The 72089-nt window shown below is 43.8% G+C and overlaps 1 protein-coding gene across 1 annotated transcript; it reads right to left on the reverse strand.

Moving 5' to 3' along the window:
- Positions 1-5701: 5701 nt before the first annotated feature.
- On the reverse strand, positions 5702-27802 carry CCSAP (centriole, cilia and spindle associated protein). The gene is made up of 4 exons (XM_007989740.3): positions 27632-27802; positions 26830-27244; positions 11307-11575; positions 5702-9979 (listed from the first exon to the last, which is right to left on the reverse strand). Exons 2-4 carry the CDS (start codon positions 27194-27196, stop codon positions 9803-9805), a joined length of 813 nt encoding a protein of 270 aa, XP_007987931.1. The 5' UTR covers positions 27197-27244; positions 27632-27802; the 3' UTR covers positions 5702-9802.
- Positions 27803-72089: the final 44287 nt, after the last annotated feature.

Below are 72089 nucleotides of genomic sequence, written 5' to 3' on the forward strand. Positions count from 1 at the left end.
CCAAAACACTTTTAAAGGATTGGCAAAGCACATAAGCAGGCCATTCATCAAAGAAGTAAAGATGACTGATTAATAAGAAAAAGATGCTAGCATCACTAATAATCAGTAAGGTCAGGCACAGTTCACACCTGACTTTGGGATCCCTTGAACCCAGAAGTTCGAGTCCAGCCTGGGCAAGATGGGGAAACCCTAACTCTACAAAAAAAATACAAAAATCAGCTGGGTGTGGTGGCACATGCCTGTAGTCCCAGCTACTTGGGGGGCTGAGGTGGAAGGATCACTTGAGCCCAGGAGTTCGAGGCTGCAGTGAGCCGTGTTTGCGCCACTGCCCTCCAGCCTGGATGACAAAGTGAGACCCGATTTAAAAAAAAAAAAAAAAAAAAAAAAAAAATCAGTAAAATGTAAATCATTCCATTCCTGATGTTGATATGCATGGCTTCTTTTTTTTTTAAATGTTCAGTCTTACTAGAGGTTTCTCAATAATTTTTTCAAAGCAACAGCTCCCGGTTTCATTCATATTCCATTTTTGTTTTCAATTTCATTGGTGTCTGCTTTTTTTCTTCCTTTGTTCTGCTAGATGTGGGTTCATTTTACTTATTGTTTTCTGTTACTGTGGAAGCTCAGATTATTGATCTGAAACCTTCTTTCATAATAAAGCACTCAATGCAATAAATGTCCCTCTAAGCACTGCATTATGTGTGCCCACATACTTTAATATGCTATAATTTCACTTTTCTTCCCTTTAAAATACTTTCTGATTTCTCTTGAGAATTCCTCTTTGGTGGTTTATTTATAAGTATGTTGTTTAACTTCCAGGCAATTTCGAATTCTCCTGTTATCCTTCTATTACTGAATTTTAGTTCAATTCCATTATGGTCAGAAACATATTTTGTATGATTTCAGTTATTTTACATTCTTTAAGGTTTATTTTATAAACCAGGATATGGTCTTAGAGAATGTTCCATGTGCCCTTGGAAGAATATATGTATCACGCTGTTGTTGGGTGGAGTGCTATAAATGTCAATTACAGCCACTTGATTGATGATACTCAATTCTTCTGTCTTGGCTGATTTTCTGTTAGTTCTATTACTGTTAGGAGTATTAAAGTCTTCAACTGTTAATGGTGAATTTGTCTAGTTCTCCTTTCAGTTGTCAGATTTGCTTCACATATATTGCCTCAGCACAATCTTCTTTGTCATGTTAGCCTTTTTCCAGTAATTCATCTGTCCACCATCGCCGTCTGCTTCCTGTCATAACCCTGCTTTTCCCGGGCATACAGAGAATCCTATGTTCTATTGTTCTTGTACTGTCTCATTTTTTAGGGATGATGCTTGCCACACTTAGAGTAAGTCCAGCAGGTTTTAGAGAGTGTCACTATGCTTGTGCACGGTGGGCACAGAAGCTCTGTGATGTCTGCTGCCAGGTGCGTACACCTTTAAACGTGGTGCATCTTCTCGGTGAACTGAACCTTTTGTATAAAAACCCTCTTTATCCCTGGTAATTTCCTTTGCTCTGAAATCAATTTCGCTATTGCTTTCTTTTTTGGTTAGCATTTTTATGATATTTATTTATTTTATTTTATTTTATTTTATTTTATTTTATTTTATTTTATTTTTGAGACAGAGTCGTCCAGGCTGGAGTGCAATGGTGCGATCTCGGCTCACTGCAACCTCCACCTCCCAGATTCAACCAAGTCTCATGCCTCAGCCTCCTGAGTAACTGGGATTACAGGCATGTGCCACCACACCAGGCTAATTTTTGTATTTGTTTTTGTTGTTTTAGAGATGGGGTTTCACCATATTGACCAGGCTGGTCTTGAACTCCTGGCCTCAAGTGATCCCTCCTCAGCCTCCCAAAGTACTGGGATTATAGGTGTGAGCCACCACGCCCGACCTGGTCCATCTTTTTCTGTCCTTTACTATTAACCTACTCATATGATCGCATTTAAAATGAATTTCTTATAGACATCATATAGCTGAATCTTGTTTTTGAAAAATTCTGATACTGTCTTTTAGTTGGTGTGTTTATACCATTTACACTTAATGTAATTACTAATGTGTGTGGCTTCTTTTTCTCTGTTTTTTTGTTCTTTGGTTCCCCCTTTTCCTGTTTTCTTTTGGGTTATTTGAACTTTTTTTGTTGTTGTTGTTGTTGAGATGGAGTCTTGCCCTGTCGCCCAGGCTGGAGTGCAGTGGCGTGATCTTGGCTCACTGCAAACCTCTGCCTCCTAGGTTCTGGGTTCAAGTGAGTCTCCTGCCTCAGCCTCCTGAGTAGCTGAGACTACAGGCACCCACCACCATACCCGGCTAATTTTTGTATTTTCAGTAGAGACAGGGTTTCTCCATGTTGGCCAGGCTGGTCTCAAACTCCTGACCTCAGGTGATCCACCTGCCTGGGCCTCCCAAAGTCTTGGGATTAACAGGCGTGAGCCGCCACACCTGGCCTATTTGAACATTTTTAGTATTCCATGTTATCTATTATGATTTTGACCATATCTTTGTATAAAGTTTTGAAAGGAAAACATTAGCCTATTTAGAACCATTTTTGTCACTTAAATTTACTTGGAATACAGAAACTTTCCCACCATGTGGGTGCCTTTACTCGCTCGCCCCTCTTTCTGTTACAGTTGTCTTATATATTGCATCTACATAAGTTGAAAACCTTATCAGATGATGTTATATTTTTTGCTTTCAACAATCAAACATGTTATAAAAACTCAGGAGGAGACTAGTCTATTCTATTTTACCCATTTTGGTTGCTTTTGTTCATTCCTGATGTTGCAAATTTCCTTTTAGTGCTGTTTTCCTCTGAAGGACCAGCTGCCTGTGCAGTTCCTTTGAGCAGGTCAGCTGCTGCCAGTCCTCTCTGTTTTCATGCCTCTAACAATGTCTTTATTTCACTTTCATTCCTGAGGGATACCTCATTGGATAAGAATTCTGAATTGACAGTTATTTTCTTTCAGCACTTTAAAAAATGGGTCACTTCCTTCTGACCTCCATGGTTTCTGATGAAAATTCTGATGTCATTCAAATTGTTGTTTCCCTATAGATAATGTGTCATTTTTCTCTGGCTGTTTTCAAGATGTCTTTTAGTTTTCAGCAGTTTATGATGTGTCTGGGCACTGACTTCTTTGAATTTATCCTGTTTAGGATTTACTCAGCCTCTTGAATCTGTAAGATTTCACCCATCTTGGGAATTTTTCAGCCATTAATTATACAGATGTTTGTTAAGCACTGCACTTTTTTGTTTGTTTGAGACAGAGTCTCGCCCTGTCGCCCAGGCTGGAGTACAATAGCACAATCTTGGTTCACTGAAACCTCCGCCTCCCAGGTTCAAATGATTCTCCTGCCTCAGCCTCCCGAGTAACTGGGATTACAGGCACCTACCACCATGCCCAGCTAAGTTTTGTATTTTTTGTGGAGATGGGGTTTTGCCATGTTGGCCATGCTGGTCTTGAACTCCTGACCTCATGATCTGCCCGCCTCAGCCTCCCAAAGTGCTGAGATTATAGGCATGAGCCACCGCACCCGGCCAGCACTGCACTCTCTTATCCATCTGTGACATGACTGAGACCTGTCGATATCATCCCACAGGTCCCTGAAAGTCTGTTCGTTTTTCAGTGACTTTTTTCTGTTCATATTGGATTTTATCAATCTGTCTGTCTTTTGTCATCTTCATTCCATTGAATCTATCCAGTTAATTTTTAAAATGTTATAGTATTTTTCAGTTCTAATATTTTCCTTTGCTTCTGCTTTATATCCTCTATTTCTTTACTGATAATTTCTATTTTAATATGTTTCAGGAATGACTGCTTATTTAAGCTTTTTATTATTAACTACTTTAAAGTCTATAATGACTTCTGTTGTCTTTTCCCATTAGAATTATTTCATGGTTCTTTATATGCTGAATAATTTGGGATTGTATTCTAGACATTTTGAATGTTACATGATGAGACGCGACTTTTAAGTCCTATGGAAAATGTTGATATTTTTGTTTTATTATAGCAGGAAATCGATCAGGTGAGGCTCACGCCGAAGACTCCAACCTTCCTTCTCTGAGTTTTGGTCCCAATGTCACTTCAGTCTTCAAAGCTTTTGCAATGCTATTTGGATTCATCCCATATAGGCCCCATCTTGCAGTCAGTCTGAGGCCTCACAGGGCTCACCTGTCAGCTCAGTTCTCTGCTGTCTTTGGTATGGACTTAGGATCAGCTCTACCCATAAGCACTGTGAACAGTGTGAGTAGGTGGGGAAGGGCTCAGGTGTTCATAAACAACTTTGTGGAGTCACTTTCTTAAGCTCTTCCCTCTCTGCTCTCTCCCTAGCACTTTCTAGTTCCCTGGGGCTCCCCTTTTTTTGGTCCTCTGGCCCAAAATTGCCCACTTCTGCAATTCAGCCATATCCTTAAGAGAGAAAAAACACGCATCGGCTCACTCCCGCGCTCCTGGTGATGCAGCTCTACTCAGTGGAGATGTGCGAGGGGCTCTCCCTCAGGCTTCCGGCTCCTGCAGGCTTCCACTGGCAGCCAGGGGGTTACCTGGGAGCTTCAGCACAAAAAAAATGGGGAAAAGGAGAGGTAAGGGGGGCATTTCCCCCACTCTCTGAGCTTCAGCTGTTCCCTCCCCTCCTGTTCCTGGAGCCAGGCTGCTTCTGGATCTCCGCACCACAGTGCTCACTTCTGTGTTTTGGCCTGTGTTAAGGCTGGATGATACATGAAGAATCAAAAAAAAAACGAAGACTCACCACCACTTTAGTGGTCCTTAGAAGTCTAGTGTACCCAATCCGTGTGTTGCTGTTTACTTTTCAGAGTCCTCAAATAGCTGTGTGACACAGTCCATCTATATTTTATAGATGTGTTCAGTAAGAACAAAGTGGGGGAAATGTGTGCTCCCTCCATCTTCCTGGAACTAGACTCTTCCCTAAGATATTAAGGGAAAAAATATTGGAGAATGTCCATAGCGTTATCCAGTATTTGTGCAAAACAAAACATGTGTATGTATCTCCATAAATGCTTAGAAAAAAGGTCTGCAAGTTTACACACAAAATTTAAAAATGGTTTATTCTAAGAAGAGGAGTAGAATTTCGATGAGAAGGGAACTTTCACTTTTAACTTTCACTTTTAACTCTATACTTTTTTTTTTTTTTTTTTTTTTTTTGAGGCGGAGTTTTGCTCTGTCGCCCAGGCTGGAGTGCAATGGCATGATCTCGGCTCACTGCAACCTCTGCCTCCTGGGTTAAAGCGATTCTCCTGCCTCAGCCTCCCGAGTAGCTGGGATTACAGGCACATGCCATCACGCCTGGCTAATTTTTGTATTTTTAGTAAAGACAGGGTTTCACCATGTTGGCCAGGCTGGTCACGAACTCCTGACCTCAAGTGATCTGCCTGCTTCAGCCTCCCAAAGTGCAGGATTACAGGCATGAGTCACCACACCCAGTCAAGTCTATACTTCTTTTTGAGTTATTTTAACCATACACTATTACCTTTGTAACTTGGAAAACAATAAGATGTGATGGAAAAGACTGGGAAAAATTATAGCTCAACTCAAAGTGTATATACACTATCTTTTCATGGACATAACTAATGTATCTTATTAAACATTTATCTACTGAAAAATCCATTTAGGAGTCAATATGATCATACATTTTCTTCAAGTCATGTATGTACTAAGCAGAATTACTTCTCACAAAAGAGTCTCAGCCTGTAATGTTAATTAACTTTATTCACATTTTTCCAAGTAAATACAATATTAACTATAAGCTAAAAACAATACATAGTTCTTAGAAAATACAACCCCAAATAACTGTGTGGCCTGGGCTTTGTGATTATATGTGCCCAGACTTTGTTCCTCCGAATTTTTAAAGTGAATGCAGTGCTCAAAACAAACTTACAATAGCACAGGGAAACCTTCCCTAAATAAAGTTTTGTTATTATAAGATACATCCAAAAAGAAGCCTCTACTGACTTCATTCAAGTGTCCAGAATTTCAAAATGGAAATAATATTAAAAGAGCAATCGATTTGTTTCCATCTCACACTAGTAGGCTTGAAGGAGGCAAATTTGGACCAAAAATCTAGACATAACTCCTTGCATAGGGTTTGGTATTAAGTGCACACTTGCACTGACTAACTCCATATGCAAACATTGTGAAATGACCAGGTCATATTTTGAAGATCACTCTTTAAAATATCATTTAACTGATCACAAAATTATATAGTAAGGACCTTATATGGATCAGGTATTAAGTTTGATACCAAAGCAACTACAGCATCAAGCTACATAAATATTAGCACCATTTTTTATCTAGTCCAGTGAAATGTAAAACTGCATCACACAGTTTTTTACCAAAGCAGTCAACAAGAAAAATTGTTTTAATTCTGATATATGCTTTGCTCCCCCTCCTCTTTGCTGGTCATACTTTTGAACACTTTAAAGAGTTGACCCTTTGTATCCGTGAGTTCTGCGTCCATGGATTCAACCACATACAAATTGAAAATATTTGAGGGAAAAAAGGATGGTTTCATTTGTGCTGAACATGTACAGGCTTTTTTTTCCTTGTCATTATTCCCTAAACAATACAGTATAACAACTATTTACAGAGCATTTACATTGTATTAGGTATTTTAAGTAATCTAGAGATGATTTAAAGCATACAGGAGGATGTGTCTAGGTTATATGCAAATTCTACACCATTTTATAGAAGGGGCTTGAGTATCCGTGGAGTTTGGCATCCTAAGGGAGGCCTGGAACCAATGCCCCATGGATACTGAGCGGCTACCGTACCATAACGTACAACAGACTTTGTAACATAAATTACAAAGTCTGTGCCCAGTACAGCATTATCAACCTAAAAAAGGATAGTGGAAGACCCTACAGATTTTTCTTAACTTACAAATTGTGCAGAATTCTCTTCTGGAAGTTATGGCTTCCAATAACAGCCATGTTGCTTGCTCTCTTTCTTAGCATTTAGTCAGCTGAATTCAAGTGACCTAAGTATAATACCCTTCAAGTTGCTAGCAATTGTGTTCTTTGATGGAACACAATGACAAAGATACTACATATGAAATGGTATAAATATGTGCCTCCTACATAATATGCAAGATCATCTATAGCCTATTATACATCTATTCATTTTTAAAATGAATCATGTGCTTAGAAATTTTAGGGGGGAGAACATATATATAACCAGAGGTGCCAAGTATTTTAACAGCTCCTAAATAAGGGCAGTTAAAAGACAAAGAATCGATTCCATTCACTTCTCACCCGCAGACTTAATGTCCAGCAGAGTGCTAGACAATATTGCTTCAATATTCTATTACTTTTATCTTATATTAAAATTGGTAACATAAAAAACAAAGCATATTTATGACAAATTGTTTTAATTAAGAACTTAAAATCAAAATTTTGAAAAGAGTTTTATGTAGCATTTATTTTTAAATATCATTGGATTCTCGGTTTCAGGCTTTTTCAACATGAAAGGTAGTTTTTAAACTATCTCACTGTCTTGCAGGTTGTCTCAAGAATTAGGAACATGATTACAACCACATTCATTTCTAGAATAAAAAGAAAGAAGTAGGATCATCAAATTGTAACAACTATAAAATCTGCACAGGTTCAAAAGGTAATTGTCACTCTTTAAAAAAGAAAAGAAACCCTAACCAACTAAGGACTTGGACGTAAGATGAAGGCTTACAATTCATACTGATTTATTCACTATTCTTGCACTTTAAAAGTACTTTTAAAATCCCGTTCATTTGTCTTCCACTTAAAAAGAGGAAAAAATTTGCCCATAATTGCCTTCTATGTTTTATCTCTGTCTGGAGTTTTAAGTAGTAAGTACATTAAATACAACTTTGTTTTCTAAACGAGAGAAAAGTCTGGCTGTTCAAAGTCTAGAGGAAGTTGGGTTTCTAAGGCAGTCCGTCAGTGTGGGGTCTGAACCACTCTCTAAGGCCATCTTTCCTAGATTGTCAGCTGCAACACAAGCCTGAGCTGGATGGCTAACATCGAACATGCAAGAAGCGACTTTAAAGGAACAGTTTTCACAATCAGCTAGCTACACCATCACATATTGCCACATTAAGGTGATCTTTATGTACCTGTGTCGTTTAAAGACTTTAATAATAGTTAATACCAAAATTCACCAGTTACTAGCAAGGCTGTTTTGGACAACATGTAAAATTTCCTCTTTTGAAATATGCATCTCAATGATTAGGAAAGATCTCTAAGGAAACAAATTCACCACAAAACTACGCAAATATTTTAAAAGGTTTTTTAAGCTCACAATACTTCAGTATGTGTTTTCAAAGCTTAAACAGTTATGATCATGTGTGAAGATTTTATGGGGAATGAAAGCAATCTGTTCTAAAAATTGACTATGGTCTTCCAAAGACCCGGAGAAAAATACCAAGGTAATGCTCAGCCTCACGTCCACTCACACATCTTCGGTGCCAAGCTGGCACAGGCAAAGCACCTTTCTTATCTCTTATAAGAAACTTAGCATATGTCCTTCTAGCAGATACTTGTCTCCACAGGATGGAGAAGATGTCATTCATTTGATGGAAACCAGTGTTTGTTAAAACCATTTTCTACCCCCAAAGCAAACACACTAAATAGAAGGAGCACTATTTACATAAATTTCTGCCTACCCACACATCACCATTCTCTCCCATTGAAGTGTAGATAAGATCTACTGGCTAGGAATCAAAGAGTAATGTATTTCAACCTAAAGTTTGAATACTGTACATCATACATCATCAAGACTTTGTTATTGTTACGTGCTGTAAAGAAAAAGTAGAGAAAGTAGAGGTGGGCAGTCTGTCTAACAGGCATCTTAACCCTGGCCCCATCCCAGTGGAACAAGCAATGCCAGTGTACCAAATGCAATTCCAGATTGTAAGTTCGAAATGTCATTGCCAGCCATTACAGAAGAGGCAAAAGTCCACAGGGGGTGTATGCCAAAAGGTCAAGTGTAACAAAGGACTGAATCCACAGTATGTGTTCTAAAAAAAAAAAAAAAAACTTGCAATAAAAATGGGAGTCTTTGACTACTCAAAAGAAACTTACTACTACTCTACACACATATTGTGTTGTGTGCACTTTGTCTATTGGAATGTATTTGAGCTATTAAACTATTAAATAATAACTGCCTAGATGATCACTGAAAAAGAGACCCTCGCCCAGCCCAGATAATTCTTAAATATCACAGTCTACACAAAGATGCTTCTGAACTGAAATACAAATAAGTTAAAATTTTTCAGGAACTAGCAAAGTTCTAGTTTCATTATGCATGGAATCAATAGTAGTGTTGACACTCATTTTTGACTTGATATTCTTTCGCAAACAAAACAGCACATAAGGAAAACGAGTCTTACGCTGTAGGATGGAATGATCTTATAGCTATGGAATCTGGAAAGTTATTTAGAACAAGATGAAAACAGGCTCTACCTAAACTTATGAAAAGAATACTGAAGTGTAAGCATCTGTCGCCATTTAAAGGCATTTGGTGTCAGTATCTTAAAAGATTAAGATGCTTTAAAACAAAACCCTTATAAGAATATCAAAGATTTAGGGAATTATCTTCATAAATAACCAAATGTCTATGGCTTCAACTGTCTGCCCTACTGCTGAGGTAGGTGACCAATATTCATCAAAATAAAACAATCTTTTACAAATTCCCTAAAAAAAACCTTGCATAATCAGTTGGTTTCTTAAACCTGTGTCCAGTTTCTTTTGATGGTTTTTGTTTTGTTTTTCCTTTCAGTCATTTACACTTTTAAAAGAGGCTGTCCACGCAAGTGTTTCTTTAAGCTCTTGCCGAATAGCACCTCATGTATTCTGTCATCCACGGGTTCTCTGAGGAGGAAGCCTTCACCTTTCTGTTCTTCTCCACATCCACAGAGTGAGCACGCTGTCTTTGAGCGACCAGTCTCCTTTTCTCCACCTGTCTTCTGTTCTTGGCTCGTAATGCTGATTCATGAATCTAAAGAGAGTTCAAAATAAAAGGATAGGAACTTAACGGGCTATTATACTAATGTTCAACAAAGGTTGCAATGAAGCTGGCTACTGCCAGGTCACCTGCAGCAGGGCAGAGTCAAGCCCTGCCTCTCTATATAGTTCTTCCTTTACATAAAACCTTCCACAGAAGAGCCATTCTCACTTCATGCTATTCTCACTTGATTCATATCAGGGATAATGAAACGAAGCAACAGCAAATTAAATGTTAGAAATGGTAAGCAACCAATTTGCATGTACCTCTAGAGTTGCCTCTGGAGAGCTGTCCGAACTGCTTAGCATTAAGCATAAGTATTCCTCAAAGACTTAAAAACAGCTCACAAAAAGCAGGGAAAATAAAAGAACTTTAAATGTTTAACATCAGTATACCAAAGACATCTCAAGGGATTTTACCACCTAAGATGTCTTATACTACAGATAAATCCTGTTAAAATTAATCCCATGGACTTGTCAGAGATCTTTTGTTAAACAGCAGCTTTGTTGTCTCAAATATCACTCCAAATAATACCATCTGCTGGGGTTCCGATGTCTGTTCAGTGAAATTTTCATTATGCTATTTATCCAGAACTCAAGCATTTTGCAGTTTCCCTTTCTGCTTCCTTAAACGCATCCTTTGCTTTAGGCTATCCTAACAGTATTAATGCTAACATACATGTTTTGTGACTACACCCATGAAGGTCCTCTCATTTGAAATGTTTCCGGGTCTTGACACAGGGAGACAAGCTAAGGCTAAGTCAGGGGAGGACTAAAGCTCCTGAGAGTAAAATGCATTTGTTACAGATGCAGGGGAAATGCAGCCATTTGAATTTAATCAGAAGAGCAAAAGGGAGTCTATGGCAGATATCAAGCAATCAATCAGACAAACCAAAGATAAAGGAGTCAAAGAAGTGCCAGGTTATCCACACTGAAGGAAACTAAAATGGCTCAAGAGACCAGTGGCAAATCCAGATGGGCCATTACCAGCCTTGGCTGGGCTGCTGCTCCTGACCTCCCGGCCCCACCGGAACTTGCGAACCCCAACTCCATCTACATCTTTGCCTGGCTTGGTGTCACTAAACCCTTCTGGGTAACTCCCAGCCAAAACCCCTCGCTCTCCAGGCCACCAACATACAGAATCCTCCTTTGGTTAATCAGAAGTTCCGTCCTGGAGTTCCCCAACCCACCACGCTATCCCCTAAGATTTCCCATGGGCCCAAAGCACTCAGTGACCAAAGGACGTGATGCCAAACGACAGGCGCATGGCCCAGCTCGCCACTCTCAAAGGGAACACAGAACCACAAGGGCCCAGAGCGCACCTCGTGCACAGGAGCGGACGCGCAGACGTTGTGAGTCTTCTGGCTTCCTGTATCCGTCTGTTTTTCTCCCCAGCCATAAAGAGCAAATGGATGCTTGTTTTCTTTTATTTTACTCGATGATCTTTGGGGACTTTTGACCGCTTTCCTGTTTCCTCTAGCAAATAAGGCACTTGGTTGCTGTCGAGGCTCAGTACTGGTGGGTGATTTGTCAGTTTCTCTTGTTCTGGTTTGTTGTTCAGGTTTATCTTCTACATCTTTCACTGGCAGTACTTTTGAAGAGAGATAAATGAGATGAAAATACTTTGAAATCAGATTTATATGTAATTACTTAAAATATTTAGGTTGAAAAATAATGCTTAATTAAGTCAGTAACATTTTCACTTATGGCTCAACTCATACGATCCACTTAAAGCAGAAACACGGGAACAAGTTAGCATAATTTTCAAACCATTTATCTCATTTTAAAATCAACAACAAATATACCAAGATTGAACCAAGCCTATTCAAAAGCAACCACTGCCACTCCGATTCTGAGATTTGGCACCTGGAATGTTAAAAGCTAGACAGCACCACACCCTAAGGGCTTTCTCCGCAATCCCCCAAAATAAATCCAGTCATCTCAATTTTGCTTTCCTTCAGGGAAAGATCTGGATTTGTGGTCATTCTCCAGCAGCTGCAGGAAGGAGATGTTTGAGTTACTCCACCCGAAAATGCTCCTTAGTCCTTCCGTGCTCCTCCTGAGAGCCGCCTCCTTCACTGGAAAGTCCCTCCGCCCAACAGGCAGTGGTTTCCATCGTTACGGCCTAGGTGCGCAGCCAGGCATTCCCCGTGGGGAGAGTTAAAAATGAGGGCCCCAGCCGGGCGCCGTGGCTCACACCTGTAATCCCAGCACTTTGGGGGGCGGAGGCGAGCGGATCACAAGGTCAGGAGATCGAGACCATCCTGGCCAACATGGTGAAACCCTGTCTCTACTAAAATACAAAAAAAAAAATTAGCCGGGCATAGTGGCGCGTGCCTGTAGTCCCAGCTACTCGGGAGGCTGGGGCGGGGGAATCGCTTGAACCTGGGAGGTGGAGGCTGCAGTGAGCCAAGATTGCGCCACTGCACTCCAGCTTGGCGACAGAGCGAGACTCTGTCTCAGGAAAAAAAAAAAGACGGCCCCAGTTTTAAGGGAGCTTCCCCAACGCTTGCAACGGAAATGATTCCATGAATCAGGCTCGGGTCTGTACCACAGCCCTAAATTCTGGGGAACCCCCGGTGGTAAACGTGGCTACCCTACCTAAGGGGAACCTCAGATAACATGGATGTACTCCAAAAAATACCTGTTCCCCTGAATTACCTTTTATGGTTTTCCCATTTATTATTTTGTAAGCTTTTTTTTTTTCTTTCTTTTTTTGAGACAGTCTCACTCTGTTGCCCAGGCTGGAGTGCAGTGGCGCAATCTCGGCTCACTGCAAGCTCCGCCTCCCGGGTTTACGCCATTCTCCTGCCTCAGCCTCCCGAGTAGCTGGGACTACAGGTGCCCACCACCATGCCTGGCTAATTTTTTTTGTATTTTTAGTAGAGATGGGGTTTCACAGTGTTAGCCAGGATGGTCTCGATCTCCTGACCTTGTGATCCGCCCATCTCAGCCTCCCAAAGTGCTGGGATTACAGGCATGAGCCACCGTGCCCAGCCAAGCCTTTCCTTTTAATGAAATCAATGCAATTCGGTATAAACCCTTTGTGAGCCCGTTTCCTTCCACCTATAGCTCTGCTGAAGTAAGAATTCCTGATGGGTCTAGGGCTCCATCTGAGGTGCCCCAGTTGTTTAGGCCACAGGAGACCCTTTGTTTCAGGTGCTCCAGAGTTTTGCTGTTGATCATGATGTTATTTTTTTGTTTCCATTTTCAGAGACAGGGTCTTGCTCTGTAGCCCAGGCTGGAGGGCAGTGGCACAATCATAGCTCACTGCAGCCTCAACGTTCTGGGGTCAAGTGATCCTCCCACCTCAGCCTCCTGGGTGTGCGCCACCAGGCCCGGGTAAATAAAACAAATTTTTTTTTTTTTTTTTTTTTGTAGAGATGGGGTCTCACTGTGTTGATCAGGCTGGTCTTAAACTCCTGGCCTCAAACAATCCTCCTGCCTCAGCCTCCCAAAGCACTGGGATTACAGGCCTGAGCCACCGCACCCAGCCATCAGTGATGATTTATTTTATAGACTGCTATTACAATCTATATAAGGTCTCATCACCTCTGTAGGACAGAATTTTGCCATTACTTTTAGTTGTGACTCTTCTCTTGGCTCTTTCTACTTCCCTTTAAAGTTAAAGGAACCCCTGCATGGGCAGTGCAGGCAAACTGGCACATACTTGTAAGAAACCTTCAGAGGTCATCGCCATGTCTGCCTTCAGGGATGACCCTGACTCTAGCAAACCGTTGCATTTATTACTAAACATCTGAAGGAACAGACACTTCATGTCTGAATCTGGGTGTAATGTTCTGCACTGGTGTGCATCATCTCTTTAAACCCAGCACTGGAGTTGCTGGGGATGAGGCAGGACACCAGCCTTCCATTTCATCATGAGACGACATCCATTCACTGCTCAAACGTTTATCCGATTGATGTGTCCATACGCTCTCCTCTCCTCTTCCCTGGTGTTTAAGAAGAAAAGGAAAGAAGAGATCATCAGGACCAAGACGAAAGGCAAAGAGAAGTGGGGAAGTGCAAGCAAGAACTGTACAGTGGCACAGTGATACTGAGAGACTCTGAGAGAAGAGCAGCCACCCAGGTCATCTTCACTGATTCACTTCCCCTCTCTTCCTCCTGTTCCAGGTGTGTCTAGCCCAGATCTCCCACAGAAGCCTGCCCATAGAAGGCAATAAGGATTTTGCTGAAAGGGCAATCTGGGGCTAGCCGGGCAGAAAACAGGAAAGAGAATTCCAGAAAGAGGGCGTGGCTTCTTCAATGGCATGGAGAGAAGAGAAAAGAGGGAATTATAAGTAGTTCAAAATGGCAAGTACGTAGAGTCCATGGATGAAGGCCTGGAGCAGATAGCGTGGGGAAAATAAAGGCTTTCCATGCCAAACTCTGGCATTTTTATTTTATTCTGGAGATGAAGAATCATCATGGGGAGGACTTTAAGCTGCAAAATGACATGGTCCTATTTGTATTTTAGGAATGAGGCCCCTAGCTCCACACGTGGAGGATGGGTGAGATCAGAAATAGGGGCAGAGAGGCCAGTTAGAAAAACACACTGATCAGACCAGCTGGGAGGTGGTGCCAGGATGCTTTTTTTAACAAGGCCCCTCCAGCCAAGCACGGTGGCTCAAGCCTGTAACCCCAGCACTTTGGGAGGCCAACGCTGGTGGATCACCTGAGGTCTGGAGTTCAAGACCAGCCTGACCAACATGGTGAAGCCCCGTCTCTACTAAAAGTACAAAAATTAGCCGAGCGTGGTGGCACACACCTATGATCCCAGCTACTCGGGAGACTGAGGCAGGAGAATCGCTTGAACCCAGGAGGCAGAGGTTGCAGTGAGCTGAGATCGCACCATTGCACTTTAGCCTGGGCAACAAGAGCAAAACTCCATCTCAAAAAAAAAAAAAAATAAGGCCCCTCCAAAGCAGACAGCCCAGCAACACTGCATCAGACTGACAGGTGGATAGACAGACACCATGAGGACACCAGGAAGGACCATGTGGGTGCTGGGTTCTGTGGCTCCTGGAGGTGTTCTGAGTGGATGGTCCTCCTGTCCTTTGGCATAGACTCCCCAAAGGATCAGGAAAGGGTGCTTGTCACCTCGGATGCAAGACACTCCTGGTCCCAGCGGCCAGACCTTCAACTGGAGCTCAGGAAAGACAATAGCATGAGATGAAAGCCACAGCTCTGGGTGTGGACCAGGTCACCCAGAAGAAACGCAGAGCCAGAAGACAGGAGGCACAAACAGGCCTGGGGACACCGTTATTTAATGCGCAGGCAAAGAAAGGAGAACCCGAGACGGGGGCAGAGGAAGGGTAGCAAGAGAGTAAAAAAGTAATAACCAGGAAGGAGGCTGAGCAAAGAGTTTCAGAAAAAGAAAGCACAATTAACAGTCCAAAAATTACAGAGAGATTGGTACGATGAAGATGAAGAGACTCTGCTATGGCAGCTCGGTGGTCATTGGTGCCAGAGGGGAGGTGTGGGGTTGGGGAACCAGACCCAGCTGGCTGAGGACTGAACAGAGTGGAGCCTACCCATCCTGGTTCTGGGAGGCCACTGGACACACCCTCCCCACTAAGGATGACGTGGAAAAGCTAAATGAAATTCAAAAGTGGCCCCAGGTTAACAATGTCTATAGGTACCCAGCACAAGAAACTAAAAAATCTTCTCAGGAAACCCTTAGGCCTCAAATTATTCCTCGAAATAGCTTTTCCAACACAAAGACCAGTGTGTTGTAAAGATAACCAGGCACACAGGAGGGCAGGCAAGAAGGGGGACCTGGAGAAGCAAGAGGCCTGAAATCCAAGGAGTCTTATTCAGACTACAAAATAGCTATGCTTATAGAAAAAGACACAAGAATTATCTGCAACAGGAGGAGAGAAAAGATGGAAAATACAGAAGAGAAAAGGGAAAACTCATCACCGTAACATTAATATTTATAAAACTCTTTTGTAAAACTCTTGAAATGGTGGCTGGCACAAGAGAAGTGTATATAAGTGTGGTATTATTATATTCGTGTGTGTATCTCTATGTGTTTTCGTTTCTGTCCATAGTTCGTGGCTCCTAACTCCCATAGCCCTTGTTCCACCCTTTGGTTAAAATGTTGGGTGTATTAAACCTCAGGGGCAGGCCCCTAGAAACCGAATCTCTCCTGCTCTCTTTTGCCCTGCCCCTAGGCAGGACACTAATCTTTCAACCTTCTGATTGTAGCTGAGCTCAGGAGGTTCCTGGAGGTTGGCGAGAGAGTATGGAAGCGTCTCACCCCTTTCCCCATATCTCACCCCATTCATCTCTTCATCTGTGTCCTTTCTAATATCCTATTATTATTATTATTATTATTATTATTATTATTATTATAAGAGACAGAATCTTGCTCTGTTGCCCAGGCTGGAATGCAATGTTGCGATCTCAGTTCACAGCAACCTCCGCCTCCCAAATAGCTGGGATTACAGGTGTGTGCTGGGCTCAAGCAATTCTCTCGCCTCAGCCTCCCAAACAGCTGAGATTACTGGTGTGTGCCACAATGTCCAGCTAATTTTTGTATTTTTAGTAGAGACGGGGTTTCATCATGTTAACCAGGCTGGTCTCGAACTCCTGACTTCAAATGATCCACCTGCCTCAGCCTCCCAAAGTGCTGGGATTACAGGCGTGAGCCACTGCGCCCGGCCTCTAATATCCCTTATAATAAACCCGCAAACATTGTTTCCCTGAGTTCTGTGAGCCACTCCAGCAAATTAAACCTAAACGGGGATCATGGGAACCCCAGTTTGAAGATGGTCGGTCAGAAGTTCCCAAAGCCTGGACTTTCGACTGGTGGGAAGGAGGGGGCAGTCTGTGAGACTGAGCCTTCAACCTGTGGGACCTGACGCTATCTCCAGGCAGTGTTGGAACTGATCGCTTGCTTGCTGGTGGGGAAATAGCCCCACATATTTTGGGGTCACAGAAGTCTGTGTTGATGGTTGTTGTATGACAACAGAGGAAAGAGTCTGAGAGTTTTTTCCAAACAGTAAGTATATGTTTCTAAAATCCTGTTTGAAAAAATAGTTTAAAATAAAGACTTCTTCAAACAAAAACAGCATTATCCACCAGTTACGGCGGAAGATTACAATGCCCCTCTCAGGAATTGGCAGATCATTCAAATAAAAATAAATTCAGTCTCAATTTAGAACTGAGCAGTCCAATACAATAGCCATGAACCAGATGTGGTTAGTAAATATAAATTGTAATTAATTAATTAAAAGTAAATAAAATTAAAGATTCAGTTCCTCAGTTACACTAGTTATCGTTCAAGTGCTCAATACCTACATGTGGCTAGTGGCTACCCTGGTAGACAGCGTAAATGGAGAACACGCCATCATCACAGAGAAAGCTATACCGAACATCTGATTTTCCAAATGTACTTAAACAGAATTAATAAACTTGACCTAATGGGCATATATAGAACATTGAACCCAACAACTGCAGAATATAAATGTTTATCAATCATACATGGAACATTTATATGAATCTGCATATCCAAGGCCATAAAGAAATCTTAAGATATTTACAAAACTGAAATTATGTAGAATGTATTCTCTAACCACAATGTAATTAAACTAGATACAACAAAAAAAAAACTTCAAAAAATCCCTTCCAGTTTTGAAATTTAAAAACATTTCTAAATAACCTATAGGTCAAAGTGAAAACAGGGTTGCACAAAAATGTGAAGGTACTTAATGCCACTGAGCTGTACACTTTATTTATTTATTTATTTAGAAATGGAGTCTCACTCTGTCACCTAGGCTGGAGTGCAGAGGCGTGATCTCAGCTCACTGCGACCTCCACTTCCCGGGTTCCAGCGAGTCTCCTGCCTCAGCCTCCCCAGTAGCTGGGACTACAGGCGCCCGACACCACGCCTGGCTAATTTTTTGTATTTTTTAGTAGAGATGGGGTTTTCACCATGTTGGTCAGGCTGGTCTCAAACTCCTGACCTCAAGTGATCCACCCACCTTGGCCTCCCAAAGCCTCCCAAAGTGCTGGGATTACACGCGTGAGCCACTGCGCCTGGCCAAACTGTACACTTTAAATCAGTTAAAGGCGGCCAGGCACAGTGGCTCACACCTGTAATCCCAGCATTTGGAAGGCTGAGGCAGGAGGATCACTTGAGCCCAGGAGTTTAACACCAGCCTGGCCAGCATAGAAAAATCCTGTCTCTACCAAAAAAAAAAATTATTTTCTTTCATACAGGGTCTCACTCTGTTGCCCAGGCTGGAGTGCAGTAGCATGATCTTGGCTCACTGCAACCTCTTCCTCCCAGAGTTAAGCAATCCTCCTACTTCAGCCTCCCAAGTAGCTGGGACTACAGGTGCACACCATCACACCTGACTAATTTTGTATTTTTTGGAAGAGACAGGGTTCCATCACATATCCCAGGGTTCAAGCCCAGGTCTTGAACTCCTGGGCTCAAGTGATCTGCCCACCTCAGCCTCCCAAAGCATTGGGAGTATAGGCATAAACCACTATGCCCAGTGCCAGCTCCTCCCCCCCATTTTATTTTTTTTCTTAATTAGCCAAGTATGGTGGCATGCAGCTGCGGTAGAAGCTACTTGGGAGGCTGAGGTGGGAGGATTCTTGAGCCCAGGAGGTTGAGGCTGCAGTGAGTGATGACTGTGCCACTGCACTTGAGCCTGGATGACAGAGCAAGACCCTGTCTCAAAAATAAATAAGGCCAGGCACATGGCTCACGCCTGTAATCCCAGCACTTTGGGAGGCTGAGGTGGGTACATCGCCTGAACCAGCCTGGACAACATGGGGAAACCCTGTCTCTACTAAAAATACAAAAAATTAGCCAGGTGTGGTCGCACATGCCGGTGGTCCCAGCTACTCAAGAGGCTGAGGCGGGAGGATCACTTGAACCTGGGAGGCAGAGGTTGCAGTGAGCCAAGATCATGCCACTGTACCCCCACCTAGGTGACAGAGTAAGATTCCATCTCAAATAATAATAATTAACAAATAAATAATAAAATGGTTAAAATCATAACATGTATTATATATATTTCAGCACCATTTTTCAAAATTTCAAGTAGTGGTAATAGAGGGCATTCCTTTCTTAATTCTGATATTATTGGGAATGTTTCTAGTTTTCTCACTGAGCATAACGTTTGCATTAGGTTTTTTTGTTTGTCTGTTTGTCTGTTTTGAGACAGTCTCGCTGTCACCCAGGTTGCAGTGCAATGGCATGATCTCAGCTCACTGCGACCTCCACCTCCTAGCTTCAGGTGATTCTTGTGCCTCAGTCACCCAAATAGCTGGGATTACAGGCACACGCCACCACACCCACCCAATTTTTGTATTTTTAGTAGAGATGGGCTTTTGCCATGTTGACTAGGCTGGAATATATGTTTTCTTTCAAAAATAAATGTTTCCTTATGTGAATACTACAATGTTAAATTTTATGAATTTTTGTGACTATTTGTAAAAATCATAATGAAAATTTGAAAATGAGTTAGAATAAAAATGTTATATGGCAAAACATATGTGATGTAGCTAAAACAGTTATCAGAGGGAAATTTATAACCTGACATGAACATATCAAAAAAGAAAGGCAGGGGGCAAAAAAAATCAATGATAAGCATCCATCTCAAAAAGTTAGAAAAATTAAACTAAGGAAAAACTAATAATAAATGGATGAAAATATACAATAAAGAGAATGCACAAATCCTTAGTGTGGGGAAAAACTAAACAAATTCACAAACCTCTGGCAAGTCTGATCAAGAAACAGAGAAAAAAGTAAAAATAAAAATCAGTTAAACAAATATAGCAAATTGGAGGGTTCAGGTTAAATCTGCACTGAAAACCTGTGCCTTATAGTTCCTTAAAGCTTAGGGTCTCTTCCTCTCCAAATCCTACTAAAGTGAAGCAAAAAAGGTATAAAGAAAGCCACAAGGACAGAGAGCAACGGAGGTGATGACATCAGGCAAAAGGCATCAATAAAATTTGGAGGAAAAGAAAAGCAGGTAAAGAGGTAAAAATGGCCTCACAGAACTGAGTAGGATGAATCCTAACTGCCAGAGGGGAAAGGCCTCCAGGACAGAAGCTGAGCCCTAGAAAGAATCACATGAGCCAGGTGTGGTGGCTCACATCTATCATCCCAGCACTTTGGGAGGCCAAGGCCGGAGGATTGCTTGAGCTCAGGAGTTTAAGACCAGCTAGGCAACATAGCAAGACCTCATCTCTACTAAAAATTAAAATTAAAAATTAGCCAGGTATAGTGACGCACACCTGTGGTCCCAGCTACTCAGGAGGCTGAGGCTGGAGGATTACTTGAACCCAGGAGGTCAATGCTGCAGTGAGCTTGGATCATACCATTGCACTCCAGCCTAGGCAACAGACTAAGACCCTGTCTCAAAAGAAAAACAAAAAAATGAAACAGTTGTACAAGGCACCAGCTTCCTCAGAAAGCTAGTGAAGTGGATTCTCTTTTCCAAAAGTTCAGTATCAATCAGCACCCCAGCCCTCGTGCTCTTCTGACTATAATATGGATGTGCTCTGTTGAGAGTTGGGATCCATGGGTCCTCCCCTTGAACCTGGGCAGACTTTTATAATAGGGTGGTGGGAAAATAATTGCACCAAGTAATAACTTCCCCAGTGAGGGTAGAATGGGGTGAGAAAGGGCCTGCAAAGCTCCTGAGGATAAAAGAGAACAAGCAATGCAGCATCCACCCGGGTCTGTCTCTGGACGCTGTCCTTATAGGCCAGTCAATGTGTTCTGAGGAAGGCCAGGCACAGGAAGAGGTCATGCATGTGAGGGTCCCAGCAACAGCCCAGCTGGGTCCCTCCAGCCTGGAGCCTTCCAGTACAGGCTGCAGACAAGGTATCTCACTGCCCAGGGCCAACGTCCAGCCCAGGAAACCAGAGCAGCAGCAAAGGAGGACAGCAGGCCAGGGGCCTCTGTATCCGGGGGTTCTGCATCTGCAGACTCACTCAACCATGAATTGAAAATATTTGAGAAAAATAAATAAAAAATAATACAACAATAAAAAGTAATACAAATTTAAAATACAGTAGAAAAACTACATAGTATTTAATTGTATTAGGTATTATAAGTTATCTAGAGATGATTTAAAGTATTCGGGGGATGTGCACAGGTTATATGCAAATACTACACCATTTTATATAGGGACTTGAAGATCCACGGATTTTGGTATCTGTGGGGGTATTTTGGATGCAATCTCTCACAGATACCAAGAAACAACTGTTTTTACTAATTTTAAGCTACTCATTTTCAAGGTAATTTTGTTACACAGCAATTGACACTTCTATATTCTTTCCCCTAGCTCACGTGCCAGGTAGTCGCTCCTCTCCTACCCAGAAGGCCTGTGGATTTCAGTCTCAAGTGGCAGAAGCAGGGGAGGCTTGGACTTCAGATGACCCTAGGGACAGCAGAAGCCAAAGGAAACAGCTTCCTGAAAACAGAATTAGGTGAAAGGCCTCATGGTAAAGGAGACCCCCTCCTCAGCACCTTCCTCTGCCTCTGTTCCCAGGATGCTGGTGCCAGGCTTATTCCCCATGAGACAGGAGACTGCAGATGCAATGTCTGGGCAGCTCAGTCAAGAGACGCTGGCAGGTATACATGGAGTCCCCAGAGGAACAGCTGGGTCCTCATCCAACGACAGAAAACAGGCATCCCCCATGCACAGCGCTCCTAAAAAGCTCTTTCAGGCCTTACTCTTAAATATGAGCAGACAGGCTAAGAGCAAACATCTGAGCACATCCTCTATTCGTAAGGAAGAGACCAAAATTATGCAGAAAAAGGCAAGGCAGGGAATGGAAGACAGCTTTGAAAAGATATTTCTGGCCTTTTCTTTTCTTTTATTTATTTTTTTTCTTTGTAGGTTAAAAGAAATCTGAAAACAGAATGCTATTTTTTTTTTAATGTAAAGAACATTAGGGACCAAAAATAGATGATCTCTTGGGAATTTAAAGCTAAGGTGAGAATTAAAAATTTCAATAGAAATGTTGGGAGATAAAATTGAAGGGTTCTCCCAGAAAATAGAACCAAAAATTCCAAATTCCAATGTAGAAACATTTTTAAGTAAAAATGTTAGAAGACTGATCCAGGAGGTACACCATCCAACTAAGGATAATTATAGAAAGAGAAAATAAAGCATATGGAGCACAGAAAATTATTTTTAAACAGGAAAATAGGAAATATCACTGAACTGAAAGAAGCTTCCAGAATGAAACGGGCCAGCCAAATGAATGAAAAAAAGACACACACAGGCACATCACAAAATTTCAGAACATCTCCTAAGAAGATAAAGAGATAAAATAAAAAAGATAAAAAGAATCTCCTAAAAGTTTCCAACAAAACAACAAAAACAAACATAGTGGGGTCACACACACAAAGCAGGTGTCAGAATGGCATGGTACTTCTCAACGCTATGACCAGAAGCTAGGATTCAGTGTTATCATAACGCCTCAAATGCTGAGGTTTCCAATCTAGATGTATCTACCTTGCCAAAATATCAATCCTGGATATAATAAAGGCATTTTCAGACATGCAAGGTTACAAAATTTCTAATTCCCACTCTGTAGATCCTCAGGATCTACAGAGGATGTGTTCCATCAAAAGGAAGGAATAGGCCAAGCAAAAGGAAGACTTGAGATGTGCAAGACAGGGGATCACACAAAGGAGGGAAATGGTAAAAAAAGCCCAGTTTAGCAGCTGTGCCAGGGCTGGACAGTATAAAATCTAGACTGGAACAAGAAGATCAAGGGCTCAAAAAAAAAAAAAAAAAAAAAAAAGTCTCCAGGGGAAAAAAATAAAATCAGATGAATAGAACACCCAATATATCTGACATACGGCAAGTTTCACAGTACTATCAGACCATTTCAGGCATTAGTGATAGCTAAAACAAATAAGAAATAAGAAACAGTGATAGGCAGTGATAGGTAGCTTATTTTTAAATAATCCTATTACTGGAGTAGGCGCAAAAAACAAAAACGAAATGAGCAATAAAAAAGTGAAACAATTATTAATTTCAGGAAAACCATAAATTTTAACAAAAAAACCCGTAATCAGATATATATCACATGGCTCACCTGCAAATATTTACACAGTCATAATTCAAACACAGAACAGAGATTAAACAAAGCAATCATATAGTTAATATTGTGGGGATCTGGTGGAGATGGGTGTTGGTATGTGTCTGGGGGTAGAGTAGGGAAGGCAGAGCTAAGATCCTGAGCTAAATCTTCATCTCCCATAATGGGAAGTCAGTAAATAATGTTCATAATGGGAAGTCAGTAAATAATGTTCACAATCAAAAAAGCCAACAGATAAGTTTAAACGAAAAGAGGGTGGCCAATGCTGAAAGGAAAGTGAAATTGAGTTGAAAGCAGCAAGGGACATACGTGGGAAATGGGGCAAGATCATATTTTTTTCATTTTAAGTGAAATTTTTAAAATTACTGCATATGTAAACTTTGCTAAAAATAAAATCTAACCTAAAAAGAAAACGTGACTATGAAGTAAGGAATGGGAGACAGTCTAGACCACTCTTCACAGCATATTGGCTATGGGAGGAAAATAATCTCACACACACATACACGCACAGAATTTCCTAACAGCTTTTTAGTATCCATTCCTTAAATAGGAATAAAAAACCAAGGATCATTAGACATTTCAGAAAAGTACCTAACATGAAATGGAGAATTGCCAGCAAAAAGAAACAAAGAGGCAGGGGTGAAAGACTGCTAAGAAACACAGGAAGAGAAGAAAACAAACAAAAACTTCTAATATATATCCTCAGTAAGATAAAACCCTATATGCATGAATCAGGAACCAGATACTGTGTTTTAAAAAGAAATAAAAAGGGAAGGAAAGGAGTGAGGGAAGGAAGGGAATAAATGGCAGCCCAGAAAACAATTCAAGAGCTCTTAAATTTAAAAGAAAAATAGGATCTGAAAGACCCTGAAAGCTTCCTGAGGGGGACACGTTACCTATGAAAGATCAAGATCAAGAATCCTAACGATGCAGGCTGTAACATCAGCAGTCATAACACATAAGGAGGAATGCCTCCAGACAACTTTTCCAACCTAGAATTCCACGCCCAGCCACACTCACCAAATTGTAAGGGTAGAATAAAGCTACCTCTTGGCATTCAAAGAAAACTAACCTCTGAACCATCCTTTCTCGGGAATCTACTAGAAGATGTGCTCCACCAAGAAGGGGTAAACCAAGAAAGAAAATGACATGAGAGCCACACGACAGAGACTCAAACCCAAGAGAGAAGCCAAGAAAGGTCCTAGAAGGATGGCCAAGGGCCCTCCCAAGATGCCAACCAGGCAGCAGGCCACAGGAGCAGCAGCCAGCCCGGATAGAAGTAGGTCAGGGGCCCTGGGAGGGGTGACTTTAGATGACAAGAGTGATAGAGAACCTGATGTGTTGGTTATATTGTGAAAGAAAAAAGGGAATCATGGGAAACAGTATGGGTCAGCTTTGAGTAACTTTTTCCATGGGCACAATATGGTGGATACTAATTATGAATCCAATAAACTCTATGATGACTGTACTGAGCAGGTGTGGAGATGGGTCGTGTCTGTGTGGGTGAGGAGAGCAGCAAAAAAGAATTAGAGTCAACAGATAATGTTAAAAACTGAAAAAACAAAAAAAAGCAATCAAATATCAATAAAAGCCATGTTACTTAGAGGTACAGAAATAAATACCAAAGGAAAAACCAGGGTGTTATGTGTGCCAGGAGGCTGATGTGCTTTTGTAGTAAGTCAGATGGAACTACGTGATTCTATATGCATCTGTGGCTTCAGGGAAAGTAAGAACTTTTATATTTCATAGAAACTCAAAAGAGTGCTCATTGCACTAGTATTTAAAACCATCCACTTAAAAACCAGGATATTTAATCTTGTGCAAGCGACACAGGAGTCAAGAGGGCCTCTTACAGGTGGGAGCAAAACAAAAGATGCTGCGATTGTGAGTCCTGAAAGCAGAAAACATCCTTTCTTCTTCCTGATGCCTAAACCAGAAATGTGAGCAGGGAAGAAATAACTGAGAGGACGCTCTCTCTAAGGAAACCAAAAGGATCATGAACTCAGAGCTTACCCGAGCTGGTAAACACAGGCACCATCCATAGCACAATGCCGCCTAAAAATTGTATTTACATTGCATATAAACATTTGACGGCTCCATCACAAACAATGAAAGATGGGGGAGAGAAAAGCCATTTAGCCTGATAAAGTACATCTCCATTTAGCTAGCAGATCAGCACCCACAGGAATAATCTGGAAGGCATGTTCCCTACCCCTCCACCTTCTGTTATTTGCATTTCTAGCAGTGATCACTGAAGCATCAGGATTTGTGGGAATTCACAAGTAACATGATGATGGCAGGAGGCAGCCCTGCCTCCCATGATGCGCTGGAAATAGCCGAAGATGGTAAAACCAAGAGCAAAGCAACCCGGCTCACAGCCGAAATCTCATCTCCTCCTCAGCCTCTCACACAGAAGCCAGGAACAGTCTGATTGGCTTGCAATCGGGTAAACAAAAATAAACACATAAGTGAATAAAGTCACTGATTCTGAGCTTCCGTTTCTTCATCTATAAAACTGAGACTAGGGCCGAGCATGGTGACTCACTCCTGTAATCCCAACACTTCGGGAGGCCGAGCCGGGCGCATCACGAGGTCAGGAGTTTGAGATCAGCCTGACCAACATGGTGAAACCCCGTCTCCACCAAAAACATAAAAATTAGCCGAGCGTGGTGGCGCGTGCGTGTAATCCCAGCTACTCCGGAGGCTGAGGCAGGAGAATCGCTTGAACCCGGGAGGCAGAGGTTGCAGTGAGCTGAGATCGCGCCACTGCACTCCGGCCTGGGCTACAGAGCGAGACTCCGTCTCAAATGAAAAAAAACACACACACACACATATTAAAACATGGTCTCTTTTGGGATTGTTTTGAACATTAAATGACAACATACATATTCCTAGATCAGTGATTGAATGTCTAACAGGCTCCCAATACATTTTTCATGTTTTCCTCACTCAAGCCTTTTTAAAATCCAGTGATCTGGTGGTGCCTGGCCAACGTAAGAGGAGCAGGAAGGAACCATTGGTTACTCCAGGCTGTACTGAGGCGTTCAACTGGGTCCTCGGCACCAGCCTTACATGCTGACGGTCCCCAGTCTACAACCCTCTGGGCAGGAAAAAAGGTGAAGGGCCATGGCTGAAAACACACGCAGCGCCACCGGCGCTTTGGGATCTGGAGGGGCGAGGGAGGATGGGGTGGGACGGAAGGGGAGAGGACCTAGCACTTAAAAAGATGCTCTCACAGCCAAGTTACACAACACTCCATGTAAACAAATGCAAAATATTCTTTAGGGACAGCGCAGCGAGGTCGGGGAGTTAATACGAAAAACAACGGCCCCATTCATCAGACAGAAAGCTTAGCCCCGTGGTTCTTAACCTTTTGGGTCACCTTTGAGAATGTAATGAAAGCTGGGGCTCCTCTGATCAAAAATGGGCGCTTAAAAATAAGCAGATGGGACTCAGTGGTTCGCCAAGCCGCAGAGGCCCACAAGGAAAGACCCCGGACTCAGCCAGCGGCGCTTGAATTGAGTTCACCGCTGGCTCCATCGAAAGCCACCTAATTAAGCAAATAAAGGGTGGCAAAGGCTGCCACCTTCCTTATTTTGTCAGGAGAGACGGATTCTGTCAACTGGAAAAAAAAAAAAAAAAAAAAAAAAAGGAAGAGCCCACTCCAAGCGGCGCAAGAAATAGAGATCAGCTGCTGAGAGCTTCGAGCAAACTGTCCCTGCGCGCAGGCCCCCTCGCGTTCCCCTCCAGGCCCAGTACCTGGCAGAGCCGCATCCTCCGCGTCCTCGGCCTCCGCGTCCCCGGCCTCCGCGCCCTGCTCCTCCGGGGCCCCGCGCGTCCGCCGTTCCGCTTCCTCCTGGGTAGCCGGCTCTACCGGCGGCGGGGGCGAGGGCGGGGCGCACCGGGGTGCTGGGCCCCCGGCGCCCGACGACTCTGACGACGCCGAGTCCTCCGAGGAGCCGGCCGGGCCCCAGTCGTCCCAGAGCCAGGGCGCGTGCGCCTGCTCCAGCAGCCGGCGGCCCAGGCGGTAGTGCAGCAGCTCGCGGTAGCACGGCCCGTACTCGTCCCAGCGCGGCTCCTGGTAGCGCTTCATGTACTCGCTCTTCACCCCGCTCCCCGGGGACATGGTGCCGTCCGCCGTCTCAAGCGCCAGCCGCTCCGCGCTGCCCGCAGCCTACGGGACCCGGTACACGACACAGAGGCCGCCCCGCCCCTCCGCCGGCCCTGCCCGCCGCGACGTTTAAACCCGGAGCCCCGCCCGGACGGGAGCAGGGGGCGGGTCCCGGCGGGGGCGGGGCGGGGGCGGCCTCCCTCGGCTGCCCAGACCAAGAGCAGAGGCGGGGACCCGGGCTGCTGGGGTCGAGGGGCGCGACGCCGAGGAGGGCTGCTCAGAGGGTGGAAGGCAGGGAGGCTGCGGGCTGGGGCGAGGGGACCGCGGGAGACGGGGGCTGAGCGGGAGGAAGAGCGAGGCAGGAGAGCGGCGGGGCCCGTGATCGGGTGATCCTGGGGTCTCCCGAGACGCCCCCTGAGCTAGGCGTGCGGTCCCGCGGGGCTGCCTTACCTCCTTCCCGCCACGCCCGGCCGATCCTCTGCGCCCAGGCCCGAGGTGCGCGTGGCGCAGCAGCTAAAGCGCGCCTCGCTCTCCCGCGCGCTTTCCTTCTGAACAAGATGTCGCCGCGGCTGCCCGCGCTCCAGCAGCAGGCGGGAGGCGGTGGCGCCGCCTCAGTCCCGGAGCCTCCCCGCGCGCTCCTGGCCCCCGGGCCTCCGCCCGCTCCGTGGGGGCGGCTGCTTCCGTGCAGAGCGCGAGGCGTGGGGGTGCGGGCGGGCCTGCCAGTCCGAGGGGCCCAGGCCCAGGTCCCTGGCCCACTTATTCGAGGTGCCCGCGCACCCTGGTCCCAGCACGCGTCACTCTGCAGGAGTCGTCAGTTAGGGACAAGAGATGCTCCCTTCAGAAATGTAGCCCCCCAGGCTGCGACTGGGGGCGACACTCTCTGTCCCCATTCGAAGCCTACCCGTTCTTCCTCTCTGTGTTCACAACACCTGTTACTCTGGCTCCCTTTTATGTCTACACCCCCCAAATTCTTGTAGATTTTGATCAAAACTATTTCACTTGCTCAGAGACCCGTTTGCACATAAAACCTTGACAGATTCAGTTACGTTGTGCAGAAGTGTACAACGTTGCCCCATTTGTTACAGTTTCAAAAGTGGCCCCGCACTATTTTCCCTTTTTGCACTTAAAACCTTCACAGATCCAGTTACGTTGTGCAGAAGTGTACAACGTTGCCCCATTTGTTACAGTTTCCAAAGTGGTCCTGCACCATTTTCCGTTTCTTAAAAAAGAGTCTTGATACAGCAGCCGCAAAAAGATTTGAAAGGAAAAAAACTTTTGGAAAATCAAAATATATGTAGCAGTTAAAAAGCAGGCCCAGGCCGTGAGTAGCGCTCACGGCTTCCACGTCAGGATTCCCACGAATTCACCTACTTTCTACGTGTCCGCATCCTGCCTCCCACCAGCGCCCCCCACCTCATCGCAGCTAAATGATTCAGAGGCGGGTACTGGCCCAAAATGGGGAGGCTCAGACCGTCTGCTCGGAAAGCTTGAAGTTACTAGTCCAGTCATTAGCACGGGATTGTGTTAATGGCAGTCTCTTCTGGACGGAAACTCCATGATACCCTGCTGCTAATGAGTCCGCGGACGCCGTGATTTCTCCCCTTCCCAACTTTATTTTCTGTTCCTTGACTTACATTAGGGACATTCTAATGCACTTTCCTTTTGTTTAAGCTGGCTGGGGTTGGTTTATGATGTTTGCAACCAAAGTAGCCTCAATAAAGATTTAGTAAGGTGGGGAAATAGTTATATGTAGTTCTATGGGACATGCAGGACACCATCGGTTTCAGCTTTTGTTGCGTAATTCCCTCCAAAACTTAGTGGTTTAAAACAGCTAAGATCTATTATTTCTTATGATTCTGAGGGTTAGCTGGGCAGTTCCTCCACAGTTGGATTCTGATGGAGAGACAGCAGGATTCAAGATGACCTCCTGATATAATTGGGATAATTCTCTCCTCCAAATTTGAAGTTGAAATTGGTCCCCAATGTTGGAGATGGGGCCTAGTGGGAAGTGTGTGGGTCAGGGGAGCAGATCCCTCATGCAGGCTTGGTGCCGTTCTTCAGTAATGAGTGAGTTCTCACTCTTTTAGTTTGCATGAGAGTTGGTTTTTCAAAAAGATCCCGGCATGTCCTCCTCTCTCTCTTGCTCCCTTTCTCTCTCCATGTGACATGACAGCTCCCCTTCCCTTTCCACCATGATTGGAAGCTCCCTGAGACCTCACCAGAAGCAGATGCTGACACTATGCTTCCTGTATAGCCTGCAGAACTATGTGCCAAATAAACCTGTTTTCTTTATAAATTACCCAGCCTCCGGTATTCCTTCATAACAGCACAAAACCAACTAGTACACCTCCCTCACATACCTGGCAGTGGGGTGGGCTGTGGGTTGGGCTGTCTTGGTCACACCCTCCAGAAGGTTGTACTGGCATCTCAAGGTCATATACATCTCCTGCTGCATTCTCACGTTTAAATAAATCACAAGGCTAAGAGTCAAGGGAGAGAAATAAACTTCCCTTCTGCATAAGGGGAGAGGAAAATTCACATTCCAAAAGAGATTGCATACTGGATGAAGGAATTTGCGGGCATATTTTACAATCTTCAACACAACACACACGCACACACACACACGAATATAAGGGTACTCTGGGAGGCTAAGGCAGACGGATCACCTGAGGTCAGGAGTTTGAGACCAGCCTGGCCAGCATGGCGAAATCTCATCTTTACCAAAAATACAAAACTTAGCTGGACTTGGTGGTGCCTCCCTGTGGTCCCAGCTACTCTGGAGGCTGACAGGAGAACTGCTTGAACCTAGGAGGCAGAGATAAGCTGAGATCATACCATTGCACTCCAACCTGAGCAACAGAACAAGACTGTCTCAGAAAAAAATTAAAATAAAAATAAATAAGGTTAGGAATGATTTGGGGTTTTTCTTTTTACTTGTCTCTATTTTTCGTAATTAAAATGTATTACTTCATTCTAATATTTAAGCATATTATTATGTCAGGACTTATCCATTTGGAAGTGACAAAAAAATTCAAACTAGCTTAAACAGAAAGGATATTTGTGGGCTCAGGCAGAGCTAGAGCCAGGGGTTCAACCAATGTCACTGGGACTGTCTTTCCTTTTCTTTATCTTTGAGCTCTGTTTTCCTGCTGAAGGCTGGCCTCTTCTTCTCCAACTGGAAAAAGACTTCCTCCATATAGCTGGAGAAAGTGCCACTTATAACCTCGAGCTTATATTGTCTGAGCCAAAGACCACCAGCAAAAGAGAACTTCTTGGTATTCCAATTATAGACAAAGATTCTTCCTGTTACATGCGCAGCTGTTTCCAGGGGCATGAGATGATCTGATTGCCCAAGCCCAGGTCACATCCCTATCCCTGTAGATGGGGACAGAGTGGGAGGCTGGGGTCGACAGCCCCACGAGAACCACAGGGGGACAGGGAAGAGCAGTGAGCAGATGAAGCAATAAGTGGCCATCTATACATTTGCCTTTGTGTTAAAATAACAAGAAGATGATGAGAAAGACCAAATTGGACCACACTCATGGGGTGGGAAGGGATATAATTGACTATATGCAAGGTCCAGCTGTTAAATAATCAAATATAGTCACAAGCAGAATCTCTAAGATTGTATTTCTAGATCAGAGGAGGTAAGCCTTCCTCCAGAGAATCCCCCATTCATACAGCACTGAAGGACAGACACAGTGGACGAGGGTGTCGATTTGTTCTGCAGATGAGATGAGGACTGATGATCAGAGATAAAAGAACTGTGGCAAACGTTACTGGCTTGGGACTGGTTTCTTAAGCAAGAGGGAACTTTTAGGAATGGCCTAAGGCAGTGGTCCCCAAACTTTTTAGCACCAAGGACCAGTTTTGTGGAAGACAATTTTTCCACGGATGTGGGGTGGCAAGGCAGCGTGGTTTAGTGATGAAACTGTCCCACCTCAGATCATCAGGCATTAGATAGATTCTCATAAGGAGTGCGCAGCTTAGATCCCTCGCATGCACAGTTCACAAGAGGGTTCGCACTCCTATGAGTATCTAACACTGCTGCTGATCTGACAGGAGGTTGAGCTCAGGTGGTAATTGTTCACCCGCTGCTCACCTCCTGCAATGAGGCCCAGAACCTAACAGGCCACTGACGACACCAGGACCCCTAGCCTAAGAGGCTCGCAAAAAAAAATGGAAAGAGTGGAAATTTAGGAAACACCAAGGGGACTCCAGAAACCAGGCTTCAAGATCCAGGCATAGGCAGGAGAGGGAAGATCTGTGCCCTTGATTTCAGCAGAGGAAGCCCTGGCTGGGAGGCAGCCCTGGGTGAGGAGGGGCATCTCCCCCTGGTGGAGATTGGGGAGCCAATAGAAAGGAAGATCTGACCGGGCACAGTGGCTCATGCCTGTAATCCCAGCACTTTGAGAGGCTTAGGTGGATGGATCACCTGAGGTCAGGAGTTCAAGACCAGGCTGGCCAACAAGGTGAAACTCTATCTCTACTAAAAATACAAAATTTAGCTGGGCATGGTGATGGGTGCCTGTAGTCCCAGTTACTTAGAAGGCTGAGGCAGGGAAATTGCTTGAACCCAGGAAGGGGAGGTTGCAGTCAGCCAAGATCGCACCACCATGCTCCAGCCTGGGCGACAGAGTGAGACTCCATCTCCAAAAGAAAAAAGGAGGGTCTGGAGCTGTACATCTGAAAGATAAACAATAGATATTTGCCACGTAGGCATACAGATTCAACACGAGAAAACTTACTGGCGACCAAGTCTGGCCAGGAGCAGAACAGGCAGCCTCACAGGGACATGAAGGCTGTCCATCTCTCAGGGGGTGTGGCTGAACCTCTCAGAGCCCTTCCACCCTAAGCCTCTGGCACTATCACTCCCTCAGCTTGCCAGCCCATCCTATCTGAATAACTTTTTTCTTCTGAGCCAGGGGAGGCCATCCTCCGAGGGCTTCCTTGACTTCCCTCTTCCTTGCTTCTGAGAAAAAGCTGATCTTCCATCTCGCATGCTCTGAACCCACTCCTCCTGACTCCTTCCCAATTCACGTGCTCTGTACCCACTCCTCCCACAAAGTGCTCCCTCCCTCCAGTGCCCTCTCCTTCCCATTTGTCTCTGGATGGTGCTGTTCTCTCTCTCAGCCCCCCACCGCTCCTTCCAAATACAAGCATACTCAGGAGACATCCCCTATCCACTTGACACTTTTTATGAATTCCCATGCCAGTGTAGAAGCTAGAAAAGCCAGATATATGCAAGCCTTCCTTGTAAATAGGGTGCAGTCGTGAGACCTACCTCTGCTCTCCAGGTACCCCATCCCCAGACTTTGATTCAGGATCTATGATGCATAGAAACAAAGACCAGGAGGATCTCTCTTTGACTGAAATGCCAATTTAAAGACCAAACTCTTAGAGCAGCAGTGGCCACAGTGCTGAGAAAAATGTCAGCATCTAGAGCTAATGGTGTCAGGGGTGGGATACAGCATATCTGGTACCCCAAAAGAGCGGCAGTCTCTATTAGTATTCTTCCTGCCAGAGCACCAAACCTGGTGTTTCAGCCCTTCCAGAGAATCTTTTAGATATGCATGGTTTATCCTAAAATTAACCAGAGTTGATTTTTTTCTTTGTCTTTGTCTTTTTTTTAATGGGGTCTCCTTCTGTCACCTAGACTGGAGTGCAGTGGTGCAATCACCTTCTTAGGGATCCCATGATCCTCCCACCTCAGCCTGCTGAGTAGCTGGGACTAGAGGCATACACTACCACACCCGACTAATTTTTTATTTTATTTTATTTTATTTTATTTTTTATATTCTGTAGAGATAGGGTTTTGGCATGTTGAAGGCTGATCTTGAACTCCTGGGCTTAAGCAACCCCACCTCCCAGTGTTCCAGGATTACAGGCACTTGCCTCCCACTGTGCCCAGCCCAGAGTTGATTTCTACAGTGTGCAATTAAGTATTTTGTTTAATACATTGGACTGTCCTGCCTCCTTCCTCTTGACTTGGCCTCTCAGTTTCTTTGATAGTTTCCTATGCTTTCTCTTCCTTTTTTTTTCTTTTTTTTTTTTTTTTTTTTTGAGATGGAGTCTCGCTCTGTCTCCCAGGCTGGAGTGCAGTGGTGCGTTCTCCACTCACTGCAACCTCCTGGGCTCAAGCGATTCTCTTGCTTCAACCTCCCGCGTAGCTGGGATTACAGGAGTGCAACATGACGTCCAGCTAATTTTTGTATTTTTAGCAGAGATGGGGTTTCACCATTTGGCCAAGGTGGTCTCCAAATCCTGACCTCAAGTGATCTACCCACCTTGGCCTCCCAAAGTGCTGGGATTACAGGCATGAACCACTGTGCCCAGCCTCTCCTCCATTTTAAACCAAGGATTCCCCATCCTTTCCTCATCTCTCTTAACATACCATCTCTGCACAGGTGACCACATGAGGGTCATTATAAATATCTCAATGTCTGGCCTCTCTGGAGGTCCAGACCACCCTTTCAACTTATTAATCATTGTCTCCTTGTGCACAGCTTGCCAACACCTTCTACTGTGATCATATCTACATTTTTCTTGTCTCCCCCCACCTCCATCCTCCAACAGTCCCTTTTTCTATATTCCTGATTTCTATTAGTGACACTTTCTTTCTCCGAGTCACAGAATCAGAATGTCAGACCCACCTCTGAGACTGGGTGCCTTACATGCAATAACTTGCTAGGGTGAGTCTTGTCTATCACGCCATGTCTCACTTGTCTATCCCCTCCCTTATCACCTTGGCCGGGGCTGACCAACCACAGTGTCCCAAGTGGTACACAGTCATACACACATCAAGCCCCTTCATTGCCCTGCAGAGAGGAAAGGCCAGATCCATACAAAGGGTCTGCAGGCAGGGCCCGCCTAACTGAGCTTCAGCACTCATAGGGCCTCCAGTCCACGGCTGATAGGAGCCACAGTTGCGGTTTAGGAGGGAGCTGTCAGAGCTCCCAGCTCCCAGGCTGATCCAGACTGCTAAATGGCAGCAAAGAGAAAGACCTAAAAAAAAAAAAAAAAAAAAAAATGCAAAAAACTACAACCATTACTGTTTAACTGTCCTATTTTACTTCTTGTCTACATGAAAACAGCCAGGAACTATCATAAGAAAAATATATATGTGTAGTTACTACTATATGGACAAGATTTAGCCTAAGCATTTGTTCTACTGGATTACTCCTGGTAGTCACAATCTTATTTCTCAAGGCCATATTAGCCACAGGAAAAAGTAAGGATATGTGTTAAAAACAGCGAACTATTTAGCCTGAGTTCCTATCAAGGAGCCTGGGGAAATACTCCCAACTAGGTGGCCTGGATCCACTGTTAACAGGAAGAGGATTGCCGAGCAAAGGCACCATCCACATATCCTGTCTCCATGCAGAAGTCACAGCTACCAAGACGCCCACCTACATCAGGGCCTTCTGGAGCCCCACAAGAAAACTACCTTGAGACCTTAACTCACAGAGGAAGCAAAGGGATGTTCTGGGCCAGGACCCACCAACCACAGACTCTACTATGAGATGAGCTCCTGAGAAGCTACTGAAGACCCTTGTGTCTCTTCTCTGTCCTTCTTTCACCATGCTGCCTTTTCCCTACAAGTGACTACTCTGAGCAACCAACGGAGTCTCTTCCTCTCCCTCTCTACTGCCTTCTCTCTCCTTCTCATCCTCTCTTCATTCCCTCTTCCCTCCCTCCACCCCCCACCCTCCCTCCATTGGCTTTTCCCTCCCTTCCTTTCTTTCTCTCTGCATCCCTCCCTCTCTCCTTTCCCTTTCCCTCCCCCTCTTTCTCTCTCTTCCTCCCTCTCCCCCTCCTTCCCTCTTTCTCTCTCCCTCCTTCCCCTCCTTTATCTTTCCCTCTCCCTCCCTTCCTCTCCCTTCCTTCCTCTCTTTTTCTTCCTCCCTTCTCTCCCCTCTCTTTTTATCTGCCCCTCCCTCTCTCTCCTTCCTCCCCTCTCTCTCTAGCCATTCATCCCTTTCCCCCTTTTTCTCTCCCCCACCTTCTCCTCACTTCTAAGTTTCACAGCGCTGTGCCTCTGTCTCCTTCCAGAACAGTCTCCTTTCCCTGATGTTCCCACTCTTGGACCTATCTAACAAAAAAGCAAACATCTCCCCCAATTACCTTGACTACCAGATAATAAGCCATCAAATCCAGAACAGTGTGACTGCCATGGCAGTTTTCAGAACATAGAATTCTATGTGCAGTCTCACTGGAAACTCCTGCTTTGAAAGAGCGCCCAGACGGCAATGCTTCCTGCTTTGCTCTACGGGAGTAGAATGCTGAGCCCAGGGTTGCCTATTGGTTTGCATTTCTGAGAAAATTCTTGGTCCTATCTACGTAGACTCCATCAGTCTGCCACATGCAGATCAGGATACCAATCTTTTTATGAAGCTTCAGACTTTTCATGAGTGGATGGACATTCCATTGTCCACTTAGTTAAGCAGTGTAGAATAGCTGCACTCCAGCTTCCTTTTTTTTTTTTTTTTTTTTTTTTTTTTTTTTGAGAGGGAGTCTGGCTCTGTCGCCCAGGCTGGAGTGCAGTGGCACAATCTCGGCCCACTGCAAGCTCCGCCTCCCGGGTTTACACCATTCTCCTGCCTCAGCCTCCCGAGTAGCAGGGACCACAGACGCCTACCACCTCGCCCGGCTAGTTTTTTGTATTTTTTAGTAGAGACAGGGTTTCACCGTGTTAGCCAGGATGGTCTTGATCTCCTGACCTCGTGATCCGCCCGTCTCGGCCTCCCAAAGTGCTGGGATTACAGGCTTGAGCCACCGCGCCCGGCCAGCTTCAGACTTTTCATGAGTGGATGGACATTCCATTGTCCACTTAGTTAAGCAGTGTAGCTGCACTCCAGCCTCTCCTTTTTTTTTTTTTTTTTTTTTTTTTTCCTGAGACAGAGTCTCGCTCTGTCGCCCAGGCTGGAGTGCAGTGGCGCAATCTCGGCTCACTGCAAGCTCTGCCTCCCGGGTTTACGCCGTTCTCCTGCCTCAGCCTCCCGAGTAGCTGGGACTACAGGCGCCCGCCACTATGCCCGGCTAATTTTTTTATATTTTTAGTAGAGACGGGGTTTCACCGTGTTAGCCAGGATGGTCTCGATGTCCTGACCTCGTGATCCGCCCGTCTCAGCCTCCCAAAGTGCCGGGATTACAGGCGTGAGTCACCGCGCCTGGCCTGTTTTTTTGTTGTTGTTGTTGTTGTTTGTTTGTTTTTCTACTAGAGATTATAGCCTTCAACTCTATTAAGCTGGAGAACAAGAAAATAATTTTCATGGAAGATAGCCTAATGCATATACTTGCCTCATTGCTTTAGGCCAAATCATTAGAAAGCAAGGTACTTGAAGAACATTTCTCTGACCCCTCACGGAATTGATTTTTCTGGGCTGGGTAACGTGGCTCATGCCTGTAATCCCAGCACTTCGGGAGGCCAAGGCGGATGGATCACCTGATGTCAGGTCAGGAGTTCAAAACCAGCCTGGCCAACATGGTGAAACCCCGTCTCTACTAAAAAAAAAAATAAAATAAAATAACAACAACAACAAAAAAGTAGTTAGGGGTGATGGCACACACCTGTAGTCCCAGCTACTCGGGAAACTGAGGCAGGAGAATCACTTGAACCTGGCTGGGAGCCAGAGGTTGCAGTGAGACAAGATGGCACCACTGCACTCCAGCCTGGGTGACAGAATGAGGCTCCATCTCAAAATAAAATAAAATAAAATAAATTGCTGTTTCTGAATTGCACTTAGTGTTAGGGTACTGGCTTCACTGACGCACTCTACAAGTAACGGCCAAACTCAATTCCCTCCTACATCGTGCAAGACAAATTGTGCGACTTGGCCTGACGCTTCACCCGTTATCCCCTTCGCGAAACCCACAGGAGAAATTCTTCTCGGTCCTCTATTGACAAATGCACTTATTTTTTACCTTTGGACACTGCAGGTTTTGGATTTTGTTTGTTTGCCTGTTTGTTTGAATTCGGTTTTGAGGTTGTTTGTTTGTTTTAATTAGGTTTCTGTCTTTTTTTTGTTTTTTGTTTCTTTATTTTTTGTTCATCTGTTTGTTAGTTTGCTTTGACTCCTAGAATGTAGACAGCCAACCTGATGGCCCACTTTTGTGCACTCACTTATCACAACTTTCTTCTATTTTCTATGCTTATCTCAGCCTTGCTCTGGTTTCCTCTCTTGCTGATTTTATTCGTTTGTATTATGTACACTTTGGGAAGTTTACTTAAATCCTTTTTCAAATGTTTGGAAATTGTTATTAATTCTCTACAATGAATGTAAAAAGTAAGCATTTTTTAAAATTCAGCTGGGCATGGTGTCTCATGCCTGTAATCTCAGCACTCTGGGAGGCTGAGGCAGGTGGATCACCTGAAGTCAGGAGTTTGAGACCAGCCTGGCCAACATGGTGAAACCCCATCTCTACTAAAAATACAAAAATTAGCCGGGCGTGGTGGCAGGCACCTGTAATCCCAGCTACTCAGGAGGCTGAGGCAGGAGAATCGTTTGAACCCGGGAGGTGGAGGTTGTGAATCACACCACTGCACTCCAGCCTGGGCAATACAGCAAGACTCCATCTAAAAAAAAAAAAATTCAGTAAGACTGGCAGCAGTATGTCATATAAAACTATACAGATGCCACATAGAAAGGTGATACAGTTCGGGTACTTGTACACTCCAAATCTCATGTTAAAATTGATCCCCACTGCTGAAGGTGAGGTCTGGTGGGAGGTGTTTGGCTCATGGGGGCGGATCCCTCAGTCATGGCTTGGTGCCCTCCCAGCAGTAATGAGTGAGTTCTCGCTCTATTAGCTCATGTGGGAGCTGGTTGTTTAAAAGAGCTCAGCATCTCTCTTGCTCCCTCTTTTTCCATGCAATATACCTGTTGCCTTTTCCCCTTCTGCTATGGCTGTGAGCTTCCTGCCCCCCACCCCCCCGCCCCCCCACAAGAAGCAGATGCCAGCACCGTGCTGCTTATACAGCCTGCAGAACCATGAACCAAAAAAACCTCCTTTTTTTTTTTTTAAATAAGTTACCCAATTTCTGGAATTCCTTTATATCAATGCAAAATGGACTAGTTCACAGAAGATAAGACATATTAAATATCTTAACTGGAATCAATATCTAAATGTGCTTAGATTCATTTTGAATTGAGGGGGGGTATAAAGAAACCGTAAGAATGGATACAAATTAAAATAAAAGAGTTTTTGTTTCCATTCTTTCTGTGGTAGCTGCTATTATCTTAAGTCCTCAAGTGAAGGTAAGGCAAAGAATGCTAACACAGACCCGCCACATCAACAGTTGCCCCCTGCACACTTCAGCCAGCAGTGAAGGTCACAGTTGTGCAGTTTGAGGGATGTAATCAGCACCTTTTCCCAATGCAGCATGTGAAATACTCAGCTTTGAAATGTTGTTATTGGACTGAAGAAGTGATTTCAGAAAACTTTTCACAGTGGGCATCTTTGTGTGGAATGAAGACAGGTGACAATGTCAGGAACCCTACTGTCCACGGCCTTGACATAGCTGCCGCGTTCCGGTGAGGATTCAATTCCATGCACATTAGTGAAAACTTGCTGTATCCCTGGCTGTGTTGAGGGCAGGAAATGTAAAAGACACAGGTCTCAACCTTTAGGCTTATTTATTTATTTATTCATTTTTGAGACGGAGTCTTGCTGTGTCACCCGGGCTGGAGAGCAGTAGCATGATCTCGACTCACTGCAACCTCTGCCTCCCTGGTTCAAGCTATTCTCCTGCTTCAGCCTCCCAAGTAGCTGGGATTACAGGCACACGCCGACATGCTGGGCTAATTTTTGTATTTTTAATAGAGACGAGGTTTTGCCATGTTGCCCAGGCTGGTCTTGAACTCCTGACCTCAGGTGATCCGCCCGCCTCAGCCTCTGGAAGTGCTGGGATTACAGACATGAGCCACCACCATGCCGGGCCCTTTTAGACTCATTTAAAGGTCGGCGGTTCCCAACTTTTGGGGGTCATATACTCCTTTGAGAACATGATCGAACTTATGGACTTTCTCCCCAGAAAAAATAAATGTACACACAAAACATTTGCCTGCCTGTAACCCTTCCCCATGCTGGCTTATGGATCCCAGGAAAAGAACCTAGGTCCTCTGTTCCACAGACAAACAACATATAATTAGATGACTAATAGTACCAGCATCCAATGCCTTCTCAATGTCAGGCATTTTACTCATATTAGCTTGATTAATTCTCATAGCAACTCTGTGAGAATTAGAAATAGAATCTATTATGTGCCCATTTTACAGATGATGAAATTGAGGACTAGACCTAATAAAGAACTCAGCTAAGATTACACAGCTAATAAGTAGCAGTGGTGGAACTGGAGCTCAGAGATGGCTGACTCTGGAGTTAATAGCCATCTGAGGTTGGCCAAGGGATAATTGGCCAGGCACTCCGAGGCAAAAAATAGAGAAGGTGGAGACTGTGTAGTCTGCCTCAAGGCAGAACCAGACTGCCTGAGTTTGAGTCTTGGTTTTGCCACTAACTACGTGACTTTGGTCAGGTAACTTCTCTATGTTTCAGTGTCCCTAGGCATGAAACAGAGATAATAACAGTTCTCGTGAGAAGTGGATAAAATTGCAGTTTATGAAGTAGTGAGAAGTGTGTCTGCATTGAATAAGCAATCAATACGTGGTAACTCTTTTTATTGTTAAGCAGAATGACCCCAGTGCTTTGGGGATGGCTCCACATAAGAATGACAAAGAATAGATGTATCCAGAAACAAAAGCAGAGAACTGGGTTAGGGTCTTTGAACTGTAGGTGAACAGTTGTTACTAGTACTATGTAATTTAGGATAGTGAGGAATGAAGAAAACTTGGGTTCCGCAGTAGAATAGTTCACGGTGAGTTTCAAGAATGAGGTTTTGCCAGCCATGGTGGCTCATGCCTGTAATCCCAGTACTTTAGGAGGCCAAGGCAGAAGGACCACTTGAGGCCGGGAGTTCAAGACCAGCCTGGGCAATGTAACAAGACCCTGTCTCTTAAAAAATAAAAAATATTACCCAGGCATGGTGGAGCACGCCTGTAGTCCCAGCTACTCAGGAGGTTGAGGTGGGAGGATTGTTTGACCCCAGGATGTCAAGGCTGCAGTGAGCTATGATCACATCACTTCACTCCAACCAGGGTAACAGAGCAAGACCCATCTGTTTAAAACTTGAGGTTTTGACTGGGTGCAGTGGCTCATGCCTGTAATCCCAGCACTTTGGGAGGCCAAGGGGAGTGGATCACCTGAGGTCAGAAGTTCAAGACCAGCCTGGCCAACATGGTGAAACCCCATCTCTACCAAAAAATACAAAAATTATTCAGTCGTGATTGATGCATGCCTGTAGTCCCAGCTTCTCGGGAGGCTGAGACACAAGAATGGCTTGAACCCAGGAGGTGGAGGTTGCAGTGAGCCAACATCATGCCACTGCACTCCAGCCTGGGTGACAGAGTGAGACCCTGTCTCCAATTAAAATAAATAAAAATAAAAAATAAAAAATGAGGTTTAATAAAGTGAGAGGGTAAATGTCAAATCTGGGAAGCTAAGGAATGTGTGAATAGTGAGGAAATGAATGTAGCTGGTATAAGTCTCTCATTTAAAAAGTCTAATACAGAACCAGGCTTGTTATCATGCTGATCCCGTCATTGATGGATTAAAATAAATCAGGCCAGGCACGGTGGCTCACGCCTGTAATCCCAGCACTTTGAGAGGCCGAGGCGGGCGGATCACCTGAGGTCGGGAGTTTGAGACCAGCCTGACCAATATGGAGAAACCCTGTCTCAACTAAAAACACAAAATTAGCCAGGCATGGTGGCGCATGCCTGTAATCCCAGCTACTTGGGAGGCTGAGGCAGTAGAATCACTTCAACCTGGTAGGCAGAGGTTGTGGAGAGCCGATATGGTGCCATTGCATTCCAACCTGGGCAACAAGAGTGAAACTCCATCTGAAAAAAAAAAAAAGAAAAACTTTGTGTTTGTAAGAGAGTCATGTTGATAACTTTTTGGGGAATTATACTCCATTAGTCTACTAGAGCTGCCATAAAAAAAGTACCATAGATTGGGTGGCTTAAACAACAGAAATTTATTTCTCACAGTTATGGCTGTGCAATCCAAGAGTAAAGTGCCAGCATCATTGGTTTCTGGCAAAGGGTTTTCTTCCTGGCTTGTAGATGGCCCCTATCTCCCTGTATCCTCACATGGCTGAGAGTTCTGGGGTCTCTTCCTCTTCTTATGAGGGCATCAGCCCTATCAGATCAGGGCTTAAGTCTTATGACCCCATTTAACCTTTAACACCTCCTCACAGGCCCCATCTCCAAATATAGTCACATCGGAGGTCAGGGTTTCAACATAAGAATTTTGGATTAGCACTTCAACATATACAATTCAGTTCATTGCACATACTTTGACAGTTTTGGATGTCTCATTGAGATGTCCAAGCAGACTCAACTTCCAGAACCAGTTAAACTTAATTGACCAAAAAAGTGCACTTCCTGGCCAGGTAAGCCCAGGAGCACCTTTTATTGGCTCCTGAAGTGAATCTCAAATGCAAACAGAATTTATCTTCCTTGACTCTGTTTCTCTGTGCATCTCACCACCCCGTCCCTGCTGCCACCCCATCTCATTACTTTTGTTTCTGTTTCTTGTCCTTAGACAAGTTTGTTTCCAGTTCAGAATTGCGCATGGCCAAGAATTTATTCCCCAATGGTGGCAGCAATGATTAGGAATGTGGTTTTATGGTCCAACCATTTTGTGATATAGCAGGATGATGTGAACCTATTCTCTGCCATGTGAGATACGACAAAGAATTGGGTAAATAACCTTGCTCATTTGTCTGTCTTATTTATGGGTTCAAATGAATTAAGAAAATATTTCATGCACACTGGAAAGGAAAATGATTCTTTGTGATATGGACTGGCTCTACTCTAAGCTATAGATTCTAAAACTTCGATCTACAACAAAGGACTGTCTCAGAGTGTTGGTTGGAAAGGACTGTATCAGATACTTCTAACTACTGATATCTCAAGGAATGGATTTATGACTATAGACTTGCAAGCTGATGCTGCCTAGACAACTGTCAGTATTCGAGACGGAGTGGGGGATTTCAGAACTCTTATTAGTGGTTCTCAACTGGTGGTGATTTTGTGCCCCGGGAGGGCAGCATTCGGCAATGTCCAGAGACGTTTTTGGCTGTCACAGAAGGGGAGGGGATTGCTACTGACATTGAGTGGGAAGACAGCAGGGACGCTACTACATACCCCACAAGACACAGGACACTGCCCACAACAAAGAATTATCTGGTTCAAAATATCAGTAGTGCTGAGCTTGAGAAACCCTGTTCTAGAGGCAGGTGCCTTTGTTTGGCTATTGCTTAGGAAATTTTAAATTCTGTAAGGATTGATGTAACTTATAACATGCAAATGATTTTCTGTTGTTGTGGTAAAATATACGTAACATAAAACTTACCATTTTAAGAAATAAAAAAAGAAAAAGATTACCATTTTAACCATTTGTAAGTGTACAATTCAGTAACACGAAGCGCATTTATGTTGTGTGCAAATATCACCAATGTCCACCTCCAGAATTTTTCATCATCTCAAACTAAAACTGTGCCTAGTAAATGATATTTCTCTATTCTCCTCTGCCCCAAGTCCCTAGTTATCACTATTCCATTTTCTGCCTCTATGAATTTGCCTACTCTAGGGTACCTCATGTAAGTGAAATCATACAGTCTGGCTTAAGTCACTTAAAATAATGTCTTCTAAGGTTCAACCACAATGTAGCAATGTGTCAACATTTTCCTCTTTTCAAGGCTGAATAATATTGCATTGTCTGGATAGACCACACTTTGCTTATCCATTTGTCTGTCAACAGATACTTTGGTTGCCTCTGTATTTTAGCTATTGTGAATAATGCTGCTATGAACATGGATGTACAAATATCTCTTCCAGACCCTGCTTTCAATTCTTTGGTATATGCCCAGCAGTGGAATCACTGTATCATATGGTAATTCTATTTTTAATTTTTTTTGAGGAACTGCCATACTATTTTTGACAGAAACTGTACTTTTTTTTTTTTTTTTTTTTTTTTTTGAGACAGGATCTCGTGTCCGGGGGAGTGCAGTGGTACAATCTCGGCTCACTGCAACTTTTCCCTCCTGGGTTCAAGTGATCCTCCTACCTCAGCCTCCCAAGTAGCTGGGACCATAGACACGCACCACCATACCTGGCTAATTTTTGTATTTTTTGTAGAGATGGGGTTTCACCATGTTGCTCAGGCTGGTCTTGACATCCTGAGCTCAAGCAATCTACCCACCTCAGCCTCTCAAATTGCTGGGATTACAGGCATGAAACACCACACTGAGCCACCATTTTTATCTCCACCAGCAATGCACAAGGATTCCAATTTCTCCACATCCTTGTCCACTCTTAATATATTGTTTTTTTAATAATAGCCATCCTGATATGTGTGAGGTGGTATCTCATTGTCATTTTGATTTGCATTTTCCTAATGTTAGTGATGTTCAGCATCTTTTCATGGGCTTCTTGGTCATTTGTATATCTTCTTTGCAAAATGTCTATTCATGTTATTTGCCTATTTTTGAATTGAACTGTTTGTTTTTCTGTTATTGAATTTTAAGAGTTTTCTACGCGTTTGAATACCAATCCCTTATCAGGGTATATGATCTGCAAATATTTTCTCCCATTCTGTAGATTTCCTATTATTCTAGTGATAGCTTCTTTTGATGCACAAATTTTAAAAAAATTTTGTAAAGCTCAATTTGTCTATTTCTTATGTTTTTGCCTGTGCCTTCAGTGTTATATCCAAGAAATCACTGCCAAACACAATGTTATGTAGCTTTTGCCCAACTTTTTCTTCTAAGAATTTTAAAGGTTTAGGTCTTACATTTAGGTCTTTGACCCATTTTGAGTTAAATTTTGTTTATGGTGTTAGGTAAGGGTCCAGCTTCATTCTTTTATGAGTAAATATCCATTTTCTTAGCACTATTTGTTGAAAAGACTTTACTTTTCCCATTGAATGGTCTTGGCATCCTTGTCAAAAATCATTTGACCGTATGTCTGAGGGCTGATTACTGGGCTCCGTATTCCATTGGTCTAGATATCTGGCTTTTTGTGCATACCATACTGTTTTGACTACTACAGCTTTGCAATATGTTTTGAAATTGGGAAGTGTGAGTCTTCCAACATTGTTCTTCTTTTCCAGACTGTTTTAGCTATTCAAGGTGCCTTAAAATTCCATACGTATTTTAAGATGGGTTTTTCCATTTCTGCAAAAAAAATTGTTGGGATTTTGATAGAGATTGTATTAAATATGTAGGTTATTTTGGGTAGTAATAGCATCTTATTAGTATTAAATCTTCCAATCCATTAACATGAGATGTCTTTCCTTTACTAGTATCTTCTTTAATTTATCTCACCAATCTTTTATAATTTTAATCTGTTTTTTTAAAAGACAGGGTCTCATTATGTTGCCCAGGCTGGTCTCAAACTCCTGGGCTCAACTGATCCTCTCACCTCAGCCCCCTGAGTAGCTGGGACTGCAGGCACACACCACCATGCCTGGCAACAATTTGTAGTTTAAATGCGCAAGATTTTGCATCCTTGATTAAATTTATTCCTAAGTATTTTATTCTTTTTGTTGCTATTGTAAATAGAATTTTTAAAAATTTCTCGTTGGATTGTTGATTGTCAGTTTATGCAAATGCAACTGATTTTTCTATGTTAATTTTGTATTCTGCAACTTTGTGGAAGTCATTTATTAGTCCTGACAGTTCGTGTATATGTTATATGTCTTTAGGGTTTTCTATATATAAGATCATTTATCTGCAAACAGGTAATTTTACTTCTTACTTTCTAATTTGAATGGTTTTTATTTCTTTTTCTTACCTAACTGCTCTGGCTAGGACTTCCAATGCTATGTTGAGCAGAAATAGCAAAAGAAGGCAACCTTGTCTTGTATCTGATCTTGGGGGAAAGCTTTCAGTTATTCACCATTGAAGGCAATGCTAGCTGTGGGGTTTCATATATGGCCTTTATTATGTTGAGGAAGTTTATTTCCAGTCCTAGGTTTTTTCTGAGTTTTGGTCACAAACAAGTGTTGAATTTTGTCAAACAATATTTTTCTGAATCAATTAAAATGTTCATAGGATTTGTTTCCTTCATTCTGTTAACATGGAGTATACATTGATTGATTGATTGATTGATTTTGGAGGGGGCGGGGCAGGGATAGGGTCTCACTTCCATCACCCAGGTGGGAATGCTGTGGCACACTATCACAGCCCACTGCAGCCTCAACCTCCCGGCTCAAGTGATGCTCCTGCCTCATTTTTTAATTTTTTTGTAGAGATGAGGTCTCACTGTGTCGCCCAGGTTGGTCTTGAATTCGTGGGCTCAAGTGACTCTGCCACCTTGGCCTCCCAAAATTCTGGGATTGTAGGCATGGGCCACTGCACCTGGTCAGATTTGTTTTCATAGTTGAACCATCCTTGCATTCTGAGAGTAAATCTCACTTGGTCATGGGGTATAATCCTTTTACTATGCTGCTAATTTTGTTTCTTAGTGTTTTGTTGAAGCTTTTTATTTGCATCAATATTTGTAAGTAGAGATTTGTGGTTTTCTTTTGCTGTCTTTGGTTTTGGTGTTTGAGTAATGCTGGCCTCAAAGGTTAAGTTAACAAGTGTTCTCTCTAACATTTCAGCAGAATGTGAGAAGGATTTGGTGTTAAATCCTCTCTAAATATTTGGTAAAATGCACCAATGAAGCAATCTTGTTCAGGGTTTTCTTTGTTGACAGGTTTTTGATTACCAATACAGTCTCCTTATTACTATAGATCTATTCATGTTTTCTGTTTCTTCATGATTCACTCTTGATACATTGTGTGTTTCTATGAATTTGTGCATTTCATCTATGTGTATATAATTTGTTGGCATATAGTTGTTCCTACTACTCTCTTATAATTATTTTCATTCCTGGAAAATCAATATGTCCCCACTTGTACTTCTCACTTTAGTAACTTGAGTCTTCTCTTTTTCATGGTCAATCTACCTAAAGATTTGTAAATTTTGTGGATCTTTTTCAAGAATCCCCTTTCATTGGCTTTCTCTGTTGTTTTTCTTTTTTATTTTATTTTTCTATAAGTTATTGGGGTACAGATGGTGTTTGGTTACACGAGTAAGTTCTTTAGTGGTGATTTGTGAGATTTTGGTGCACCCATCACCCGAGCAGTATACACTGAACCATATTTGTAGTTTTCTATCCCCTTGCCCACTCCCATTTTTCCCCCCAAGTCACTAAAGTCCATTGCATCATTCTTACCCCTTTATATACTCACAGCTTAGCTCCCACATATCAGTGAGAACATATGATGTTTGGTTTTTCATTCCTGAGCTACTTAGAGTAATAGTCTCCAATCTCATCCAGGTCATTACAAATGCTGTTAATTCATTCCTTTTTATGGCTGTGTGGTATGCGATCATATAGGTATTTGATCACAGTTTCTTTATCCACTCACTGATTGATGGGCATTTGATTTGGTTCCATGATTTTGCAACTGTGAATTGTGCTGTTATAAACATGCATGTGCAATTATCTTTTTGAATAATGATTTCTTTTCCTCTGGGTAAATACCCAGTAGTGGGATTGCTGGATCAAATGGTAGTTCTACTTTTAGTTTCTTAGGAATCTCCACACTGTTCTCCATAGCGGCTATACTAGTTTACATTCCTACCAGCAGTGTAGAAGTGTTCCCTGTTCACTACTTCCACACCAACATCTACTGTTTTTTTATTTTTATTTTTTATTATTATGGCCATTCTTGCAGGAGTGAGGTGGTATCACATTGTGGTTTTGATTTCCATTTCCCTGATCATTAGTGATGTTGAGCATTTTTTCATATGTTGGTTGGCCATTTGCGTATCTTCTTTTGAGAATTGTCTATTCATGTCCTTAGCCCACTTTTTGATGGAATTGTTTGTTTTTTTCTTACTGATTTGTTTGAGTTTGTTGTCGATTCTGGATATTAGTCCTTTGTCAGATGTATCGATTGTGAAGATTTTTCTCCCACTGTGTGGGCTGTCTGTTTACTCTGCCGGCTGTTCCTTTTGCTGTGCAAAAGCTTTTTAGTTTAATTAGGTTCCAGCTATTTAGCTTTGTTTATATTGCATTCACTTTGGGGTTCTTGGTCATGAAATCCTTGCCTAAGCCAATGTCTAGAAGGGTTTTTCCAATGTTATATTCTATAATTTTTACAGTTTCAAGTCTTACGTTTAAGTCCTTAATCCATCTTGAGTTGATTTTTATATAAGGTGAGAGACGAGGAACCAGTTTCATTCTCCAACATGTGGCTAGCCAATTATCCCAGCACCATTTGTTGAAAAGAGTGTCCTTTCCCCACTTTGTGTTTTTGTTTGCTTTGTCGAAAATCAGTTGGCTGTAAATATTTGGGTTTATTTCTGGGTTCTCTATTCTGTTCCATTGGTCTATGGGCCTGTGTTTATACCAGTACCACACTGTTTTGGTGATGATGACCTTATAGTGTACTTTGAAATCAGGTAGTGTAATGCGTCCAGATTTGTTCTTTTTGTTTAGTCTTGCTGTGGCTATGTGGGCTCTTTTTTGGTTCCATACAAATTTTATAGTTTTTTTTTCTAATTCTGTGAAGACTGATGGTGGTATTTTGATGGGAATTGCACTGAATTTGTAGACTGCTTTTGGCAGTGTGGTCATTTTCCCAATATTGATTCTACCCATCCATGAGCATGGGATGTGTTTCCATTTGTTTGTGTTGTCTATGATTTCTTTCCACAGTGTTTTGCAGTTTTCCTTGTAAAGGTCTTTTGACTTCTTGGTTAGGTATATTCCTAAGTTGTTGTGTGCGGTTTTTTTTTTTTTTTTTTTTTACAGCTATTATAAAAGGGGTTGTGTTCTTGATTTGATTCTACACTTGGTCACTATTGGTGTATAGAAGAGCTAGTGATTTGTGTACATTAGTCTTGTATCTGGAAACTTTGCTGAATTCTTTTATCAGTTCTAGGAGCTTTCTGGAGGCATTCTTAGGGTTTCCAAGGTAAACAATCATATTGTCAGCAAACAGGGACAGTTTGACTTCCTCTTTACCGATTTGGATGCCCTTCATTTCTTTCTCTTATCTGATTGCCCTGGCTAGGACTTTCAGTACTATGTTGAAGAGGAGTGGTGAGAGTGGGCATCCTTGTCTTGTTCCAGTTCTCAGAGGGAATGCTTTCAACTTTTCTCCATTCAGTATCATGTTGGCTGCTGGTTTGTCATAGATGGTTTTTATTACATTAAGGTATGTTCCTTGTATGCAGATTTTGCTGACAGCTTTAATCATAAAAGGATGCTGGATTTTGTCTAATGCTTTTTCTGCATCTATTGAAATGATCGTGTGATTTTTGTTTTTAATTCTGTTTATGTGGTGTATCACATGAATTGATTTGCATATGTTAAACCATCCCTGCATCCCTAGTACGAAACCCACTTGATCATGGTGGATTATCTTTTTGATATGTTGTTGGATTCGGTTAGCTAGTATTTTGTTAAGGATTTTAGCATTTATATTCATCAAGGATATCAGTCTGTAGTTTTCTTTTTTGATTATGTCCTTTCCTGGTTTTGGTATTAGGGTGATGCTGGCTTCATAGAATGAATTAGGGAGGGTTCCTTCTTTCTCTATCTTGTGGAATAGTGTCAAAAGGATTAGTACCAACTCTTCTTTGAATGTCTGGTAGAATTCTGCTGTGAATCTGTCTGGTCCTGGACTTTTTTGTGTTTTTTGGGTAATTTTTAAATTACCATTTGAATCTCACTGCTCATTATTTGTCTGTTCAGGGTATCTAATTCATCCTAATTTAAGCTAGGAAGGTTGTATGTTTCTAGGAATTTATTCATCTCTTGTAGGTTTTCTAGTTTATGTGCATAAAGTTGTTCATAGTAGCTTTGAATGATCTTCTGTATTTCAGTGGTGTCAGTTATAATATCTCCTGTTTCATTTCTTAGTGAGGTTACTTGGATTTTCTCCCTTCTTTTCTTGGTTAATCAATTGTATAATAGTCAATCAATTGTATTTATCTTTTCAAAGAATCAGCTTTGTTTCATTTGTCTTTTGTATTTTTTTCTTATTTGTTTCAATTTCATTTAGTTCTGCTCTGATCTGGGTTATTTCCTTTCTTCTCTGGGTTTGGGTTTGGTTTGTTCTTGTTTCTCTAGTTCCTTGAGGTGTGACCTTAGAGCGTCAGTTTGTGTTCATTCCGTCTTTTTGATGTAGGCATTTAGGGCTATGAACTTTCCGCTTAGCACCATGTTTGCCATATCCCACAGATTTTAATAGGTTGTGTCATTATTGTTGGTCAGTTCAAAGAATTTTTTAATTTCCATCTTGATTTCATTTTTGATCCAATGCTCATTCAGGAGCAGGTTATTTAATTTCCATGTATTTGCATGGTTTTGAAGGTTCCTTTTGGAGTTGATTTCCAGTCTTATTCCATTGTGATCTGAAAGAGTGCTTGATATAATTTCAATTTTCTTAAATGTATTTAGCCTCATTTTATGGCCTACCATATGGTCTATCTCAGAGAAAGTTCCACACACTGTTGAGTAGAATGTGTATTCTGCGAGTGTTGGATGAAATGTTGTTCTGTGTGTATCTGCTAAGTCCATTTGTTCCAACGTATAGTTTAAATCCATTGTTTCTTTGTTGACCTTCTGTCTTGATGACCTGTCTAGTGCTTCCAGTGGAGGACTGAAGTCCCCCACTAATATTGTGTTGCAGTCTATCTCACTTCTTAGGTCTGTTAGCAATTGTTTTATAAATTTTGAAGCTCTAGTGTCAGGTGCATATATGTTTAGGATTGTGATATTTTCCTGTTGGACAAGGTTTTTTACCATTATATAATGTCTCTCTTTGTCTCTTTTAACAGCTGTTGCTTTAAGGTTTGTTTTGTCTGATATAAGAATAGCTACCCCTGCTCACTTTTGGTGTCCATTTACATGAAATGCCTTTTTCTACCCCGTTACTTTAAGTTTATATGAGTCCTTATGTGCTAGGTGAGTCTCCTGAAGGCAGCAGATAGTTGGTTGATGAGTTCTTATTCATTCTGCAGTTCTGTATCTTTTAAATGGAGCCCTTTAGGACATTTACAGTCAATGTTAGTATTAAATTCAACATGCCTTCATCATGCTCTTTGTTGCCTGTGTGCTTTTGTTTTTTGTTTTTGCTTTTTAACTTGTATTTTTGCTTTATAGATCCTGTGTGATTTATGCTTTAAAGAGGTTCTGTTTTGATGTGTTTCCAGGATTTGTTTCCAAATTTAGAACTCCTTTTAGCAGTTCTTTTAGTGGTGGATTGGTAGTGGCGAATTCTCTCAGCATTTGTTTGTCTGAAAAAGACTATATCTTTCCTTCATATATGATGCTTAATTTCACTGGATACAAAAATTCTTGGCTGATAATTGCTTTGTTTGAGCAGGCTGAAGATAGGATCCCAATCCCTTCCAGCTTGTAGGGTTTCTGCTGAGAAATCTGCTGTAAATTTGATAGGTTTTCCTTTATAGGTTACCTGGCGCTTCTGTCTCACAGCTCTTAAGATTCTTTCCTTTGTCTTAACTTTGGATAACCTGATGACAATGTGGCTAGGCGAAGATCTTTTTGCAATGAATCTCCTGGGTGTTCTTTGTGCTTCTTATATTTGGCTGTCTAGGTCTCTAGTGAGGCCGGGGAAGTTTTCCTTGATTATTCCCCCAAATATGTTTTCAAAGTTTTTAACATTCTCTTCTTCCTCAGGAACACTGATTATTCTTAGTTTTGGTTGTTTAACATAATCCCAGACTTCTTGGAGGCTTTGTTCGTATTTTCTTATCCTTTTTTCTTTGTCTTTATTGGATTGGGTTAATTCGAAGACCTTGTCTTCAAGCTCTGAATTTCTTTCTTCTACTTGTTCAATTCTATTGCTGAGACTTTCCAGAGCATTTCACATTTCTAAATGTGTGTACAAAGTTTCCTGATTTTTTTATTGCTTTTTCTTTAAGCTATCTATTTCCCCGAACATTTCTCCCTTCGCTTCTTGTATCATATTTTGGATTTCCTTGCATCGGGCTTTGCCTTCCTCTGCTCCCTCCCTGATTAGCTTAATAACTAACCTCCTAAATTATTTTTCAGGTAAATCAGGGATTTTTCTTGGTTTGTTGAATCCATTGCTGGTGAATTAGTGTGATTTTGCGGGGGTGCCGAAGAGCCTTGTTTTGTCACATTACCAGGGTTGGTTTTCTGGTTCCTTCTCATTTCGGTAGTCTCTGTCGGAGAGAAGGTCCAGGGCTGAAGGCTGTTGTTCAGATTCTTTTGTCCCATGGGGTGTTCCCTTGATGTAGTACTCTCCCCCTTTTCTTATGGATGCAGCTTCCTGCAAGCCGAACTGCAGTGATTGTTGTCTCTTTTCTGGGTCTAACCACCCATCGAGTCTATCCGGCTCTGGGCTGATACTGGGAGTTGTCTGCACAGAGTCCTATGATGTGAACTGTCTATGGGTCTCTCAGCTGTGGATACCAGTGCCTGTTCCAGTGGAGGTGGAGGGGACGGGGGTTGCAATAGGCCTGTTGTTTTTCTTCTCTTTTTATTTGTCCCTGCTGTGATTTTTATTTTTCCTTCTGCTCGTTAGCTGTGGGTTAAGTTTTTTTCTTCTTTTTCTTATTACTTAAGACATAAACTTTTGAGACGGGTTCTCACTCTGTCGCCCAGGTTGGAGTGCAGTGGCGTGATCTTGGCTCACTGCAACCTCCACCACCCGGTTCAAGTGAGTCTCATGCCTCAGTCTCCTGAGTAGCTGGGACTACAGGTGCCCACCACCATGCTTGGCTAATTTTTTTGCATTTTTAGTACAGATGGGGTTTCACTATGTTGGCCAGGCTGGTCTCAAACTTGTGACCTCAGGTGATCTCCCCACCTCCCAAAGTGCTGGGATTACAGTTGTGAGCCACGGCGCCTGGCTTGGCTGACTTTAATCTGTATCCTTTCACTGTAGTAAACTATAACCAGCTAGGTGCAGTGGCTCACACCTCTAATCTTAACACTTTGGGAGGCCAAGACAGGAGGATCACTTAAGCCCAGGAGTTTGAGACCAGTCTGGGCCACATAGCAAGACCCTGTCTCTACTAAAAATCAAAAATTAAAAAAAAAAATTAGCTGGGCGTGGTCATATGTGCCTGTAGTCCCAGCCATGTTGGAGGCTAAGGCAGGAAGATCACTTGAGCCTGGGAGACTGAGGCTGTAGTGAGCTATGAATGCACCACTGCACTCCACCCTGGGTGATAGAGCAAAACCCTGTCAAAAAAAAAAAATTACAACAAAAACAAAAATAAAGCAAAACAAAAAAAGCTGTAACCCGTAACTATGGGTATTTCAGCTTTCAGTGAGTTCCATGAGTCCTTCTAGAGAATTATCAAACCTTGACAGTGGTCTTGGGAAGCCTCAAATTTGCAATCAATGTTTGAAGTGAGAGTGGTCTTGTGAACCATGCCCCCTAACTTTACACTGCTACAGACTAAACAAAAGCACACAGTGGATGTAGGAATCGGAGGCTGAGAAAACAGTATCTGAGGCTTCTGACCATATGACAAAGTTAGGTTAGGATCCCTGTTGAAGAGGTCGGATATAACAAATCTTTTTTCGCGGACCTTCTGAAATTCAGAAGCTGCTGAGATATTGGTTCCTCTACATCCCCTTAGTCTGCAGTTGAGAACACATTTTTAATTAATTAATTAATTAATTTTGAGACAGAATCTCACTCTGTCGCCCAGGCTGGAGTGCAGTGGCACAATCTTGGCTCACTGCAACCTCCGCCTCCCGGGTTCAAGCAATTCTCCTGCCTCAGCCTCCTGAGTAGCTGGGACTACAGGCACCCGCCACCACGCCCAGCTAATTTTTTGTGTTTTTAGTAGGGATGGAGTTTCACCATGTTAGCCAAGATGGTCTCGATCTCCTGACCTTGTGATCTGCCCACCTCGGCCTCCCAAAGTGCTGGCATTACAGGCGTGAGCCACTGCACCCGGTCAAGAATGCATTTATAAGGTCTTAGTGAAAGGGAATCAGAGCTGAGACTAGAATTTGTTACGAATGACATCATATTAGTCATTCACACAGGAAGAACATATATTGTATTTTGAGAGTGTGCACCTGATTTAAGCCCCTAGGATGATTCAGGGGGAACACTGCTGTCCATGAGTCACAATAAAGGTGCTTCAAATACGTGATTTAGATGTGCAGGATGTTAAAAGACCAACAAGACTATAGCATCGGTGGGGCTATGGATCCTAGAACCGACGGCCAACGCCATATGCATTCCTTGCTAGGATGTTGAAATGCACTATTTTATAATAATCGTTGCTGTTGCATAACTCCTCTCTCTGCAGTGGAAAACTATAATATCTGGAAACAGTTTATTAGCTCTTTCCTTTTCCTAGACAAATCCTTTGTTTTCTTAAAATGGAAAGATACATACATAACGTAGCAGTCCCAGTATAGGAAGAAATAAATGACTCTAGTCAAGAAGCATTTACGAGAGTCCCGGGAGGCAGATTTTCCCTTTGGGTAAAGAAGAACTTTCTTACAAATTAAAAAAGACCAGAGCTGTGATTGGCTGTTCTACCAGGTAGGAAGTAAAAGATCCTTGTTGAAGATTTGAGCCTTCAGTGGACGACTGAATTAGACCAGTGGAGTCGCTCAGGAGTTAGGAGCAAGCTCTTTGCTGTCAGACAGAGCTGGGCTGAAACCCTGGCTTTCCCTACCCACTCCCAGTGTCACCCAGACTAGCCATTCGCTTCTGTAAGACTTAGTTTCCAAACCTGAAAAATGCAGATAGTGACAATATCTACATCACAGAGGTGTTATGAGGAATAAGCCAGATAACACACATTGAAGGCTTCACTGTGGGCAGGTGGTTAACCAGCCTCCATTGACGCTAATTTCATTTATTTTATGCCTTGGTGGTTTTTTTTTTTTTTTTGCAAATGAGTCTTTTATTAAAGAAAATCTGATTGGCTGGGCGCGGTGGGCCACATCTGTAATCTCAGCACTTTGGGAGGTTGAGGCCAGCAGATCACGAGGTCAGAAGTTCGAGACCAGCCTGGACAACATGGTGAAACCCCATCTCTACTAAAAATACAAAAATTAGCAGGGCATGGTGGTGTGTGCCTGTAGTCCCAGCTACTCGGGAGGCTGAAGCAGGAGAATGACTAGAACCCGGGAGGTGGAGGTTGCAGTAAGATGAGATGATGTCCTACACTCTGGCATGAGCGACAGAGCAAGACCCGGTCTCAAAAAAAAAAAAAAGAAAAAGAAAATCTGATCAATAATGCTTAAATAAGTATGCTATAGTTTGGATGTATGTTCTCTCCAACTCTTATGTTGGAATGTGGTCCCCAAAGTTGGAGGTGGGGCTGAATGGGAGGTGTCTGCGTCCTGGGGATGGATCTCTCATGAATGGCTTGGTACTGTCCTTGAAGTAACGAGTTCTCTCTCTATTAGTTGCTGTGAAAGCTGATTGGTAGAAAGACATGGGCACCTCCCCTCTCGCTCTCTCTCTGACTTCTCTTGCTATGTGATCTCCGCCAGTGCCAGCTCGCCTTTGACTTGCACATGAGTGGAAGCAGCGTGAGCCCTCACCGGATGCCCAGGCTTCTGATCAGCAGAACCATGAGCCAAATAATCCTTTTTTTTCTTTACAAATCCTCCAGTCTCAGATATTTCTTTAAAGCAACACCAATGATCTAAGACAAAGCGAGATAAATAGAAAAAGTGTTGTTCTAGATGAAACTGAGGTGAGAATGCCCACTCTCTAGAAAGGTAGAGAAAGCTACATGAGATTTTTACTTTTTGTTCATCTCATCTGGATAAGGACAATGCCCATGAGCATTCTCTACTCGGTCAGTGTATCAGATGGGTGTATTCACCGCCAGCATCTACAGAAGCCAATTCTAGATTTATTACTCACCCAGACAAAGAGCAGGCTCTCCGCCAGGCAGTGAGTCAGAGATCCAGGACCCCTTCTTGTCACACGGCCATCCCAACATGGCCATCCGTGGTCCCAGGGAGGAGAAAGGGAAGGAAGGGAGGGAGGAGACACACCAGCTCTTAACATCCTTGGTCAGGAAGTATCACACATCATTTTTAGATCTGGTCACATGAACTCAACTGAAAAAATAGAAAGTGCAAGGGAGCCCATGGGTTTACTCACTGAGCTCTGTCTCTGCCAAGGGCAGCCATCTGGGCCTTCCAATGTGGGATGGGCCGCCACACTTCTGGGATTCTGTCTGGATGCGCTGTTCCACCTGCAACCCCTTTGTCCTGGTGTCAGGTGGCCGGGCTCTGACTTGTCCTTAAACTCAACTCAGGAATATTATACCTCAATACCTTGACCAGCACCAACTCTCAGGAAACACGGAGCACTTCTTCTCCCACATGATTTTTGGCACGTACTTGCATTTCAGGAATTATCTTGTGGAATCCTTATTGTTTGCCTCTCCCTACCAGACTGCAAGGTCTTTGAGGCAGGGACCTGACATCTGCTCAACAGATACTGATGAAGCCCCTCCTGGGTTCCTGGCACCTGTGTAGGGACAGAAGGTACAGCATGAACAAGACCTGCCCTCCAGGAGGTCATAGAACAAACAAGTGAAAAAGCAAGTAGGATAATTTCTGGGATTGAAGGACATGTAAACCGGGGGAAGACTTCTCTGAAGAGGGGACATTTGAGCAGAAACTGAAGCTGTGTAAACATGGCAAGGAAATGAGTCCCAGGCACAGGTGACAGTAAATAAAAGGCCTGAGAGAAGAAATGCCTCCACTGGCTGGGAGAGGAGGAAGGAGAGTGGTCAGACAGTTCGTAACGGGACCCCCGTGTCTTCCCAATTCCCACCAGCCTGTGACGTGTGTGACATTTGTGAGAGAGCAGGATTCAAGAGCTGTCATCCACGCAGTTATCCTCCCTGAACTTTATCTAAGAGTCGTTAATTTCCAGTCTTACAGGAATACCAGCATTTTCAAAGCAAATCACCATCTTAAAATCAAGGCTGATACTGAAATCTACTGAGAATTCCTTATCACTGAAAACTTAAAAGCAGAAAGGAAAAAGCAAGAAGGCGGCCAGTAGGAGAGGAAAATTTGTGAAAATTTTTGAATTATAGTATTTAAAGGGCTATATTTTTCTGGACGTTAGTGTAATGTATAATGCAAATTAAAATGCATCTGGGTACAGATAATTAATTTTTTCTCCTTATTATCCACCTTTTTATTTTTTATTATATATATTGATATGGTTTGGATTTGTGTCCCCGTCCAAATCTCATGTTGAATTGTAATCCCCAACGTTGGAGGAGGGACCTAGTGGGAGGTGAGGCGATTGGATGATGGGGGCGTACTTCCTCCTTGCTGTTCTCATCATCGTGAGAGAGTTCTCACAAGATCTGGTTGTTTAAAAGTGTGTAGCACCTCCCCCTTTTCTCTCTTCCTCCTTCTCTGGCCACGTAAGACTTTCCTTGCTTCCTCTTCACCTTCCATCATGATTGTAAGTTTCCTGAGGCATTCCCAGCCATGCTACCTGTACAGTCTGTGGAACTGTGAGTCAATTAAACCCTCTTTCTCTATAAATTACCCAGTCTTGAGTAGTTTTTATAGCAATGCAATAAGGGACTAATACATACTTTTTTTATTTCAATGGCTTTTGGGATACCAGTGGGTTTTGTTTACATGGATGAAACATATAGCAGTGAAGTCTGAGATTTTGGTGCACCCATCACCCGAATAGTGTACATTGTACGCAATGTGTAGTTTTTTATCCCTCACTCCCCTCCCACCCTCCCGCTTCTGAGTCTCCAAAGTCTATTATACCACCCTGTATGCTTTTATGTACCCATAGCTTAGCTCCCCTCCCACTTATAAGTAAGAACATATGGTATTTGATTTTCCATTCCCGAGTTACCTCACTCAGAACAGTGGCTTTCGGTTCCATCCAAATTGCTGCAAAAAACATTGTTTCATTCTTTTTTATGGCTGAGTAGTATTCCATGGTGTATCTACACACCATATTTTCTTTATCCACACATCAATTGATGAGTATTTAGATTGGTTACATGTTTTTGCAATGGTACAGCTAATTGTAGGACTAATTAATGAGCATAACCAGGCTTTCACAGTTAGACATCATTATGTAATGGCATGCTATGAAAACAAAACACCTTTCATATGTATACATTTGTAGTTAGACCAGGAACATGAAAAGGTACAGCAATGATCTTCAATTTATTGGGCTCTCTTTGAAAAAGTCTTGGTATTGTCAGGCACACAGTGGGTCATATCTGTCATCCCAGCAGTTTGGGAGGCCAAGGTGGGAGAATCACTTGAGGCCAGGAATTTGAGATTAGCCTGGGCAACATAGTGAGACCCTCATCTCCACACACACACACACACAAAAATTAGCCAGGCATGGCAGTGCACACCTGTCATCCCAACTATTCAGGAGGCTGAGGAGGATGGCTTGAGCCCAGGAATTTGAGGTTGCAGTGAGCTATAATCACACCACGGCACTCCAGCCCGGATGAGAGTGAGACTCATCTCAAAAGAAGAAAAAGTCTTGCTATTTAATAATATTTTCCTTTTTTATGTTTTTATGTTTCACGGCTCACTGCAGCCTTGACCTCCTGGGCTCAAAGGATCCTTCCACCTCAAGCTCCTGAGTAGCTGGGACTACAGGCGTGCACCACCATGCCTGGTAAACTTTTAAACTATTTTTGGTAGAGATGAGGTTTCGCCATGTTGCCCAGGCTGGTTTCAAACTCCTGGGCTCAAGTGATCTTCCTGCCTTCGCCTCTTGGAGTGTTTTGAAAATGCAGAGGAAGAATTATTTCAACACCTTTAGCATTGAGTAAGAATTTCTCTCCTTTTTTTTTATGAGACAGGGTCTCACTTTTCACCCAGGTGGAGTACAGTGGCACAATCACAGCTCACTGCAGCCTCAGCCTCCCTGGGTTCAGCTGATTCTCTCACCTGAGCATCCAGAGTAGCTGGGACCATGGTGCACACCACCCCACCTGGCTAATTTTTGTATTTTTTTGTAGAGACAAATTTTCACCATGTTGCCCAGGCTGGTTTCAAACTCCTAGGCTCAAGCAATTCACCTGACTTGGCCTCTCAAAGTATTGGGATTACAGGCATGAGTCACTGCCTGGAAGGAATTTCCTTTCTCAACAAATGCAATTTCTTAATAAATGGTGTCTGGATTAACGAGGTTTTCTTTTTTTTTTTTTTTTCCAAGACAGAGTTTCGCACTTGTTGCCCAGGCTGCAGTGCAATGGCATGATCTCGGCTCACTGCAACCTCTGCCTCCCGGGTTCTAGCAACTCTCCTGCCTCAGTTTCTCAAGTAGCTGGGATTACAGGCATGCGCCACCAACCCTGGCTAATTTTTGTATTTTTAGTAGAGATACGGTTTCACCACGTTGGTCAGGCTGGTCTCGAACCCCTGACCGCAGGAAATCCACCTGCCTCTGCCTTCAAAAGTGCTGGGATTACAGGCATGAGCCACTGCACCCTGCCAAATGAGGCTTTTGTAGGGGTTGAGATTCAGGAATTTAGAGGAATTTCAGAAATCTCTTAGCCAGCCGGATGTGGTGGCTCACGCCTGTAATCCCAGCACTTTGGGAGGCCGTGGCAGGCGGATCACCTGAGGTCAAGAGTTCGAGACCAGCCTGACCAATATGGTGAAACCCCTTCTCTACTAAAAATACAAAATTAGCTGGGCGTGGTAGCACGTGCCTGTAATCCCAGCTACTCGAGAGGCTGAGGCAGGAGAATCACTTGAACCTGGGAGGTGGAGGTTGTGGAGAGCCGAGATCACACCATTGCACTCCAGCCTGGGCAACAAGAGTGAAACTCCGTCTAAAAAAGAAATCTTCTCTTAACCAAACTGAAAGTGACAGGTGATCATTGGTTTACCCCATATCAGTGTACTTGACACTTGACAACTTGTCTTAGTCAGTTTGTATTGTTATAAAGGAAGACCTGAGACTGGGTAATTTATAAAGAAAAGAGGTTTATTTGACTCACAGTTCTGCATGCTGTACAATAAGCATGGTGCCAGGATCTGCTTCTAGGAGGGCTTCAGGCTGCTCCTACTCGTGGTGAGAGGTAAGGGGAAACAGGGGTCATAAGGTGAGAGGAGGGAAGCAAGAGAGAGAGAAGGGAGGTGCCAGGCTCTTTTTAACAATCTGGTTTCGGGCAAACTCTCGTGGGAACTGGTAGAGGGAAAGTTCACTCATTACTGTGAGGTCAGATGCACCAACCTGATCATGAATACCTCCCACCGGGCCCCACCTCCAACACTGGGATTAAATTTCAACCTGAGCCTTGGCAAGGCCAAACAAACCATATTCAAACCATAGCACAAGTAGCCCTCTCTAGTTCTGGAAATAGAGAGTAAAGTTTTCTTGGTTTATTTAAGTATCACCTCACCCACTTGTGGGGTTTCGTCTTCTGAAATTCAGAACAGCATTGCTCAATCTGCTTCCTTTGATAGCCTCAGAGCCTTTCAGCTGTTGCAGACAGCCATATCTTATCAGTAAGTCATTCATTCCTAACATGAGAAGGGTTCTAACAGGCCAACGGACCACCCTTCGCTTTAGCGATGAGGAAATGGAACCTCAGAAGCCAAATCCGTGCCCCTGAGCCCTGGCCAAGCTCACTCCTCGCCTCCCCAGCCTCATCTTTGCTCCTTCACAAATGGCTTCTCCTTGGTGGGAATATGGGCATTTTCTTCTCCACTGCTTCTTTATTTTTTCCTGATTTTTATAATATGCATTTTGTTGGTTTTCTTAAAGTAAAAAACTAAAAACATACATATGTTTTAAACATTAAAATGTTTCTGGCTTGGTGTGGTAGCTCATGCCTGTAATCTCAGCACTCCGAGAGGCGAAGGCAGGAGGATCACTTGAGCCCAGGAGTTTGAGACCAGCCTGGGCAACACGGCAAAACCTCATCTCTACCAAAAACAGTTTAAAAGTTTACTAGGCATGGTGGTGCACGCCTGTAGTCCCAGCTACTCAGGAGCCTGAGGTGGAAGGATCTCTTGAGCCCAGGAGGTCAAGGCTGCAGTGAGCCGTGATGGCACCACTGCACTCCAGCCCGAGTGACAGAGTGAAACCCTGTGTCAAAAAAAATAAATAAATAAATTCTTTATATTTGACTCCCCAGTTCTTTTTCACATGAATTGCCAAAATGTTTCCCCCATGGTTAAAAATCTAAATCCAAACTTGACATTTATCTGGGCTCACATTTGACTTGTTGGTCTGAGCCCATCATTCTAGGCCTATCAAGCTTCTAAGCTGAATTGTGTTGTTGACATACTAGCTTTCCCTATAAGTTTTTTATTATTGACAGATTTGGCAGCAAGTTTAACATTTCTGAACATTGAAATTCAAAACTAGACTACTTCATTCTCCAGGATAATACTGATCCAGTTTTTTTCTTGTATTATATAATTTATTACATACAAATAATTACACTTAGCCCCATGCAAATTTAGTGAGAAATAAAAATACAGCAAATCTTCAAAAAGGAGAGTGGAAATGACATATGGGGTAGACATATTTAAATCTGAGAACTCTAGGATTCTAACCACATCGCAGTATTTTTGAAAGTCCCAAGGTGGTTTTCTCCTTTTAAATTTACACTGTGAATAGATGTTCTATGGTTGGAAGGGAAGTTAGTGATTAAAATTTAACCTACCCCAAACTAAAATCTCTTATGCAACCACATCAAGAGATCCTTAAACATGATCCATGTTCTTACCTTCAAGGGTTTTTTCCTCTCTTATTTTATTTTTTATTTTTAAAATTGATATATCATAGATGTATATATTTTGGGGATACATGTGATATTTCGATACATGTGTACAATGTGTAATGAGCAAATTAGGGTAATTGGGACAGTGCAGGTTTTTTAATGTAGATGTTCAATCAATTGATCTTTCACCTGTCCAATTGTGCGCCACCAAGACCATATTTCTTTATTTTATACATGGGATTTTATGTCAAATGCCTGATAAAATGTTAAAATATGCTTTCTATGGAATTCCTCTGAGGTATGAACCAAGGACCACCCTCTAAACAAGGAACAGTGTGAGTTTGGCATGGCCTGCTCTTCTGAACTAGCACAGATTCCTGGCAATCTGTATTTCTTCCTAATGTTCATAAATCATATGCTCAGCAATCAACCCCAGGAGTGCTCAGGAAGCTACGTCAAGCAACCCGACAGTTTCTGACGATCTACTCTATTTTCCTTCTCAAAAAAACGAAGAGATGCCTACCTGATTCTAAGCTTTTTGGTGCTTCTACCATTCCCTGTGATGCATTAAAAATCATAAAAAAAAAAAAAAAGTTTCAAATTATATCCAGGAGCACGGAGCACCATAGGAAAGCCCAGTTCTGGATCATCTGGGTCTGGAGTCTGCAGCTCAGTTAAAGCATCTCGCTCTGCCCTGCACTCTGCTGTTACCTCAGAGGACAGTGCAGGATGCTGGGGCTGTGGGAAACTCCAATCTCCATTGTAACTCATGAGAACTTCTCTAGGGGTATGAATTGACACAGAAAACTGAGTGCCAGTGAGTTCTCCACGCCCAGTGCAAGTTACAGCTGCAGACATTTTCAAACCAACCAGCTGGGGTCCTCAGGGACTGAACTTTCCCGTGGGGCTCCCTCAAGGGCTCAGATGGCATTCCCTGGGCAGCAGGCCAGGGCAGATTAGAGGGTAAATGATACCATGTCCTCCTCCCTAAACGTCCAGTTCTGGGTGATGCACTTGCCGAGCCCAGCACCATCGTGTGCTGCATTTATAAATAGCTCCCCACTTCTCTGCAGTAGCTTAGGAGGCTTCCTGCAAACACACAAAAAAGGGCACTCGCTGGATAAGAAAGGAGAGAAATTTTACAGTTCTTTTTCAGCAGGCAGTTTGCATGAAACGAAAGTAGCAAACCAAGCCCGTTACAGAATCAAGGATTTTCAGATTAATTTCTTTGGGATTCGGATTTTGGGTTTCATGACAATAAGGGCTTAGTCAGCACATGATGGAAAAATTCCTTAGAGGTTGGGGAACGAAGTTTGAGGGGAAGATGTAAAGAATTGAGATGTGAAATAGAATGTTAATATATGACTTAGTTCCTAAAGACACTGATGACCTAATTTGTTTGAGAAGCTGGAAACCCTTTCTAAGCTTTCTTTCTTTCTTTTTTCTTTTTCTTTCTTTCTTTCTTTTCTTTTTTTTTTTTTTTTTTTTTTTCTGGGATATGGAGTCTCATTCTGTCACCCAGGCTGGAGTGCAGTGGTGCGATCTGGGCTCACTGCAACCTCCACTTCCTGGGTTCAAGCAAGTGTCCTGCCTCAGTCTCCCAAGTAGCTGGAATTACAGGTGTATGCCACCACACCTGGCTAATTTTTGTTTTTTTTGTTTTGTTTTGTTTTGTTTTTTTAGTAAAGATGGGGTTTTGCCATGTTGGCCAGGCTGGTCTCGAACACCTGACCTCAAGAGATCCACACACCTCGGCCTCCCAAAGTGCTGGGATTACAGGCATGAGCCACTGTGTCTGGCCCCTTTCTAAGCTTTCTGATTTGCCATTGCATTCAGCGCAGTCCTCTCACAACACATTGGTGGAGAGCTCCACAGCATCTTCTCACAACCACTGACGGAGGACTAGATCCAGCTTCTCCGAGAAACAGGAAGGGAATCTACTTGGAGAGTGCCCGGCAGAAGTGATTCAGAGAACAAACATCCTTACCTGGTGGTATTCCACCTAATCCCGGCAGACGGCTTCCATCCACAGCTCATAGAACACCAAGGGCTGTGGTTTGAAACATGACACACATTACCTGACAACCAAAATGAGGGACTGAGGCGTAGGTTTATTCAGCCACTTTAGGGAACATCTGGAAAAACACAAACCACAGACACATCTGTGGCTGTTTTTCCAAAGAGGCTTTCAGGAAGTTTTGTATTTATACATTTACTTAAAGGAGGGTGGGGGCAGGCATGTAGGAAGAGAGGCAGACAGGTGGGAGTAGTTTTATAGTTAGGTTGGTGTAAAATTACAAGTAATGGCAAAAACCAAATTAGTTTGCCCCAACTTAATACATTCTTGTGAGACTTTAGTTAGTGTCTAGTAAATCTACGTTTTTACGTAAGAGAAAAAAGAGAGTAAAGGAAGAGTCAATTGTGCGGGGAAGGTGGAGGAAGGGAAGGCGGAGGAAGGAGTCTTGACTTTGTTCTGTAGGGAAGATAAGCATGTAATCCACATTCTCAGTATGGAATGAACAGACTCATTTTAGGAGCTAGACTTAGCTTGTAGACCTCAAGTTACAACTGGCATGTCGTCTTTTATGGGAGGCCAGCAAAGAACTCCTTTCTGAGTGATCTGTGGAGGTGGAGCCCTTCTGGTCCTTCCCTTTACCTTTCCATGGGGACCTGGCTGATGCCTAATGTCAGTAACCGCTGTTCATTTGGAAGAGGATGTTGCAATGACTCGGCCTCAGGGCTTAATCTTCACTTTTGCCTAAATCTGGGAGGTCCTGACATCTTTTTTCCTTTACACACCCAAAGTGCAGATCTAAGGCATCCAAGATGCTGACCCATCCAGTTAGCACTCTGCATGATCAAGAGTGTGAGCTCAGGGCAGTGCTGCTCTAAGGATTGATTTTCCTCTGCAGGACACCACCACACTGATGCCCTTATCAATACTTACTGCTTACCACATCCCCAGAGGGACTGTATTCCTAGGCCACTGAGCAGTGTTCCCTGCCCAGGCAGCATGCACACCAGAGCTCAGGGCTTGAGTGCCCAGCAGCAAGAGGGTAGCAGAGCCAAGATCCAGTTTGTGCTGCCCACCTGCAGGTCCACAAGAAGTGAGGGTGCAGCTGGGTCAGAGCAAGGTGGGGAGCCCCATAGAAGCCCCCAGGGAGGATGAGGCCACCCAGGGTTCTGTGATCCCTTGTCCCTCTCCCTGCCTGAGGAGTGCTGTGGGGTGGGGTTGGGGTAAGCCCAGGCTTACAGGAAGAGTAGTAAGTATACTAACACAGTCTGGGCTTCAGGCCCCCACAGAACAGTACAAAACCAAGGCTACATCTCCCTCTTGGGAGGAACAGTGTTGATTTCTAAAGAAGAGGCTGGAAATTCTCTCCTACCTGCAAAGGGACAACCAGATAATGCACAGCAGAACCTCCTACCAGAGACAGGTATCCCCCACCTGGTGTCCACGGGGAGCCCAGCTGCACGTGTGAGCCGGCTTGGTCTCTCAGGCCCCGACCCCATCCACTTCCTCCCGCTCTGCCCAGCTACACTTTAAATCATGATTAACACTTACCTATGCAAGAATCTTGGTTTCCAAACTCACCCCAGGAATCCATGAAAATACCTTCCCTGTGTCTGCCCCTCAGAGTTGGGCTCTGAGCAGGGAATGGCTGGTAGTTTCAGCTACTCAGGAGGCTGAGCCCAGAGGATTGCCTGAGGTCAGGAGGTCTGAGCCTGGGCAACACAGCAAGACCCTGACTCTTCTTTTGTTGTTTCTGTTTTTGTTTTTGTTTTTGTAGAGAGGAGGTTTATCCATGTTGCCCAGGCTGATCTCAAACTCTGGAGCTCAAGTGATCCACCTGCCTTGGCCTTCTAAAGTGCTAGGATTACAGATGTGAGCCACTGTGCCCAGCCAAGACCTTGACTTAAAAAAATTAAAAAGAAAAAGAGCTGGGTTCTGTTTTAATCCAAGCTCAGGAATCTGGGCCCCCAGACTTTACCAAGTCCTCTGAACAAAACTGCTGGTCCCCTCTGTGGTCTACTCCTTAAAACTGCTTAAAAACATGCTGTTTGCGAAACTAGGACAAGTGGTCCTGTTGTTCTCCACAGCAGCCCTCAGCTTCAAGTCTTTGGGTCCTGACATCTGAGTATGAAGAGACACTATGAAAGAAGGCTCTAGAAGGGTGAATAGTGTTTGACTCTCTAAGTGGTCAGGCCAAATCCAGGCTTTCTCTGGCTCTGCGGTCTGCTGCACAGGCCATGCTCAGGTAGACTCAGGAACCTAGCTTGGGACAAGATGTCCTGGGTTCTGCAAGTTTCGGTCTCTGCACTGTGGTGTGAGCTTTTCAAAGCCTGGGCCCATGTCTTTTACTCAATTCAACAAATATTTGCAGCAAATATTCACTACTGTGACTGTATAGTAAAGCTAATTAAGCTTCAGTTTTAGGGACCCTGATTTGCACAGGTACCTATCAAGACTCTGGGAGGAACTTTTCAATGCTTATGTAAAAGGTCAGGTTTTGGTAAAGTTTGCAAAAGTAAGGTATCTTCCCTACAACTTTCCCTGGATTACACTTCACTCTACATGGGAAGGGGTAGCCACAGGGGATTCAGGATGTAGCTAGAGGGATGTTGGGATGGAGATCCTTTAACTTGGGTCTGGCGGGCTGTTTGATGATGAGCAGGAAGTGATAGTCACTTCCACACGTAGCCATCTCGGGTACAGCTCCCACACCTCCTCCTGCCCACTGTGCTGACTCACTGGGCACCCCGAGGCCACGGTGCAGCACAGGAGCTGTGCCATGGCCTGAATGCCCCCTACTGAGCCCAGCACTGGGCATGTGAGCAAAGGTGACACAACAGAGTGGAAATCAATGGTGACAGAAGCTAGTCTGCAGACAAGCACTTCGGAGACAGGCAAGTGAGCTAATTCACAAAAAATATGTGATTGTCCTACATCTTAGGATAACATGGCCTGCAAGGCTTTTTAAAACCCGCAATTGTTAGGATTTTTCAGTCTAAATAAATTATTTTGAAGCTTTTTTTTTTTTTTTTTTTTTTGAGACGAAGTCTTGCTCCTTCGCCCAGGCTGCAGTGCAGTGGCCAGATCTCCGCTCACTGCAACCTCCACCTCCCGGGTTCAAGCAATTCTCCTGTCACAACCTCCCAAGTAGCTGGGATTACAGGCACACACCACCATGCCTGGGTGATTTTTGTATTTTTTTAGTAGATACGGGGTTTCATCATGTTGGCCACACTGGTCTCGAACTCCTGACCTTGTGATCCGTCCACCTCGGCCTCCCAAAGTGCTGGGATTACAGGCATGAGTCACTGCACCCAGTCTCCTTTTCTTAAAGAAGCCCTCCAGACTAGGTGTGGTGGCTCACGCCTGTAATCTCAACACTTTGGGAGGGCCAAGGTGGGTGAATTATCTGAGGTCTCAAGTTCAAGACCAGCCTGGCCAACATGGTGAAATCCCATCTCCACAAAAACACAAAACTTGGCCGGGCGTGGTGGCACGTGACTGTAATCCCAGCTACTCAGGAGGCTAAGGCAGGAGAATCGCTTGAACCCAGGAGGCAGAGGTTGCAGTGAGCTGAGATTGTGCCATTGCACTCCAGCCTGAGTGACAGAGCAAAACTCCGTATCAAAAAAAACAAATAAGAAGGAGCCTTCCAAAACTGTCTGTGCTGTGAGCCTATGGAAGCTGGATATGACTGTCACTGTATGTTCACTCTGCAGACATTCTTCCAGGTAGTGAGCAAAATAGAAAAGACAGCTGCCCATAGGTACTACTAATGCCTGTGACAATGCTGGCACTCGGCAGACACCTCATGGCTGTTAATGTAAACCCAATGGCACCCTACAAGAGTCAACTTCTCAGGGCGGTCCAGGGCTAATCCCAACAGCATCCCAGAGTCACTGGGTATCTTAGCCTGTTTGTGCTGCTGATGTAAAGGAATGCCTGATGCTGGGTAGTTTATAAAGAAAAGAAGCTTATTTGGCTCACAGCTCTGCAAGCTGTACAAGAAGCATGGCACTAAGCAAGGAATCCCTGGTTTAGTAAAGTCAGTCAATTTATCTGCTTCTGGTGAGGGCTTCAGGGAGCCTCCACTCATGGTAGAAGGGGAAGGAGAGCCAGCATGTGCAGAGATAACACGTCAAGAGAGAAAGGAAAAGATAGAGAAAGGCCAGGCACGGTGGCTCACGACTGTAATCCCAGCACTTTGGGAGGCTGAGGCGGGCAGATCACTTGTGGTCAGGAGTTCGAGACCAGCCTGATCAACATGGTGAAACGCCATCTCTACTAAAAATACAAAAATTAGCTGGGTGTGGTGACACACCCATGTAACCCCAGCTACTTGGGAGGCTGAGGCAGGAGAATAGCTTGAACCTGGAAGGCGGAGGTTGCAGTGAGCTGAGATCGTGCCACTGCACTCCAGCCTATGTGACAGAGCGAGACTCCATCTCAAAAAAAGAGAGAGAGAGAGAGAGAGAGAGGAGGTGCCAGGCTCTTTTACTAAGAATGAGGACTTCCTCATTACTGTGAGAAAGACAGAAGCCACTCCTGATGGATCCGCTCCCATGACCAAAACACCTCCCACCAGGCCCATCTCAAACACTGGAAATCAAATTTCAACATGAGATTTGGAGGGTCAAACACTCAAACTATCCTGCTGGGTCGGGCTTTCAGAGCTACTCCCTAACCCCTTCAGAAAGGTAAGGAGTCCACTCTGACCTCAGCCTCCCTGCCTCTGCTGCAGGGCAGAAAGGTAAGGAGAAACCTCCTCCAGTCCTCTGCGGTGAATGATGAGCTACTGTCCCACAGCCTGAGCTCCAAAATAGCTCTCATCGGCCCGTCCCATGGCCTAAAATACTTCCATAAAGATGATTCTCTGGTCTAAACATTTGTGACCCCGCAAAATTCATCTGTTGAAATCGAATCCGCAATGTGGTGGATTGAGAGCCAGAGTTTTTGGGAAGTAGGATCTGCCCTCATGAATGGGATCAGTGCCCTTATGAGGAGGCCCAGGGGAGCCTGTCCACCCCTTCTGCTGTGTGGGAACTCAACAAGGAGGCGCCATCTGTAAAGCAGAGAAGCGCTCACCAGACACCAGATCTGCTGGTACCTTGATCTTGGACTTCCCAGCTTCCAGAACTGTCAACAATCCATTTCTATTGTTTATAAACAACCTAGTCTGTGGTATTTTGTTATAGTCACCTATAGGGACTAAGACCATGACCTTTGTGTTTTTTTGGGAAACACTCTAAAATACAAGGAATCCCTGGCTTAGTAAAGTCAGTCAATTTATCATTTATGTCTTCTCCAGAGCAAGTATAATCCGCTCCCTTTTCTCTGTGATTGGAAATTAAGACTGGCTCACTGGGGCACAGATGGCACAGGTGCACACGCAGGAGGGTGCTTCTCAGCCAGGTGGCATCATGAAGGCCCTGGAAGCCAGCCTGTGGGGTAGGAGAGGGTGCAGGGAGTAAGGGACGGGTACAGAAAAGGAAGCAAGAGGGCCCAGAGAACCTGCCCCATGCGGTATAATTGCACCCAAGCCCCAGCCTCCCCTGCAGGGAGAAGGGCAGTCTCTCCCTCACCCATGGGGGAGCACTGAGTGGCCACCTCTGCGCAGGCCCTCTGCAGGGGCAGATGAGGCAGCCCGAACAGAACCCTCTCCCCGCCTGGCCGACCAAAGAGCCCACGACCCTCCATCTGGCCCAAGCGCAGCTGAAGGCGGCACCAACTTGCTGTGCCTTCAGGGACTCACCAAGGCCATTTGGGTGTGGTAAACATGCATTTTAGGTTAAGTTTTTTTAAATAATTATTAGAGAGGTCATATTTATTGTAGAAAACTGGCAAAGGCCGGGCACGGTGGCTCATGGCTGTAATCCCAGCACTTTGGTAGGCCACGGCGGGTGGATCACCTGAGGTTAGGAGTTTGAGACCAGCCTGACCCACATGGAGGAACCCCATCTCTACTAAAAATGCACTATTAGCTGGGTGTGGTGGCACATGCCTGTAATCCCAGCTACTTAAGAGACTGAGGCAAAAGAATCGCTTGAACCCGGGAGGTGGAGTTTGCGGTGAGCTGAGATCGCACCACTGCACTCCAGCCTGGGCAACAAGAGCGAAACTCCATCTCAAAAAAAAAGGAAAAAGAAAAAGAAAAAGAAAACTGGCAAAATGTAGAGAAATAAAAACATTCCTTTAAAAGAAAACACTCATAACCTCCCCACGTGGAGACATGTGCTTCTAGTATTTATTTAAGTTTATTTCATACACATTTTATTTTTTATTTATTTTTATTTTTATTTATTTATTTATCTATCTATTCATTTATTTATTTTTGAGACAGAGCCTCACTCTATCGCCCAGGCTGGAGTACAGAGGCGAGATCTCTGCTCACTGCAACCTCTGCCTCCTGGGTTCAAGCAATTCTCCTGCCTCAGCCTCCTGAGTAACTGGGATTATAGGTGCCGGCCACCACAGTTGGCTAATTTTTGTATCTTTAGTAAAGATGGGGTTTCACCATGTTGGCCAGGCTGATTTTGAACTCCTGACCTCAGGTGATCTGCCCGCCTTGGCTTCCCAAAGTGCTGGGATTAGAGGCATGAGCCACTGTGCCCGACCTATTTTTTATTTTTAAATTTTAATTTATGTATTTTAAGATACACAGGGGTCTTGCTCTGTCCCCCGGGCTGGAGTACAGTGATGCGATCATAGCTCACTGCAGCCTCGAAACCTTGGGCTCAAGTGATCCTCCTGCCTCAGCCTCTAACTAGGATTACAGGCCTGTATCACCACACCTGGCTAATTTTTTAATTTTTGGTTTTTGTAGAGATGTGGTCTTGCTATGTTGCCCAGGCTGGTCTGAAACTCTTGGGCTCGAGAGATCCTCTGCTCTCAGCCTCCCAAAGTGCTGGAATTACAGGCATGAGCTACTGCACCCAGCTTATACACATTTTAAAAAATAAAATTGGGAGCATGCTGATTTTATGATGTAATATGCTGCTTTTTTATAGAATATGGCGTCACAGTCGTTTTCCTGTATCACTTCAAAACCTTTGAGTATATGCCTCTAGTGGCCACACAGCAGTATATCATAGACCACAGGCCATAAACCATCATGCTAGGCTGTATCCTTACATGACCCATCACTTCCTACTCAGTTCAGGATTAGCATAAACAGCACGACGCTCATTGTCTTCAGATTCACATCTTTGCTGCCTCATTTATTATTGCCTTCAGATAGATTTCTGAAAGTAAGAACACAGAATAAGACATGTTTATGGCTTTTGGCTTTCATTTTCCAAATTGCTTTCTAGAAATGTTTCCAATTTCCATCCCCCCAGCAGTGTGGGGGAGGGCCCACCTCACTGCAGCTCCCCAGCACGTCTCAGAGGTCTGTGTTTGGTTCTTAGTCTGTCAATCTGATTTGTGAAAGGACTGATTAAGCTGCTTAGATGATCACTACCTCGGTCACTCCTAGTGTTAAATATTCTTCATGTGTATTGATTTAGAGATTTCTTATTTTATGTTCCCAGTGCTTCTATATATTATTTACCTTAAGCTCTTATTTGTTTACATATGTCCGTTGTTTGCTTTTCTATTTGGGTCTTTTTAAGGTTAATTTTATGTTTTCTTCAGGTAGGAATATATTAACTGTCTCTCAGATTGTGGCAAGTGTTTTCCCCATTGATTGTTTGAAGATGTATTTGGTGGCTGGTTCTGTCAGTCCTGCCACCTCTGTCTCAGGCATGAGGGATGTCTTCATGCAATAGATCTATCCAGGACACTGATATCTTTCTTGAAACACAGCCTGAAGGGTAGTGGGCAAACTGATCCATAACGGACACTTAAGTCTGCAAACTTCCCTCTACTGGATCAAGTGCAGAACGAATTCATCTGCCAGGTCTGTCTTTCTGGCTGTCAGCTGTGCATGAGGCTTGCACACGCCTCCTCCAGCATCTTCCTCAGCAACCTTACTTAAGGTAACCCATTGCTTAAGGTCTTAGGCAGCTCCTGCGGAGGGAAAGCCAAACCCCTTGGCAGGATACAAAAAACCTTTCCCACTCTGGCCTCTGCCTGCCTTTCCATCCCCATCTCCTCCAGCCCACGCTTAGCCTAAGCTCCAGCAATGCTGTGTTGAACATCCACAGATCTCTGGGTGAGAAACCTTCTATCCTCAGTATGTTTCCCTGTGAAGCTACTGATCCATGTCCAGGGCTCTCGGGAGGCAGTGCCCCTTTCTGGAAGTCTCCCTCTGTCCACACGCACCTCTCTCCTTGCCCTCATCACAGTGGCGTGTGCTGTTTGCTTGCTTCTGTCCTGACAACACGCTGTGTCTGGCTTGGCACCGGGAGCTGGATTTCTTCTCTCTGCAAAGCCCACTTGCACATAGTAGGCACGCAATGCAAATTTGCAGAAGGAATGAGGGGAGGGAGCAGAACTGGTTGCTCCCTGTCTCTATAGATTTTGCGTTACAGAAGAGTGCTTTGCAAAGTGTGAGTCCTTCTACCCATGCAGGGCATCTTAGTAGCTGTTGGCGGCAGCGGTCATATTGGGGTTGTTACTATCATCTACTTTAAAATTAAAGTAGGAGCCATCTGTAAAGTCTCACACTGAGCAGGCAGAAAAACACAACCTTCATGGAAGAGAAATCTTTCTTGAAGGGTGAAATTTCTCACTTGGCAAGAGAAACGAATATATGAAGCCAAGGTGGTTTGTTTGCTAATTGCACTCTCTTTCTAGGGTTTCAGCCGCCACCAGGTGTGAATGTCAAGGGGACCACACCATCTGCTCGATGATTCTCTGGGGGGCCTGTGATTAGATCTGTATATGACATGTCACCCACATTTTACAAGCACAGGATAGAGTGTGTGTACACCTAGGGGCGTAAGGTCGTCACAAGACAACGCCCTGCCAGGGCTAGGCAGGAGCAGAGCCTGCCGTGCTAAAACGCATTTCTTTGCAGTGTTGAAGGTGGATTTGTTGGGAGACTTTGCCACCCGCCACCTCAGAGGACATCAATGCTGCAT

The sequence above is a fragment of the Chlorocebus sabaeus genome, chromosome 25, assembly GCF_047675955.1.
Source record: "Chlorocebus sabaeus isolate Y175 chromosome 25, mChlSab1.0.hap1, whole genome shotgun sequence".
Lineage (NCBI taxonomy): Eukaryota > Metazoa > Chordata > Mammalia > Primates > Cercopithecidae > Chlorocebus > Chlorocebus sabaeus.

Excerpts from the sequence above, each read along its gene's own strand:
- CCSAP (XM_007989740.3), bottom strand. The coding sequence starts at position 27,196 with ATGTCCCCGGGGAGCGGGGTGAAGAGCGAGTACATGAAGCGCTACCAG. Across the intron at positions 11,576-26,829 it reads GGAGGATGCGGCTCTGCCAG|TACTGCCAGTGAAAGATGTA; the intron begins GTACTGGGCCTG and ends TCTCTTCAAAAG. Across the intron at positions 9,980-11,306 it reads CGTCCGCTCCTGTGCACGAG|ATTCATGAATCAGCATTACG; the intron begins GTGCGCTCTGGG and ends AACTCTCTTTAG.